This window comes from Equus asinus, chromosome 3 (assembly GCF_041296235.1).
Source record: "Equus asinus isolate D_3611 breed Donkey chromosome 3, EquAss-T2T_v2, whole genome shotgun sequence".
Taxonomy (NCBI): Eukaryota; Metazoa; Chordata; class Mammalia; order Perissodactyla; family Equidae; genus Equus; species Equus asinus.
In genome coordinates, this window is record NC_091792.1 from 72,115,960 (window position 1) to 72,188,048 (window position 72,089).

Consider the following 72,089-nt stretch of genomic DNA (forward strand, 5'->3'; position numbering starts at 1 on the left):
AGTGAGCAAATGGCCTCGAGGGAGCTCAATGTACAATCCTTCACTCGTCCAAAGTCAGATTGTACTTTGAAAGCCCAGAGCCTTGCTGAGTGTGGGAGCCCCTGTCTCTCCTGTTACACATGTCTGGGAGGGAATAGGAGTTCCTGGGTCAGCTGCAGACCTTGATAACCCTGGCGGTTCTCAGTGGTGGCCCTGACCCTGTGTCCCTCCTCATCCCACCCAGCGTGAAGATGAGTCCACTTTGTTTGTAACTGAGGCCTCCAGGATGCGTGCCCTCCAGGCAGGCATGATGCAGAGGTTCTCAGAGTCTGTGCTGCCAGCCTTCCCCTGCAGTGTCCTCTGCAGTGTTATCACCTCCCTCTGCAGCTACTCAGGCTCCAGCACATCCCACCAGGTCCTGGACCAGCTGTTTCCCAGGTGGCTGCCCGCCTCCTCCTCAGCACAGTGGTGACTCTGCCCACAGCCAGCTGTGTGTCTTGCCTTGGGAATGTTACCACATCTCTCTGAGCCTGAGTTGGCTCCTCTCAAACGTGGGGTGGGAGAGGATGAACTTGCTAGGCTTCTCCCAGGGATGAATGGGATCAGCCATCCAGGTGCTGCCCTGGTGCCCAGCTCTGCAGAGAGGGCCCTGGGTCATTCTGTGGTTGCAGGTGATGATTATTTCTCTGCCCCCTATGAAAAGTAGTCTTCCTCTCCCTTCACCGGCTTGTGGCTTTTTGATTTTGGAAAAGCACCTGGAGAGCATCCTGTCAAGGAGGTTGAGATGCCATCCAGCTGGTCCTGGTGCTTGTCCTTGATGTAATCATTTACGGATCTCTGGGGCCCCAGAGGTGCCCAAGGCCTACTCAGACACCTGGGGTGGTTCTGGTTGGTGTTCATTCAACAATGTCTATGAAGGACCTACTGTGTGCAGGACATCTGGACACACTAAGTGTCACTCAGTGAATGAAGCAGACAGCCTCCCTGGGCCTCCCCTCTAGTCTGAGAGTCAGGCAGTCACACTTGACATCATTCACAGGTGCCATCTACCCTACATCCCAGGCGATGCCCTCATCTCCTTTGGGATACATGGAGGCAGCTTGGCCCATTGTGTATGGGATGCTGGAGGATAGGACCATCTCCCAAAGTGAGTGACCTTTGGGTCCAGACAGAGGGCCTCCTGTCTCTAGCAAACTCGGTGGGGGGAGAGGATGGAGGCTGTGGCTGGGGCAGCCCTGAGAGAACCCTGCATCTCACCCATCTTGTGATTCCCATGGGAGGGCTGAGTTCTGGTGGCTTCCACTCCAGCAGGACTGGACTCAAAGAGAGCTGTGCACGGGTCCCAAGCCCCCTGAGAACCGGAAGGGAGGCAGGGCTCAGTTGTCTCCTAGAGACCCACTCCCAGCAGAGTCCCAGCTCCTTCTGCCTCACTTTCTCCACATCCACCCCTTGTGAGTGCCACCACCAGGTCCATAGTAGGAGGAGCGTCAGCAAGCTGCTCACAAATCTGCAGTCTTCATTCCAGTGGCCGACGTGCATGGAGGGCTGGGGTGGGCTGTGTCCAGACCCTTGGGGAGGAGAGTGTCAGTGGGAACAAGAGACTCTCACAGACTGTGTTCAACCTGCTAGATGAGCAGGCCTGCCACTGCCAGGACAGCCAGCCAAGGCTCAGGGCTGCGCTGGGGCCCTCCTCTGGAGGGGGAGGGGCTGGCACAGGGGCGCAGATGCTAACAAGAGTGCCTTGGTAGGGCAGTGTTTAAGGAAAGGCCGGGCCACTGACTCTCTGGCCCATCTGCCTCCCCGCAGTGCTATCTATTTGCTGCTGGGAACCTGGCTGGGCCAAGGGCAGGATTGCAGGGAGTCCCTGTAGTTTCCCTGTTGGACCCTGCAGCTGGCCACTGTGCATGTCAGCTTTGGTGGCTCACATGTGGAGGGCCATGCTTACCTTCTGCCAGGCCACCTGGAGCACCTCAATGTCATTGATGCCGAACAGAAAGGTGAGGTGACTGGAGTCTGGGAATACTTTCTGTGTTGAGGTTCATGGGCTAGAGTTCCCTTCGAGGCAGTGGAGTCCTTCCTGTCTTTGGAAAGGCACAGAAACTGTCAGATGTGTGAGTGAAACTTTCTCTTTATCCTGCTCCAGAGCCAGCTCCAAAGCTCCTGCCACTTCCAGAGCTAAAGCCACTGCCAGCTCCCGGGCTAGGGCCGGCTGCACCTCCACTCTCACCACCTGTGTTAGAGCTGGAGCCAGCAGCCCCTGAGTTGGCACCACCAAGGCCGGAGCAAGGTCCACCTTTAAAGGCAGCTCCTGCACTGGAACCCAATGGACGCTGGGCTCCACTGAGCCTTCTAGTTCCATCTGTACCAGTCACGAGCCCGCAGGATCCAGCCCCAGAGCCCACCTGCCCCTGGGCCGTGACCACCGTGGACCAGCTGCGGGAGGAGAAGCCCAACTTCTGGGACTTCCCTCCCCAGCTGGTGGCAGAGCAGCTGACAATGATGGCTGCGGTGAGCAGAGGAGCTGGCAGGGCAGGTGACTCCTGCCTTCCAGGTGCCATGAGCTGCCCTGCACCTGCCATTCCCTGCTCCAGAATTTGATGATCTGGGTCCACATCCCTGCTCCCTCCCTTACCAACACTGTGACCTGGGCAGTTTTCTTTCCCCCCAAGCCTTCAATGTCCCCTAGCGAACAGGGGACAGTAGAGACAGACACTCAGAGCACCTGCTGCACAGGGTGGCTGTGCAGATGAATGAGGTGGGAGAGAGTGGAAGGTGGGCAGAGTCTGGCCCTTCGGTGGGAGATGGGCACTCACTGAAGTGCTGCCAGGTCCTTGGGTGGATCCCCCATCTGCAAAGGTGGCCCAGACAGCCCTCAGCACTTATCAGGCAGGTGATGTGCATTGACTCCAGTGGAGACAGTCAAACAAAGCTGGTGGTTGTCCCTGCCTCGGGAGAATGTGCATGGGAATGGGGAGTGGGGCCCAAGAGGGACTGGGATGGGTGGGTGATGGCCCGTCTGGTGGGCATGTGTGGGCTGCATTCTGGAGCTTGGATGAAGTGAGACAGGGCTGGGAGCAAATGTCACCTCACTCCCCCACAGTACTGAGTCCGGGGTCATTCTGGACTGGGTGAATTCAGTGGACACAGCCAAACCCAGGGACTCCCACAAGCCTCGGGCCACATGCTCTGCTTCCTGAGCTCCAGCTCTGATCTCACCCTGCCTGGGCCTATGGATGACTGTGGACACTGAGCTGGGGAGCAGCAGAGCCAGGTGACACTCCGAATCTTCTTCAGGAGCTGTTCAAGACATTGGTGCCCGCCCACTGCCTCGGCTCCATCTGGTCTGAGTGCAACAAGAGGGAACGCAAGTACCTGGCACCCACCGTCCATGACACTGTGACACACGACAACACCGTGGCCAATAGCATCCTCGTCACCTGCCTTGGGGACCGGAGCATGACAGCGCAGGGCAGGACCAGGGTGGTGGAGCTCTGGGTCCGGGTGGCTGAGGTAAGTCGTGGCAGGCCCTGTCTCAAGGAGTGGGCATTGCCTCTTGTTTCTCAGCTCTCAGGATTGAAGTCTGTGGTCTGAGTCCCTGGACTGTTCCTTGATGCTCCTGCCAGGGCCACACTGATCTTGACTTGAGGTCCCAGTGGGGACAAGCTCACTTACTTCCTTGTGTTGAGCTACAAATCCTTGTGCTTGGCAGTGTTACTCATTGGGTGCCACGTGTCCCCTCCCTGGCTTCCCTGGACATCTGTCTCCTCAGGGACAGGAGAAGTCCGTGAGGGGACAGAAACCAGAGGCAGCAGAACTCCAGCTCCCCCTCACGGCTCCATCTCTTCCCTTACCCAGGAGTGCGGAGGCCTCAGAAACTTCTCTTCCCTCCACACAATCCTTTCTGCCCTGCAGAGCCCTGCCATTACCCATCTCCAAGAGACCTGGGGACAAGTTTCCAGGTGGGTAGGCTGCTCTCCAGCCAAGCACCATCAGGGTGAGGTGGACCAGGCAGCCTGCTTTGGGCCGGCATGTCCCGCAAAGTCAGCTGAGACCACCTGGGAGACAGTGAACGCCGGGCACAGGGACTGATCTGGGTGCTGGATATCTGAGTCTCTCAGGGCCCTTAGGCCAGCAGTTCTGCCCCAGTGATTCATTTCCTTCCAGACCAGATCCTGCCTTGAGCCCAGGTGGAGATTGTCAAGTGTTTCCTTTGCAGCAACAGAAGTCTCTATGCAGCTGAAATCAGCACTGTTGCAAAGAGATCTGTTTGGGACATATGGGAATGGAGGCACCAGGGGACAAGAGGAGAGGCCCCTCACCAGTGCCACAGGGACCTTAGAGCTCAGAGCACCCCAGTGAAATCCCTCATCCAGGTCCCAGGCAGTTTGGATCTGCTGGGTTCTCAAACAAAAGTGATTTGCCCTTCCACCACCCCACAGTTTTTATTGTTATTTTTCTTTCTTTCCCCACCCCGCAGGGAGAGTTCTCGAACCTGGAAGAAGTGGTGCAGGAGAGAGCAGCTTGTGAACAGGGAGCTTCTAGTGCAGGTAACCTGGAGGGTTGAGATCTGGAAGGAGTACATAAGGAGAGGGGAGGGGAACATCCTGAGGGGATCCTAGGAGGTGAGGCTATGGCAAGGCTCAGCCCAGGCTGGGGGTCAGAGAGCCCTGTGAGGGTGGGATAGGTCAGAGCCACTCAGCCAGGGCCCCCAAGACACCATGCCCTCTCCCTCCCTGTCTGTTCAGCTGGGGTCTGTACAAGCCCTGGAAGAAGCCAGAGGTCGAGGCCTTGGTAAGATTTGGAGCTGGGGGTAGGGTGAAGGCAGCAGGGACAGGGACTCTGGCTGGGACAGGGAGCAGCCTCTCCCAGTGGGTCCTTGAGCCAGTCACTGCCCCTCTGGGGGCCTTGGTCTCCCCCTCTTGGAAGTGGAGGGAAATGATCGGTGGTGCAGACCTCCCAGCAGGGTGATACTGTCTAAGGGAGGACAGAAATGTGAGGAGATCTGTGCTGGCTCCTCCTCAAGAGGTGAGAGTAGAGCAGTGATGAGAGGCAGATGACCCTGTGTCCTCAGGAGACTCCTGGAAGCAGGTGACATTCTGCTCACACTTTTCAGATGAGGAAAGAGGCTCAGGGAGGCATGGGAAGGCCCAGGGTCACACAGGAGTGAGTCCTGGAGCTGGGGCTGGTCTAGAATCAGACCACCCTGGAGGTGGGAGCAGCATAGGCAGCAGTGGCATGGAGCCAGATGGTCAGAGTCTGAGGTCAGGGGCCTTGGGGGACATGTGGAGGGAGTATGGTCACACTGACCTTGTCCTCGTCCCCAACAGGAGGCAACCTCTGTGTTAGGGACTGCAGAGAGGGCATGCCAGGGAGCCCAGGAGAGGCAGCAGCAGCAGGTGAGGGTGCCTGTGGGGGAGGGGCCCAGGAGTCAGAGGAGAGGGGGCTCCTCCTCCAGCTGGAGACCTCCCACAGGAGAGGGGACTTCCTCCTCCCGGGCTTCTGCTGTGGCCACCTAGCCTGATGTGCCTGCATTGGCAGTGAGCAGGAGGGGGCCTGGAAGGGCTGGCAGTGGGACAGATTTGGGGTGGGGAGGGGCATGGGACACACCCCCTGGGGTTGGTCAACAGCCAGCCCTGGGACGTGACTGGTGGACTTTGGTGCTCCTGGAGGGGAGGGGAGGAGGGAATTGTGGGTGTTGGGGTGTCCCGAGGATCCTAGGCTGCTCTGTGTGGGAGCATGGAGTGGGCAGGAGGTTGGGGTGAGAAGTTTCAGGGGAGAGTTCATGGGGGCACCTGAGAGTGGGAGCTCATCACCATGCCAACCCCAATGATGGCACAGGGTGTCGTCCCCTCCCTGGTGACATTCTTCAGTTCCCTGAAGCTGCTGGACTCTACGATGGAGAATTATGTGGAGGTGAGTGATCCTGGAGGTGGGTCCGGGGGCTCAGGCTCCTGAGGGTGAGGAGGAGAGAGTCCTGCCCTGAGCTCTCTGAATTTGGCAAAGTTCCTCTCAGAAGGGCCTTCAGCCTTGTGTGGGAGTCGGGGCATCAGGCCCATCTCCCCAATTTAGTGTTGCAGGCTCTGCAGAAACCACCGTCCAGGTTCCCTGGGCTGCTGAGGCTCAGAGTTGCCTGACTGTGTGGCCACAGGGGGTGGTGTCTGAGCTGGACTCAGCCTCTCCCTCTGGCCCTGCCCATGAGGGAAGAGAAGACGGGCACCTCCCAGTCAGGAAGCACATCAGTGGCTGCACTGTCCCTTCCTGTCTGAGGCCTCAGTCTCCCCATGTGTCATCAGAGAGGGTTAGATTACAAGGTCTCTTGCCTCAGTTGCACTGTGCCCCCTGCACTGGAGCCCAGAGCCTGGCTGAGTTTCAGGTCTTGTCTCTGGAAAGGCCTGTGCACTGGCAGCAGTGCAACATTAGAAGAGGTGTACAGGGGGGCTAGTGCTGGCCTAAGGGGGCCGTTTCTGATGGACTGTGGCTGTCTGCCTTCCAGGGGAATGTGCTCAACTGTCGGAAATGGAATGAGGTAAGCGGCTGCAGCCTCACGGTGGGGAGGGTGGGGGTGTGGAAATCAGAGACACCCCCACCCCCCTTGAGCAAGACCCCCTCTGGCCCAATCCCAAGAGTCAGACATTTATTTGCACAGTTCGATGTGCAGAGCTGGGGATCCGATGGCATTGATGGGTGGGGGAAGGGCTGGCATCAAAGATGCCTTCCTGGAGGAGGAGCTCTTTTGGGCCAAGTGTGAGAGCAGGCGAGTCCTGACTGGAATCACAGGCAGGCAGAGTTCCAAGTGGACAAAGGCCCCAGGCTGGCTTGTTGCCCCCTTCTTCACCCCCTCCAAGAGCCTGTAGGATCCCCCACTCAAGCCCTTGGGCATCCTGTGCTTCTCTGTCCTAGCAATTCAAACTAATGTAGGAGATCGAGCTGCTCCAGGAGGCTGCAAATCTGTACACTGTGCAGCCCGACGAGCACTTTGGGGCCTGCGTCCAGGCCGTGGAGCCCCTGAGCTAGGAGGAGAGGTGAGGCGGGTCAGGAGTTGGGGGAGGGCAGGGCAGACTCTCTCTGCTGACCAGCTCCAGAGCCCATGGCCATGGCTCCACGGTCAGCCTCAGATCTGGTTGCATGGCGACCCCTGGGGCCCTTGGAATCCAGCTGCTGGCAGGCTCCAGGACGCACATGTGATGTGTGGCTCCTGAGAGCTCACAGCTCTACTCTGTCCTGTAGCTACAGACTGTCCTGCCAGCTGGAGCCCTGATACCACTGGGCCAGAAAGATTCGACTCTTCTTCAAAGACAAGAAGAACTGCTCAGGGCAGAGTGAGTGTCCGGACTGGCAGTGGCTGAATCCATGGGCTCAGGAAACATTCGGGCTGAGCGTGGGCCTGGGCAGGCACATAGCTGGCAGTGGGTCCCAGCTCCACTGTGGAGCGGTCCTGTCCTGGGCAATTGCACTCACGTTTCTGGGACTGGTTTCCTCCTCTGTGAAATGGGTGATGCTAAATATCAGCCCCTGTGTCAGGGACAGATGGGGTACTGTTGGCTGTCTGAGCACTCAACACAGGGCTGGAGCACAGAGCACAGTGGGGTCAGGGAGAGGTGTGCCCTGTGATTCCAGGGCAGGCCCCTCAGGAAATGCCTCTCTTTCTCCAGGCACCAGAACCCCAACCAAGCGCCCAGTGGTGGTGATCCATGACCCTCCTGAGACCAGCTGAACCACAGCAGGGACACAGCGGTGACACTCAGGGTGCACAGGGCCACTTCCTCTGATTCTGATGAGGAGAACTTTGTGATCTGTTTCCTGGGTTCCCCTGGAGGCCACAACGGAACGCACCAAACCCTCTTCTCCCTCCCCCCTTTTCCCCAGCACCTATTTCCATATTTGGAGGGGCCATGTTTTTGTTGTCAATGACAAATGGTTCCTTTGAGTATTATATTAAATTGTTGCTTCTTTCTAATCCTGGGAGTGGAGGTGTGTGTCTTTAGCTCGCCACGCTCATGGAAACCAGATCCAGAAACTCACATTCCTCCTTGAATTTAGAAACCTCGCAGCGTGAGCAGCTTAGTTTATGTGGAGAAGGGAGAAGGGCCAGTCCCCTCCCAGGCTATTGAAGAACATGCCCAAGTCCCCCTCCCTCTGAGGGACAGGATCATTGCAGTGTGGTTCACCCTGTCCAGGAGCAGAGATGGCCCCTCTGACCTCTTGGGACTAAGGGGTTGGAGGCATTTTCTCAGGCAGAGTGACAAGCACTGAGCTGGGCGTGTCTTTCACATTAGCATGTGCCTGTCCCTAGCACATGTCCTGCCCAGGACAGTGGCTGCCTTCCTACACTCTGCAGGAAGAGGGAAGATTTTCCCAGTTTCTCTTGCACACAGATTAGGACCTTGTTTTCTGATTCGGTCTCCGGAATGGCTTCAGCACTTAGTGGGGAAAATACTGTCAAAAGCTCAAAACGTGCATGAGGGGAAGACGAGGCCAGAGGAAGGTCCTGTGCACATGGACCATGGGAAGGCAGGACTCTGCCTTCTCAGGCCCACTGAGGGGCTCCCTGTTCACCCTTGACCTAGACTGGATCCTCCTGGGCTGCTGGTCCCTGACTCCAATTATCATTTCCTGCTTGTTGTCTCTCCAAGGGGAAAGCTGTGGGATGCAGCTTTTAGGTCCTCAGCCAGGTCTCCCTCCATAAACCTAGTGCTCCCTGTAACCCAGGATTTTCAGCATTTCTGCACTTCTGCATACAATTGTATCTTAGGGTAGAAATTCCCTTGATGCCCCTAGCCTTTCTGGTGATCCTCCTGACCAGGAATGACCCCAGAGTCTCCCTGCTGCCAAGGGTGACTTCTGGGCCTGTGTGCTTCTCAGGCCCGTGATGTCGGACAGTCCCAAATTTACACAATATATAGTATTTGTAGTGACTTTCCCTAAAGTCGTTGCAGTGCCTGAGCCCAGCAAGTGTGCAGCCCCTGGGCTGGCTGTGTTCTTGTCCACAGTCTTGTGCTGTGTTTCTGTCATGGGGATGCGTGCCTTTCCTGTTGGGAGCTTTGAAAGAGGAGGCTTCAGAAGGGTGTGAGTTGGGGGTCCTGCGGGGAATGGCAGCAACCTGATGATCTGTGGATGTTCATGGACACAGCCTTACCAAGGGAAATGCTGAAATGCTTCCCATCTGGGTGCTAAACAGACACTGCTCTGAGCTCAACCAGAGCACCAGCTCCAGAACCAGGAATGAAAGCCTGACCACCCAGCCTTTGCCATCTCCTCCCTTGGAAACAGCCTGAAAGACAAGGGATGGGTGAAGCCCCTGGCACTTCTGACTTCTCCCCTGCTCCTTGTTGGCTGCAAGCATCACTCAGAGACTTGGCAGGCTGGGCTCTTCCAGGGAGGCCGTCTCAGCACAGCCTGGAGCTGAGGATCAACCCTGGTACTCAGCAGCCCAGGGCCTTGCTGATGCGGCACAGCCACCCAGGAAAGAGATTAGCCAGAGGAAGGTGGGGAAGGCTGTGCTGGCCCTCAGAGGAGAAGGAGTTGTGGCAGTTCCCAGGGCTAGTCCAGGGCTGGGATGAAGGCATGGGTGTCCCAAGAGTGCCTCCTCCAGGACTGGGGTGCTCCTGAGAGCTGAACCAGCAGGTAGCAACGTTTAGTTTGTTGCAGGAGTACAGCTGTAGACACAGGAGGCAGCATTTATCCCATCTTTGGGTTTCCAAGTTGGAAGTAGATTGTGGAAGTCCACGAGGTAAGGAATTAGAAAATCTGGATGAAATGTTTCTTGTTCAAGACACACAGAAGTTACCAAAACTGGCTTCCTAAGAGCTGACTTAGGAGAAGAGAAAGTAACAATGTGAGTCCCTTAAAATGCCTCAGGTGAATATGGTGTTGGCAGGAAATGCTCAAAATGTTTGAGGAATGGTAAGCCGGGTGCCATTTAAACTATTCCAGGTCCAAGGTGGGGACAGATGCTTCCATCTTGTCTTCCAGTGCAAGAGAAAACAAGATCACGGTGGGATTCAACTCAGTCTTTCCAAAGTGGTCGATGAGACAGGGTTTGTACTCCTCACTCACAGACCTCGAGAATATCTTGCCATGTGGTCCATGCACAGATGCACACTCCATTTCTGGGAGCTAACAAAAAATCTGTCCAGTTGACAGCCACACCATCCAGCTCAATGCCATCTCCCCACGCTCACAGTGCCCTGCAAACCTGTCTTGCTGATTTGAACACGATTTGCCTCATCACAATGAGAGAGCCATGCCAGGGTGTTCCAGAGCCCTGGGAACCATGTTCACACCACCTCCATCTTCCAAGACAGGAGCATCTCTGAATGAGTAACCTGAGTCCAGAATCCTGTCTTCCCCTTGGCTTGGCTTAGGTTTTGTTCCTGAATGGCATGACTCGACCATTCTCCCGAATGCTGCCCCTCGGCTTAGGTGTGTCTGGATGAATTACCAGGATGGATTGGCCTTTCTGTCATTGATGAGGACAGTGACGAGAACACCCCTCAACTCGCCAACCTGCCCCTGGGTTTTGATGTCTACCAGGCCAGTCCCCGTGACCCCAAGACGTTGGAGAGAACCCTGTTCTGGCTCTCTGGAGGGAATCAGACTCTCCCTAACTACAAGCACCCAACAACAGCAAATCCATGGCCACCATTATAGGAACCACTTCAGCACTGTCAGCCAAAGTTGGAAACCTTCTGGAGCTCTCCAGAAGTCCCCAGGTAAGAGGGTCTGAATCCTGGAGAGAGAGATTCTGCTCTTCCCCAATGCCTTTCTCTCATCCAATCACAGGGAAAGGCAGAGCTCTATGTTAGTCCTCCCAGAGACTTCCTCAGATCAGGGGATTATTAACTGGGTTGGGAAGGAAGACCACGGTGAAGGAGCAGTGCCATTGAAATATTGAGACTCAGCCCAGACTCACGCTCAAGGCCAAGGCATCCATCCCACAGCTCCTGGGAATATTGGCTGAGGACAGCTCACAGCGCTTTCCCGCACAGGACATCCCCACAGCATAGGGAACCGCCTAACCCGAGGATACAGCCCTCTCCAGGGACAGCCAGCGGCCCATGTCTGGCATATAAGGGACTAAGAAGCCTGGTTCCCTTGTCTCAATTTGGGACAATACCAAAGGGCTGTCCTAGTTCCAGAGATCCCTGAGGGTTAGCTGAGACCCAGTGGCAATGGGCTTGTGCTTCAGCTTCTCCTGTGACCATCTCTGCTTTGCTAACTTCCCATAGGGATATCTCTCCAGAACACTTCCATACACTTTCCACATGCAATACTCCCCGTCAGACTCAGAGTCTCTTGGCAGGGCCCCAATCTGTGACAAGCAGCCATCAGCAGACATGACTTCTGACCATAGCAACATGAGATTCGGCCAGTTCTGCTCTGGGAGAACCACCTTTTAGACAATCTGAAAGGGTAGGTCATCGTAATCTTCAGGACAACCTTGGGTAATGCTCTGGTAAGAAATTAAATGCAACAATTAAGAAATCCATGACAAAAGGTGCATTTCTCCTCAGATTTACATCAAACATTGGTCACCAGGGTGAAGGGACCCCTGCTTCCCAAGTCTCGTTGGGCAAGGCTGATGGAGACCCCATGACCTTGTTGCTACACCATCTGGAACTCATGCCTTATTCCATTGCTGCTGAAGGACACAAAGAGCACCTGGGACCTTACACACCCTCCTTTCTCCTTTGGCCGAAAAGTGATGCCCTTGGGCAGAAGTAGTCACACATCCATAAGAAAAACCAAGAGGGCTAGGACACATGGTCTTCTGTGTACCAGAATGAAAGGAGAACTGGATGCAGTCCACCACGCTCTTTCTCTACACCAAAGCAGACAGTCACTCTCCCTGTCACATACAGAGTTCTCTCGCCCTCTTTCCCCAGGAGGACATCCTAAGACCCACTGAACTCAGGCTCTCTGGCTGATCCTTAGGCTAACAGATCGAAGTGTTCAGTGGCCACACATGACAAAGAATACAGAACTTTCAGGATTGGATCAGAATATCCCCTAAAGTAACTATCACCATTTATTGCACCAGCATCTCCCAGAAATGCTGGGGAGGGGGAGAACCTGATTTCCCGAGTTGTCATGTCATAATGTTCCAAATGGTAATTTTTCTGCCCAAAGTTCCAGGGCATACAAAGAGACAAAGAAGGATGGCTCCTACCTAGGAAAAATCCAAGAACAGAAGGGGCCCCTGAGGAAGCCCTCAGGGGCGAGCACACAAAGCTTTCTCTGGTTGTTGCTGTTCACATTCCTGTGTCGAGCCTCTGTCTTCATAAGCAGCAATATGCTGAACGCCTCTGTTTCAGGGTCAAGATAGAGTCAGAGGCCATGGATGCCGGAAATGGATTTGTCTCTTTTCTTCAGTCTTTGTCCATGACTATATCTACCGCCTGATCTCAATTTACAGGGAAAACCTGGGGAACCTACCAAAACAAGTCTGTTTTGGTTCCTGTAGGAAGAATACAGAAAATATTGCAGTAGTTTTTGGTGAGGAAACTCAAGTTTGTGGAGCCATTTTCCACCTCAAGATGAATTTTGTGTAGAAAAAAATTAAACATGTAATTATCAATGACCTAGCACGTTCATTTGGGATTTTCTGGCATCGAGGGCTGCGGCATCTGATCCGAAGGTCCGAGAGTGGACCATATTTCCCAAAGGCAAAGGGGCAGAAACAGGCAACTCCTAAGTTTCCAATCAAAAGACTCCGTTTCCCAGCAGGCAGCGGACAGGAGAGGTGTGGCTCCAGGCCTTTGTGTGCAGGCAGATGGCTGGCTTTCGCTCCGCCCCCACGGGGGAGGGCATCCTGTTGGCCACGCCTCCTCGCTCGCTCCACCCACTCCCCCCCCCCCCCCCGACCCCGAGCCAATGGAGAGGCCCCAGACATGCAGGTCAGGTGGGCAGTGCCACCGCGGAGCCAGAGAAAGGGGCGGCAGGTTCAGACTGGCGTGAGGGGCGTGCTTGAGGCAGAGAACCGGGATGCCGGGGCCTCGAGGGCGTCCAGGACGCCCGGGTTCCCCTCTGCCCAGTGCGCCCGGGGCTGTCCCGGCCAGGCCTCGTCCTCCTGGGCGGGGGCGGCCAGTCAAACTCACGCGGCGTCTGGCCCTTGGCCGGCGGAGGATGGTCTGTGCTGCCCTGGCCCGCGAGACCCAGGCGTCCGGCGTTGCTTCTGCAGGGAGCCCTGGCGGGAGCGCTTATGTGGGGCTCCACGGAGACGAGGCCGCCCTAGGAGGACAGCGGGCAGAGCCGCTCCGAGGGGAGAAGGGCCCTGAGCCCGGGCACATGTCCCAGACAGCCTTCCGAGCGGCGGCGCGGCACTGGCCCGCCGTGTCCGCTGAGGCCTGCGAGGCGCTGCCCTCGAGGGCCGGCGTGCGGGGCTCACGGGCTGCACAGGGCTCCTCGGTGCCTCTGTCCCCTCTGTACCCGCTCCTCAGAGACCGGGGCGGTCCTGGCGGATGTCTCAGGCTCAGAGAGGCTGCCTGCTGTGCTGCCAGCTTTCAGGGGCTGGAGGGAGGGACAGCTGGCTCAGTCCAGGGTCAGAGGGAGCGAGAGGCCGCCCGCATCTCTACCTGCCTCCCGGCGGCGACTCACCTGGTTGTGTCTCACCTGGTGAGAACTCCTCCCTTCTCTCCCCAGCTCCCTGTACTGGAACGACCTGGACACCACACTTTGCTGTGGGAGGGCAGTGGGTTTGGGGGACAGTTGAAGAGCCTCCTGAGTTCTCCTTCTCTTTTATACTGGGATCGCCTGTCGAGGCTGAAATTTGCAAGCGTTGGAAGAAATGCAGGGCAGCATTTCTTTGTAGGAGTTCAGAGCGATGGCCCCTTACTTTTCATGCCATGCTGAGCAGGATGGTTTGGGGAAGGATTTGGTCTATGATCATAAAGCGGTTTCAGAGGGAAGCAGAGGTGTTTCCTGTCACCATTGGGTCCTGCTCATGTTTATGCTGTTGTAAACAGCATGTCATGATTGGCATTAAGTTTCTGGGTAGATAAGGTGATGTTCTTCTGCTCCCTGGAGAAGGGAATGTCGTTTAGGAGGTCGCTTAATGGCTTTCTCTGCGGAAGGGGCCGCAGGTGGTGTTCTCTGCCTTTTGAAGGTGCCCATCAGATTCTGGGTCGGCACAGTGAGCAAACTTTTGGACTTAATAACAGGTCACTGTGTGAAGCACTCTTGTCACTTTAGCGCTAGTATCTGTGTGAACGATCTGCATGGATACTTACAGGGTAACGTCTTGCTGTTGCTTTCAGTGCTACAGCAGTTGTTAAGCCAATGAGATGATGCAGGGACGTGTCAAGCATAGAACCTGGCAGACAGCAAGTGAGAAATGGCCCAGGAGGGGCCATCTGCCCTTCATGGAGGCATGGCTTCCAACATGATGACTCATCCATGGAGGAAAGTGGATCGGTGCTCTCAGGCTTTCTGTGATGACATCTAGGTGAGCACAGCATTTTCACAAGTGCTGAGGGGACGTGTGATAGTGTGAGGGAGCCTTTTTATTCGTAGTTACTTTAGGGGCATCACTAGGGAAAATAAGTTATAGAGAATGTAGTAACACCAACTCCTGCCAATACAGACTCTGATTCTGGAAGGAAATTCAGAATCGAACATCTTTCTCTGATGTATCTTTTCCAGTGTTTGTGCTTAATCAGGGGGTCTTCATTCCTCAATAGTGTTTCCCTGTCTTTCATGGTTTATTCTTTTTCTCCCACTTTGGGAATGTTTGTTTATCCTCATTCAAAAATTTGTTTCTGCAGTCATTAAAAAAATCTTTTTTTCCAGCAATTAACGTATGGTAGGCACCAAACTTTATTCTGGATGTTAAGTAATGACTAAGACACTGTTTATTCTCACAAGGCACTCATTGGCTAAACATGATGGGAGATGTAAAGAAACTGTAATATCCTGAGGTGATATTGAACTCTGGTGAAGTTTATCCAAAGAAGTTGACTCTTCAGTGAGAGTTTAGTGAAAGCGTCACAGACAAGATTGTGACTGTGCTTAGCCTTGAACAGGTGTTGGAATTCTCCCAGGTGGTCGAGAGGTGGGAGCACTCCAGGATGAGCAGGGAGGGGAGGACATTTAGGGCGTAATTAGACTGTAAGGCGTGTTTATAAAATGACAATATGACATTGTAATTGTAATGCAGATTATTACTATCTGACCAATACTCAGTAGCAGAGGGTGGGAAATGAAACCACATGAGCCTGGTCTGAGAGAACACAGTCAGATGAAGAAAGAGCCTTATATTTTGGCCACAGGATTGTAGTTTGATTCTGAAATTAGTGGACAGTAAGTGCAGGTTTCATGCAACGGGACAGCCGTGATCAGGCCTGCTCTCTGTAAAAGTCACCCAGGTCAATGTGAGGAACAGACTGTTGCTGCTTTCAAAGTGTGAGAGAGACTGAGGGACGGAAAGAGCACAGAAACCCTGAGAGTGGAAGGAGAGGAGCGGGTCTCTGAGGGGTGAAAAATAATGTATCCAAAAATTCTGACTACTTTTTCTATTACCTAGTGAATTTTTGCTAGAAACAATGCCAGAAATGTTATATTCATCATTTAAATCTCCCAGAAACTATGAATTTGGTATCATTATCCTATTTTATGAGGAATGTGACTGACTGTAGTGATAGTGCTTGTGCAGGGCACATAATGGAGTCTGGAGACATGTTCACAACTCATCGTTTCCAGGTATTTTGCATTTTGCTAGTACTCTAATATTTAATTAACTTTATTTTTTGAACAGTTGTATAGTTACAAAAGGCTTGGTGTGATACTACAGAGAGTTTCCCTCAGCTCCATTCCCAGTTTCTGCTCTTATGAACACATCCTGTCTGTTATCCTACACTACATTTAGTCCTTTCTGCCTAGCCTCCCCTGGCTGTGACAGGTTCTCAGGCTTTCATTGTTTTTGAAGAATTTGGTAGTTTTAGGGAGTAATGGTCAGGTGTTTCATAAAATTTTCTTTAACAGAATTTCTCTGTTTCATTCTCCTGATTAGATTGGGATTATGGATTTGGGGCAAGAAGATCAGAGGAGTAATTTGCCATTTTCATCTCAGCATTTCAAGGGTCCATGCTCTCCCTGTGACTTCCCCCCATTGATGTTGATGTTGGTCACCTGGCTGAGGCTGCGTTTCTCAGATGTCTCTCCTGTGCAGTTACCCTGTCCCCTCTGTCCACACCATCCCCTTTGTTGGGACTTTTGTCTGTGTAGCCCCCACTTAAGGAGTGGAGAGTGAGCCTCGACCTCCTTTAGAGCAGAATGTCTGCGTGAATCATTGGTGTTCTTCTGCACAGGAGATTTGTGTCTTTTCATTTCCTTATTATTCACTTATTTACAGTGGTGCAGTCATAGATATTTGGTACATTCTTCCGGTTATTATCCAACAACTTTATTTATTTTGTTGCTCACATTGTTCCAGCTTTGGCGATGCAGAGCTCCTTCAGTTCGCTGATGTGTCCCTTTGGCGTACCCCCATCATTCTTGACTTTTTTTGAGTAGCATTTCATTGCCTTCTTATGTTGAATGGCACTTTAGTCTCATTTTCCTACATTTCCTTGCCAAATCCTAGAATCGGTTATTTCTACAAGGAGCACTGTTTCTTTTTGTTGGAATGTGGTATTAAAATTAAGATCTGGGTACCAGGTGTGTTTGCTGCTGTCAGGACATTAGATCCTTTCAGCGGGCATAGCAAGGAAATATATATGTGTGTAGTAGCCTGTGTGTATTCAAACACCTATAAATATATCTATACTCAGCCTTCTGTGTCTATGTTCATCTAAAGTAAGTTCACACTGATGTCTCCAACTCTGTCTCCACGTGAATCATTCTAGCCTCTCCTCCTTGATTATCTGTCAACTCCTATAGCAAATAATAACCTTGTCCCCACTGTTCACTATCCCTTTGCTTATCTGCTCATTTTCAGTGCACATGTACAGAAGTATCAGCTTTGTTAACAGTACCCCCTGGGTCACAACTTTATCAGCTACAATACACTTCTTCGGCACAGTTTCTTTCATCTTCAGTTTTACAGAGTCAACTCACTTCCCAAAGTATAGATTTCTGCACCTTTTCACCCACTCCTTTCATTCAGACTGTTTCATACATTTGTAATACAGTTAGATGTTTTCATTTACTTCTGGGATTCTCTTGGACACACACTGAATGCAGATTCCTGGAGACATTATAGTCATATACAGCAGAGGGTTACAAATGGCCACATGTTGGTCATAGGCCATGGAAGGAAGAGCAAGCACTTGGCTGTCATGCAGTCCAGGAAACAGCCTAAGTGAGCAGTGCAGGCATTGAAGGAGATCTCCTTTTATTTGTACAAGAAATTCTCAAGCATTTTGAGTGTAATAACAGAAATCAATAGAAGCTAGCTTTCTAAGAAAGTAGTACATTGGTGTCTTGAGTCTTGCTTCTTCTCTAATGACAAGGATCAAACCCAGCTTGCCTCCTACTGGGAAGAGGCAGATGGATAAGAATACCAGAGGGAGGGGCATCTTCAACTCCTGATGAGCTGTGAGGCCCACAAGAATAAATGCTGACACCTGGGTGCAATTTAGCTGGGCCATGTGACTTCAGTGTGTCTGGATAAAGAAAGAAGAATTAAATCCAGCTAATTAAATCAAATTTAAGTCTTAATATCCTGAAAGGCAATTTTACTGCTAATATGAGTGTACTAATATTACAAGTATTAGCATATTTAGAATCCAAGGATAGAAGGAAGAGCTAAAGGAGACAGTGGGAAAAGCTTACTTCTCTCACCCAAATTGATTGCATTTTGGAAGTTAAGAGCTGTAGGAAAGGATGCAGCCCACATTGGCTGTCTGTTCAAAGCATTATATTATTTAAAATTTAACATTAATTTTTCAAAACTTCCAAACTATTGTTTTTGTTGAAAAAAATCTTAACATTAGTCACATAAAGGGAAAGGAATCTTCTGCAGTGATGTCACTCTGACATCCCTGTCACCGTGCCTGTGTGACACAAGCTCCATGTTGCTGCAATGCCGACAGATGTCGAATGCTCTCCTTGCTCTATACTCACTGCCGACCACAGAGAGGGCACCATAGGCGGCTGCACAGTGTTAATAACACACACTGAGTGTGGGGAACTTTATGAAAGGCACAATTACATCCTTCATAGGTGTTTACTCACTTCATATCTTATACGGCCATCTTACAGATGAGGGAGAGAAGTGTGAGACATTAAGCACCTGACTTAAGCCCAGACAGCTAGTCCAACAGCTGGAACTCCTACTTGTGTTTTTCTGATGCAAGAGCCCACCCACTGTTATGTTCTCACTATGCCCAATTTATTCTGTTGTTGCATGTCTAAATGTCTCCAACTGTTTCTTGATACAGTGTTTCAGAGACGTCTTTATATATAAAGAATCATCTTACCTGACTGAATGCAGGGGAATACCTCCAAATTTTAAAAACATTTTACTTAATTAAAATAAAAGTGATATCTGATTTCTAATAGATTTATACCAGTTTGCATAGCTCCTAGCACTTTACTGTTTATTTAAAAACACATAGATTTGGATTACTTTTTTGTTAATTTTTATTTCTCTACTGTATTATTTTAAATGGAATACCTTCATATGTTTTTACCCATCCTTTTGCACTGTTATTCATAATTAGAATATGTCAATAAAAGGTTTACTTTAGGACAGGATAGCATATATAGAAATAAAGATTCTTGTTACTAAATGCCATGACGTCATATTTCTGTCTCTTTCCATACAAAAAAATTCAAAACAATTTCAAAAAATCATAAATTGCTTTGTACACCCCAGAAAGGAGACTTGGTATAAATATATTGCACAGATGAAGTAACTCATATTTCGTGTCTTTTAAAGGATTAATGGCACTTATAGACTACAACTCTCGCTCAAGTCACCTCAAAAACTTTTCATATTATTGATTTTTTTATTTGTTTGCTTTAATTTAAGATGTTCATTGGGCAATAACTCTGTGGTAAGTTTATTCTAAAAGTTTTATATTCCATCTTGGAACCCTGATACACAGATTTTTAATGTCTAAGTATAGCAATGCTGGCCTGGAGGGAAATACAGACCTGGAAAAACTTCACACTCCTCTATTCTAATATACATATGGGGAAATGAAAGTCCATGATGAGAAAAAATCAATTAAAAAAAGGAAGAGATAATTATGTAGTCATTTATAGGGCTACTCTAACATCCTTTTCTTGACTAGTGTCTTTAGGACATTTTTTGCCATGATCCACTGCAAGAAATATCTGTAATAGACATCATAAACACATACACAAATCTAAAATGATGGTCTCACATCTGGACATGTGAAGGCACAGATTAGGAAGGGTAACCAGATTTCACTAAAATTTTCTGTTAAAAAAAAATACTTTTATTAGAAACTGCAGGCTGTCGTGTAGTAAAGTGTGTTCACCATCTAGCAGTGTTTCCTTAGGGCAGGTATCTCCCTCCCCTCCTCCAACCTGAGGCCACCTCTCACTGCCCCAGCTCAGAAATGCAAATATACTCTGCTTACCTGCAACCACTTCCTAATGGCAATATCTCTTGCTTGTCAGACATTTATTTCCTTTATTTTCTGATGTAAAGTGTCAAGTTTTTCCTCACACTTTGCACCTGCACCAAACATTTTTATTCTACATTCCTGTTATGAGGAAATATGTATGTATAACCATGCATATACACATATGTACAAGTACACATATACATATGAACATGCGTACCTGTGTATATGCAAATGTACATATTTGTGTATATATATGTGCATATATATATACATACACACACACAGATATATATATGTTTGACTATGAAGTATCAGCTAACATAGTATCAAAACCATAGGGAACTTAACCATCTTTGGAGAAATGCATGTCATTTCCTTCCCTCTCTCCAGAACTTTCAGCTCAGCACTAAGCATTCAGTTTGTTGTTCTTATGTGCCATCAAGTCAGCTCTTACTCCTGACGACCCTATGAATGAGTGCTGTCCACAATGCCTTGTCCTCAACAACCGTACTCAGTTCCTGTAGACTCGTGCACATGGCTTCCTCTATGGAGTCAATCCGTCTTATGTTTGGTCTTCCTCTTTTCCTGCTGCCTTCTACTTTCCCCAGCATTATTGTCTTTTGAAAAGACTCCTGCCTTTTCGGGATGTGCTCAAAGTCAACAAACCTCAGTTTTATCATTTTTACCTCCAGGGATAGTTGAAGCTTAATTTACTCTAGGACCCACTTGTTCATCTTTCTGGCAGTACAGGTTATCTGTAGAGCTGTCCTCAAACACCATATTTCAAATGAATCTGTTTTGTCCTGTCTGCCTTCTTCACTGTCCAGGTTTCACACTCATACATAGCAATTGGGAATGCAAGGGTGTGGATAATCTTGGCCTTAGTCTCTAAGGACACTTCCCTACATTTGATGTTCTTTCCAAATTCTCTTATTGATGCCCTTCCAAGTCTCAGTCTTCTCTTGATTGTTTGGCTACAGTCTCCATGTAAATTGATGGCTTAACCAAGGTAAACAAAATCTTTAACAATTTCAGTGTCTTCATTGTCTATGTTATAGTTATGTAGTTCTTCTGTAGTCAGGATTCAGTAAGTCCTCAGAAAATACTTGCTGAATTGGACTGAGTTTTCTGTCCTAGTTCTTCATACCAACAAGCTTTCCATCATCAGTTACAGTCTTACACAATAGCTGGCCCATGCATTCTGATTCTTTTCTCCTAATGCCGCATTAAAACCTTCATTTCATCATAAGGATAATGATCGTTATACGAGACTAGAGTTTGATTCATGGCCTTAGTCAAATTATTCAAACTTTCTTGGCTTGCGTGCTAAAATAAAAAACACAGGAAATCTCCTTCTTAAAGAATAAATGCAAAATTTCTATCTGGATTTCCTCATTCTATTTTATCTATGAGGAAGATAATGCATCGGAGTTTGTAGCACATTTCATATTTCTGTAATGAACAATTGCTTTTCTAATGACAGATGTCTATTAAAAGATGGCATTTTGATATTTAAGCCAAAGCAGGATATTGTAGAAAGATATTGTAAGTGTGATCATTTTTAATGACAGATAACTAATGAACTATCACTTTTATAATGGCAGATAACTACCAAAAGGTGGCAATTTGATATTTAAGCCAAAGCAGGATATTGTAGAAAGGATCTTGTAAGTGTGATCACTTTTAAAATTCACTGGCAGCAGGGAGACAGTGCTATGGATCAGGGTAAGATCCTCCAGGACTTGAACAAGGAGGTTACTGAACAAGAAAATCACAGAAAATCCTTAACTATTGGATAAAGATAGCTGTGGTTGAAGTTTCACGTGCAATATGTCATTTAAATTAAAGACAAAAGAGTGTCTTAAAATTTTAGTTCTTCAAGTATAGTCTCAGCAAAGAATAAATTAACATAAGAGAAATATGTAGCCTAATTGATATATTTTGTTATTTCAGGAAAGAGATGAGGGAATATATGAGGAGAAAGTAGATGTTCTTCATAAAGCATGGACATGAAAATCAAAAACAATTCTTTGTATGGATGTATGCTTCCACCACATTCTATGGGAAGAGACAACCTCTTTGATGATTTTAAAAGCTTTTAAAAGCCTAGTTAGTGATCTCACAAATAGATAAATTCCACTTTGAAATAATTTATTGACTACTTGATTAGAAACTCACCAAGACACCAGCTAAGGCTTCACTGCTTAGCAGCTACAAGAACTTCAGTATGCCATTTCATCTTGTCCTGAAGGTGGAGTATGCATATATATGCAAACATATTTGAAAGCATATTATATATGGTCTTTTACCTTCAAACCTGTGGTATTTTATATTCAATTCAGCCACATCTCATCTTCTGCCATAACTAACACACAGTAATCTAATAATTGCATTCATTAGGATAATTGATTTGTTGTTCTCAATTACAGCATGTCCTTACACGCTTTTCTGATTTCTTATTTGCTTCTCACTATTCTCATCTCTACCAGATGAATGGTGGAGAGTTGGTGGGAAAACTCCTACTTAGCCTTCAAAGCCTATTAGATCCCACGTCTCCCATAAAAACCTCAGTGTTAATGCAAGCCTCAAAAAAATGAGTTTAAATTGTTCACTCCTCTTCAAGTTTTTGAAAAAGTTGGGCATTCATTGCTTAAATGTTTAGTAGAATCCACTAGTGAAACCCTCTATTCCTGGGCTTTTCTTTGTTGGGAGGTTTTGTTCCATTTCTGCTGTCATGCTTCCTTGATATTTCATGTTTCTTGATTTTCAGCATGTTAAGATTTGCATTGCTGTCTGCATGTACGAAGACATGGTCCCCTCCTCTAGTGTTTGCTGACTGGCTGGGGAGAGGAATGCCTTCCCTCGGCTCTGTTAGTGATCCTAAGGCATTTTCAGAACATATATATATATATATATATATATATATATATATATATATATATAGTAAAACCTCCAACTTTGTTCTTTTTCAAAACATTTTTGTCTATTGTAGGTTCTTCACCTTTCTATCAGAACCTTAGAAGTGGTTGTCAATTTCTACAAAAGCAATTGCAGAGATTTTGATTTCACAGCATCTATAGATTATTTTAGGGAGAATTGACATGGAACAATACTGAATCTTCCAATTCATGAACATGGTGTGATAGGCATTCTCAGAATGCCCCAAGATTCTTGTTCCTGGTGCATGAACCCTGGAAACATCTCCCTTTGTGTGTGCATTGAAGGATTTAGCTCTCAAGACTAGGATACAATTTATGAAAAATGAGGGTATTTTGCAAATGTAATTAAGGTCTCAATTTAGTTTAGAATCTCTGGGTTCACTCCAGAGAAACTTGGTTCCAAAAGGGATCCCCTCACAGGGATTTTACCCCATGGGGAAAGGAACAGAGGAAGACCACAGCAATCCTCATCACTGCCATGATCATCTGCAGCCTTTGAGATCAAGAACCCCACAGTCTTCACCAACACTGAGCCCAGCTCATGGAGCTGCCCATAGCTTCCAGTGCCGTATCATCTGCCCAGGGCTGAAAATGTTATTTTTGTGAGACCTGTTCCCAAAGCCTGAGTCACTCCTGCACCCACTCTTCCACTCTTCCTTCTGTCTCCCACTCTCCAGCATCAGGAGTCACAGTGCTATGCCCTGTGAAGACCAGAGCTGCTGCTGCACTGCCCTCTGCCCCTCAGCTGAAAGTCACAGGTTTGACCCACCTATCACTGGCCTGTGCTGCTGCTGCTGTGTGCCGCATACCTGAGTCAGGGAATTGAACAAAGACTTAAAAATTATAATAAAGAATGAAAAAGAAATTCTGGAGCTAAAGAATACAATGATTGAAATAAAAAGTACCTTTGAGGCCTGCAACAACACACTTGATCGATTAGAAGAAAGAATGTGTGAAGTTGAAGGCAGATCTCTTGAAATCATCCTGTTAGAAGAGGAAAAAAAAAAAAGCAAAGAATGAGAAACCGTGAAGAAAGCCAATGAGTTATGTGTTACCATTAAGTGAGTGTTTGTTTTTTGCATTATGGAAATCTGAGAAGGAGAAGAGAAAGAGAAATAGGCAGGAAGCTCACTTGAAGGAATATTAGCTGAAAATTAAAAATCTGGGAAGAGATATGGACATTCAAGTACATAAGGCTCCAAAATACCTGAACAGATTCAACCCAATTCCAATGTGTGTATGGATTTTCCCTACACAGCCAAGCAATTCTCCAACACCAGCTGGGTGTCCTAAAGTTTGACTCAATGCTGACACTCTCTATCTGGAGACAGCCTTAGACACCACAGGTTAGGAGCTCAGTCCCACAGACTGCTTTCCACCTCAGAGGCCAGTTGCAAGTCAGGTTGTTACCTATGCTTCTGACCAACTGGTTGCCATTCAGAGGTTCCCCTGATCTCTTCCTGGGCTCAATTAATTTGCAAGAGTGGCTCACGGGTGTCAGACAAACATGTTACTTACTAGGATACCAGTGTACTATAAAAAGATATAACTCAGGAACAACCAGATGGAAGAGGTGCATAAGGCAAGGGATGAGGAAAGGGCGTGGAGATTCTCTGAGTGCATCACTCTACCAAACCTCTTTGTGTTTACCAATCTGGGAGATCTCTGAACACCATCCCTATGGGTTTTTATACAAGCTTCACTACATAGGTATGAAATCATTGGCCACTGGGGATTGAGTCCAATTTCCAGCCCCTCTCCCATCCCAGGAGTTTACGGGTGGGACTTAAATTCCAACCCTCTAACCACATGGCTGATTCTCCTGGCAACCAGTTCCTATCCTTAGCTGGAGTCCAAAATCACCTTTTTAATATAACAAAAGACACTTTATGGCTCTTAACACTTAGGAAATTCCAAGACTTTTAGGAACTCTGTGTCAGAAATATGATGAAGGCCAAATATATATATTCTTGATCATAAATCACAATATCACTGATATAAACAGAATCTTGATGGAGCCTGGATTGGAGTTGTGTCAGGATGCTTCCAGTTCTCAAACTCTTGCACAGTGCTGCTCAATCAGAGATGATTTTGCCCCTGGGGATATTTGGCAATGTCTTAAGGGATACAGCAAACTCATATAATCCACGTGACAGTATCCACTAAAAGTATTTATTCGGTTCCCAACGTCAACAGTAAGAAGGGAAGGAAACCTTCCCAGACCAGCACTTCTCCAACTTCACGTGCATACAAATCGACAAAGTCTGTACTTCAAATGCAAATTCATCAGGTCTCCAGTGGGCCCAGGGACTGTGCGTTTCTAACAAGCTCTCAGGTGGTGCCAATGCTACGGGTCCTGGTCTGTGGGTCACAATATGAGTAGCAAGGCTGTGGACCTGAGTAAGAGGTAGTTTTAGGTCTTCTCCACCCAATCTTCTTTGCATGTAATATTGAAAGAACAGTTTTTCACTCACTCTACAGGTAGTGATAAATTGTGCTTGACTCTTTTAAATATGAGGGCTCTTCAAGGACATCAAATAATATATATCTGAAATAGACTTTGCAGGCAGAATAAGGGCCTCCAAAATACTGTCCACATCCTAATCCCAAGAACTTTTGAATATGTTGGTTTATATGGCAAAATGGAATTCAGATAGCAGGTGGAATTAAGTTACTATACATTTACCTTAACATAAGAAGGTTGGCCTGAATAATCTGGTCAGACTAATGTAATCATGATCATCCCCTAAATGTAGAGGAAGAGGAAGAATTGGAGTCAGAGAAATATTTGAAGATGTTGTGCAGCTGGCTTTGAAGGTGGACAAATGGCCATGAGCCAAGCAATGCAGGTGGCCGCTAGGAAGTCTAAGAGAAAAGGAAATTTATTCTTTCTTGTAGCTTCCATAAGAAACCTGGGACTGAAGTCATCTTGATTTTAGCCCAGTAAGACGCATTTTGGGCTTCTGAACTGTAGAACGTTACGGTATAAATTTGTTTGTTTTAAGCCACTAGTGTGGTAATCTGATAAGCAGCAATTGTAATCTAAAGCAGACATTCATCTAAAACTGTTTTGCTCAAGGAAACTGATGTTAAGCTTCTCAACTCATTCATTTAGATTTTCTTCGTCAAGGCATTTTTTTGTTGAAATCCCACCTTAAATAAGAAAAGAATATTAAAGTCAATTTGCAGACATGTGGCTCCCTTAGTGCAGAGAATTTCTCATTGTCTAAACATAAATGTGTTTCTAGCTGAGGCCTTTTGAGTCTTTAAAAGAGGAAGAGAAATTCATCATTAAAATTAAGGTCACTCGTTCTACTCTAAATCTTTGTGCCAAAATTTTTACATTCTTTCAATTTCATGTTTCTTTAAATGTTTATTATTTTTATCCTGTTCCTCTTTCTCTCAAGTTTTCTTTCAACCAAGAAGATGGGATTATCAATGGGTCTGTTTTTGTGTGTGTGTATGTATACACAAAGACAGTCCTCAACTTACAATGGTTCAACTCCTCATTTTTCAACTTTACAATGGTGAAAAGCAACACATATTCAGTAGAAACTGTACTTTAAGTTTTGAATTTTGATCTTTTTCCCAGAGAAGTGATACATGGTACAATACTCTCCCATGGGGCTGGGTTATGGCAGCAAGCCACAACTCCCACTCAGCCATGTGATGATGAGGGTAAAGAACCCAAACACTTACAACTATTCTGTACCCATACAACCATTCTGTTTTTCACTTTGAGTACAGTGTTCAATCAATTACATAAGATAGTCAACACTTTTTTTTTATTGTTGTGCTTTGCTGAGTAAAATTTGCCCTGAGCTAACATCCATGCCGATCTTCCTCTATTTTTTAGTATGTGGGTTGCCAGCACAGCATGGCTGCTAACAGAGCAGTGTAGATACGCACCTGGGAACCAAATCTGGGCTGCTGAAGCAGAGCACACTGAACTTAACCAGTTCAGTGGGCTGGCCCATCAACACTTTATTTTAAAATATATCTGTGTTGGATCATTTTGCCTAACTGTAGGCTAAGGTAAGTGTTCTGAGCACATTTAAGGTGGTCTAGGCTAAACTATGGTGTTTGGCAGTTTAGATGCATTAGATGTATTTAAATGAATCTTTGAATTATGACACTTTCAACTTATGATAGGTTTATTGAGATGTAACCCCAGTGTAAGTGAGAAAGATTTTTACATATATATATATAAATACATATTAATATTACATATAACATTAATGTTAATATAAAACTATATAGAATTCTATATAATATAAATATATAATTAATGTTATATAATATATTATAAACAAACAAATATAAATTTTCCATTTTTTACATAATTACACTCCAATAAAGTAGAGTTAAAAAATTCTAGGGGTCCATAGCCCAGGGTCAGGTCTTGAGCACAGGTAGCTGAGTTATAAGACCTAGGAGATATATCTTATAACTTGGAAGAGAGAAAAATGTCTTATACAGAGATAGGAACTGTGAAATTAAATTAAGGCCATTTTCACTTGATAAACTATTTTTCTCACAAACTCTAAGTTTTAATCTACATATATAAATAGAGTGAACTATCATACATTTCTTGAAGAAGAAAGTGCAAAACAGCTGCACACAACAAGATGGATGAGCTTCAGAGACAATGTGAGGAATCACAGCTGAATATAGACTCATGAGGAACACAGCAGAGATCAAAACAACTCTCCTCCACACTATCTCATTCGATAATCAAGGCACTTTACTACCAATTGCTACTACAATGGCTTATTAGGCACCAACAGCTAACCAATACAAAAATAAAAACAAACAGAAGTGAAGGCAAGTATAATAATATGCTTCTTTTCATTCTAGTCATTTGTCTCTGATATTTGAAGATAACATTCATGGTTACTCTGTTACTGAAGATTATTTCAGATAAATGTGTTAAAATTTGACTCCACTGAGGTTCCTTTCCATGTAAGCAGGAGAAGGTGGAAGGACATGCAAGTTTGTTTAAAACCTGTGACTCTGAATCACATGACGGGGTGGGAATTCAAGCTCTCTAGTGAGTCATCCTCTCATCAGGAGGAGATAAATACATACATGTTATTTAATGTGTGATATTGATATTGTTGTTCACTGCCCATTTAGTGGTTATGACAAAGTTTTTACTGCATTTAGAGTCATGGAAAGTGTATGACTTGTGGCAGCACTGGAAGTTTTCAAGATGAAATGAAGATAATTTAATAAAAAATGTGAACACACCAACCAATTCAACCCAATGAAAAACCCACTTACACACAGGCATCAGTCTCTCAGACTTCAATGTGTAGATGTATAGCTAGAAATGGAAATATTTTACTTAGTAATACAAAGTATCTTACAAGTCTACTTCATCACACTTAAGCTCTACTCTGATTCAGAGGTCAAATAAAGTCAATGTGTTTATTCAAATTTGTGTTTGTGTAGACTCCACTCAGAGACATGTCTTTAGTAATCATTTTGCTGTCACTATGGAGGCACTTTGGACACAGATATGAATAAGGGAACAGGATTCTAACGAGGAGAATAAAACTCAAAGACTACCTATCAAACACTATATATATAGAAGTCTACATTTTCTGGGTAAGCAATTGGGGTAGTGATATGCAAAGGAATGATGTACAAAAGTGTGTAAAATAGTGGTCTCATATTTTCCCCTATTATAAAATTATATAAATTGCCTTAGTTGTCAATTGTAGTTTTTTAAAAATATGAGTAACACAACTCATCACTATTCTATAAGGAAAACAAGGGAAAAATTTTGGGGGGTGGTATATGTCATTACAGAAGAAATTATTTTTAAGAAATTCATGTTGTCCATGAAAGAAATGGGAATTTTGAAATATTTCAAACACAAAGTTGGCAAAAACTTTGATAAACAGGAAAAAAAATAAATATTAGAAAACTGTTTCTATATCAGAGTGAGTGAAAGCTTAACAGAATGAGTTACTTAAAATTGTAAAGAAGTTCAAGTCAAAGACATGGACAAATATGGAAAAAAGGGCAGGAACAATTTTTACTTGCATTATACAATTAAAGAAAAGCAATTTCTGGCTCAGAAACTTTTAGCACTGCAATCAAGGATACTTCTTCTGACCCAGGAGAATTATTCCTTTTATAGCTACCATCTCAAAGAATGATTTCAGAGCCTTCTTTATGTCTTTATTCCTCAGGCTGTAGAAGAAGGGGTTCAGCATGGGTGTGAGCACAGTGTACATCACTGAGGCTGTGGCACTGGAGTGTGAGCTGTGGGTGGCAGCAGAGCTGAGGTACACTCCTAGGCTCGTACAGTAAAATAAGGAGACAACTGAAAGGTGAGATGCACACGTGGAAAATGTTTATACTTTCCCTGAGCTGATGAGATCCCACGTATGGAGAAAACTGTCTTAGAGTAAGAGTAAAGGATACCAACCTGGGGACCACCAGCCAGCAGCACAGCCGCAACACATATCACCATGTTATTGAGAAAGGTGTCAGAACAGGCAAGTTGGACCACCTGATTGAGTTCACAGAGAAATTGGGGGATTTCCACGTCGGTGCAGAAGGACAATCACAACACCATTAAGCTTTGTAACAAGGAATAAAAGGCACTCACGGACCAGGAGACCAGAGCCAATAGTCTACAGAGGTGGGCGTTCCTGATTGCTGAGTAGTGCAGCAGATGACAGATGGCCACAAACCGGTCATAGACCACTATAGTCAGGAGAAAGTTATCTATTCTTACAAATAATATGTAAAAATACACCAGGAGATGCAGCCTTCGTAGGTTATGACTTTGCCCTGCATCTGGATGTTCAGCAGCATCTTTGGGATGGTGGTGGAGGTGAAGCAAATGTCTACAAAGGACAGGTTGGAGAGGAAGAAGTACATGGGTGTGTGGAGGTGGGAGTCAGAGATGGTGGCAAGGACACTGAGCAGGTTTGCAGACACAGTGATCAGGTACATGGAGAGGAAAAGTGGAAATAGAAGGGACCGCAGTTCTGGTTCCACTGAAAATCCCAGAAGAAGAAATTTTTAAAAATATGTGTGATTCCCTGGTTCCATGTGTTGAAGGTGACTATTAGGAAATAGAAAAATAAATGACTTACTTTCACACAAGCAAGCATTAGTAACCTAGAATAACTGTGATATCTATATTTAGAGTCAAGAAATTTAATTTCCAAATTTTGTGTATGATCTCGTCCGCATTAAGGCATCTCCAGTGCTACTTCTCTTGAGGAATTCCTTTTCCACCATCAAACTGTTCCTCAAACATAATGTCCCTAATGTTTTATTGAGTATCTTTCCTGCATTTGAGTCATATATATTGAATATAAGCCATATTCCAAGCACCATCCAGAAAATAGAACCTAGAAAAACAAAGTCCCTAATCTAATGATGGAGAAAGAATATGACCAAATAAAAATAATGATACAACATATACAATGGTGACAGACACTGATAAAAAGGTGGCACGTCAAAAGGAGACAGTGGATGGGGGTGTTATATTTTATTGGGAGTTGAGGCAGGAGCTGCAAGTGAGGTGACGTTTTAACAGAAACCTAAAAGAAGAGTGAGTGGAGACACAAGTTTCTCTGAAGAAAGGTGTGCCTGGCAGAATTACCAGCCTTGCAAAGACCCTGAGAAAGACGATTGCTTTATAGAATCAAGATACAAAATGTGTCTAGGGGAATGAGCAAGGCATAGAGTGATGAGATGGTGTGAGAAAATGTTGAGGAATGAGGTGGCCTCCCTGCTGCTGCTGAAACCTCAAGAAAATGGGAGACCCTTGTCCATATCATGGAAAACTTACACTTTATTAATCTGGTTGCAAAGGAACCCTGTGAATTACAAAGGCTATCCTCTCAGCACCTTGTCTGGATGAAGTTCTGGACCCTCTATTCTAAGGGTTACCTTGCAATATGTGAGTCCAGGTAGCCCTGTTCTGAGGACTGCTCTCAGTTCACAAGGATCACACGCACACACAACACAGTACACCTAGCCACCCTCCTCTGTGTTCCCTCTCCATCACTGTTTAGGCTGTGAGTGGCCAGAACTCAAGCTATCCTGATCACGATTCTATCCCCCAAAAAAGTTAGAAATGGCATCCATGTATTCCTATTGCAACCTCCCATGACAAATAAACTTGGGGCTCCATAATGAAGTCTGCATTTTCTGCCCTGTATTTAAAGAAATATAATCAGTTCAATAAACGTAGAGGGAGAGAGAGTAATAAAATGGGAATGAGGAAGAAAAAGATTTAATAAGCTCAGGTGCTTCCTGAGAGACAGTGAGGAAGAAAAGATTTCACTGGTTTCTGGCAGCACTCCAAAGCTGATGACATTCTGTTGATGCCAAGCAAAAATAATAAAGGAGAAAAAATAAATTTGTCCAAAAGACAAAAGTAGTGATACATTTGTAGTGTGGAACACTTTACAAATTGAAAATCCCAAGTGAAAACTGACCAAAGAAACTAAATAATTCACAAAATAAAATATACAAGAAAAATTGGATATTTTTAAAATCAAGCTGTAGAAGCATTGTCTTCCCTTTGCCTATTCTGTATACATTTGCCCAGTTGCTTTTTCCATGATTGGGTAGCAGACGAGGAAAGTGCCTTCTCATTTCTCCTATGTGTGATCTTCTCTTTGTTTGTACATTAGGTTTCATTCTTTTTTTGACAAACCCAATGTGAACACTGTAGGCCTGATTATTGTCATCAGACGACCAGCAAAGGCCCCCAAGACCATGCTCTACAAGGTCCTGAACCTGCCGCAGCAAGTCCATCCTGGTACCTGATGGGCTCTTTTTCTATGATTGATCCCTGAGCACATGGTGTCACACACACATTTATTTCATTGCACTCTGCCTTCACCACTATAATGCAAGATCCAAACAAGTAGGGCTTCACCAGTTTTGTTCACCTTTTCTTTTCATAAATGTATGGTATGTTAATATGTGTAGTCTATAGGACCAAACTTAAGTAAAAGTAAAGCCATGAAATAAAAAGAATGGCAAAGAGAATGAAACCAGGTTAAAGACAGTGGCTTCAAAGTAACTGCATTAAAGGAAATTGAGTGGAGCATCAAAAACTAACAAAACAAGATATAAAATAGCAATAATTTAACAATAACAATATGGCTAATTAATTAAATTGTCAAAAGTATCAACATAAAAGAATATAATGTATAATGTTCCTAGAAATTATGGCAGATAGCAGATGCTTATTTGTTGAATGACTCAGGAACTAGGTGTCAGTATATAAGTAAATTTCCTATATGATACAGTTGTAGTTCAATATATGAGGAAAGATTGGATTGTTGAATAAGTCTTGTAAAATGGATATTGACCTGGAAGAAAAGGAAGTTGTTTCCCACTCAGTCATATCACAAACATCTCTGAGGAATCAACTACTATGGTAAGAGTAATTGATACTTTTTAGGTAAACCTCTAGAAAACTATATATAAAAATCTATGGAGGGGCCAAATCATCTTAATTAAGACAAGAAACTCAGAAGTAAGAAGATAGACATATTTAACTAAATATAGTGTAAAACATAGTCATGGCCAAAATATCCCCCCAAAGTCAATAGAGACACAATAAGTTTTAAAGATCATTTGAAAAGCTGATTAACTCTAGAATAACATGCTAATAATATATGGGCATATGAAATTAATAGACAAATCAAATGGTGATTAAATATCTAAATCTTTGGTCAAACTCAGCAATAGTTTACAAAAAAACAAGAAATTTCTTTCAAACACATTACCTCAGGAAAACACGTAAAGAACTATCACATTGATTGGGGTGGAAACTTAAACAGGTGGCAAGAGGGTACTCCAATTTTCCTGGCAGAAGTGTTAAAGTGTCATGACTTTGGGGAAATAATCTGAAGACACCTATAATAATTAAAAGTACAGATATTCTTTAACTCAGGTTTCTCAGTCTCAGCACTATTTACATTTTTTGGGCAGATTATTCTCCATGGTGGGGTCTGTTCTGTGCGTTGTAGGCTGTTTAGAGTGTCCTTGGCCTCTGTCCACCCTTCCCCAGTGTGACAGCCGGTAATGTCTCCAAGCATCACTCAATGGCCCCTGGAGGACAAAATCGCTCCTGATTGGAACCACAGTTTGAATTTAACAATCCCAAAATATTTTTGTAGCATTGCTGTAATAGTAATTTCAGATAAAGATAATGAAAGACTTCGTAAAGTATGAGTAAATATTGTGCAACCACTGAAATAATATATCATCATTTCCCTGGTTCATTGGGAGCAAGTCTGTAAGAAATTATTGAGTAAGAAGAATAATGGCAGACAAGGTTAAAAAAAAGGCTGCTCTAAAATGCAAAGGAAATTTATGTTGTGCTTAGTGTTCTATTCACACATTTGTATAAAAGTATATGAATATGTAGATGTGCATGATACAGAAACAGAAGTTTTAAATGAAAGTAAAATCTTAGGGAAAAATGTTAGTGAGAATGAAATTAGGTTCACATAGTAGTTTCAAACAACTGTATGTCACAGAATTGGAGGAAAGTCTATAACTAATTCATATGAAGACATAAAATAGTAATAGTTTAATAGCAACAAGGTCACTAATTCAAGATTAAATTGTCAAAGATTTAGAGATAAAATCATATACCAAGGGCTCTTCACATGTCTGGGGGAAGTAATATCTGTTATAAATTCATCCTATATAAAGATACATGGATTCAAACATTTTATGGAGATATATGTTATCTTAGACATAGGGTAAAAAAAGTCTTCCTAATGATGAATGCCTTCCAAACGCCTAAATAAATGTGAGTTTCAGAAATAGATCTAATCCCCAAATGGCAAAAGGAACAAGGAGGAGTAACAGAAATGTGAAAGCAAGTTGGAAATATGTAAAAGAATAATTTATTATCTCTAAGGAGGTAGAAGAACTTTCACGGTCCTTTTCCTTTAAGGCAAAGATTCACAAGTGAAGAATATTGAAATGACAGCTCAAGTATTTCAGTAAGAAAATAAACAAATAAAAACAAATGGAACACAAAAAATCTGACTGACAGAATTGACCAAACAAAATTTATGAACTCACACATTCTCCACAAATACACCTACACACACATAGGCTAACTAAATGACACCGCCAGTTGGGGACAAAAACAATTTTTTGTTTGAAAGAATGCAATCAAAATGATGAGTAAAAACACTCTGACCCCACATTATAAAAGCAAAAAACTCACACAGATAATTTGCAATAGAGAAAGTAACTGGCTAACTAACCTACATTATATACGACCTCACAGGTAATGAAACAATTGTAAAGTAATGCTCATCAGCATACTCCTTTTACCTATTAATTTTTTTATGTGAATACCCAGACTGAGAGAAGATACTGCGAAATGCACGTCTCACTTACTGCCACTGCAAGGACGTGTCTGCAAGCATTCCATGGTCTGGGTCTTCCTCATCAATTTGGAAACACAGTCAAAGACGCCCCATCTTAAAAATAAAAGATAAGCACTCATTTCACTGTATATCTGCACACAGCTAATACTCTACTTCCCTGCTCCCCTTAATTAAAAAGACCCTTGGACTTATGTTCTACTCTCATTTAAGTGTCAAAAATGACACTTGCTTTGCCAGTTTCAATGTTCACTTCTCTTTTGAGCATCATAAATACCTTAATTTAGTAATCAAGCCAGCAAACACCAAGCAAGCTCTGATTCTCTCTGGCGCTTTCCTGAAATACATACTGGGCTCTCAGACTCACCGGGAGTCCCTGAGAGGCAGGTCTGTGTGTGGAAGTCTGAATTCCTCCCTGGATGGTTGATGATGGAGACTGAAGCTCTGTCCCCTGACAAGACAGCAGGAAGGAGTCAAGGTTTCTGTGCCCAAGGCAGACCTAGGACTCCAAAAGAAACACTGTCATCCTGTCCAGCCCAAGGTTGCACGCCCTGGGGCACTGCAGCATAGGAGATATTTGTAGCTCCCTATGTCTGTTCATTAGGCACGTTTTCCTCCTGTTACTCCCAGCCTCTAAGTACGTGATTTCCCTATGGGACACTGGTCTGGACAGAATGGAAATTTTTCTTGCTGAATCTTTTATCCTAGGAGACTGCGCTACAGGCCAGGTGAATTCAGTTTTTATTACTTATTCTCCACAAACTCTGCTGCTCCAGATCTAAACGTCCCAGCGCCTCATCACGACTCTGAGTTTTAGTTTTCTCAACAGTATAATACTGAGGTATTTGTCTGCTAGCACTTTGGATCTTCAAAGGCTTGACTTCTGATGGGGACATAACCCCTGATATCTATACAAAATTGCAATTCTCCTCTTAAGAGGAGCAACGACTTTATTCCTTTAATATAAAAACATAGGCACTAAGCTCTTTCTTTTCATGACAATATTGCCAAAACAATCAGGAACTTCATACTTACGTCACAAATTCACAGATGTCATTAACTCCTCATCATAAAATGCTTATCAATTATAACAGATACATTTAGATTTTATGCACCATAATTTAGCACACTGAAGTGATGACATGACTTGATTTTTACAATAGTTCAGTCTAAGAGGTGGTACTGTTACGAACCCCGTTCTCCATTATAGAGATGGGGCTCAGAGAGATTTAATGTTCTGCTCAAAGGTATAAACAAAATATGGGGTGGAGTCTTGATGGAAATACTGTCAGGATGCTCCCAGTTCTCAAACTCTGGCGCAGTAGTTCTCAGCCAGAGGTAATTTTGCCCCTGGGGATATTTGGCATGATCTAAACAGACGCTGCTCATCTCCTATAACCCACAGGACAGCTCCCGACACAAACAATTATCTAGCCCCAAATATCAACAGTGAGAAGGCTAAATGACATATTTTAGACCAAGATTTCTCCAACTTCATTGTGCCTAACCACGTCTTGTAGTTGAAATGCAAATTCTAATTAATCAGGTCCACAGTGGGCCCAGGGACTGTTCCTGTGTTGAATCATGTGTATGTAGTTTTAGGGCTTATACACTAAGAATCATCTCTACATATAAATTTGAAAGGAAATTTTTCTCTCAGTCTAGAGGCTGTAATAAATTCTGTCTTTGATTCTGTTAAATATAATGGCTCTTGAGTGAATTCAGATAATATATAATTGAGTCATAATATGTAGTAGGCAGAATAAGGGTCTCCAAAAATGTCCACATCCCAACCCCAAGAACTTTGGAAGATGTTAGCTTACAGAGCAACGGATTGATGTACTAGTGGAATAAAGTTTCTCTTCCCTTACCTTAAGATAAGAAGATTAGCTTGGATTATCAAGGTTGGGCTAATGTAATGACAATGGACCTCTAAATGTGGAAGAGAGAGGATGAAGAATTGAAATCAGCGGGCTATTTGAAAATGCACACTGCTGGCTTTGAAGATGGAGGAAGGACCCTGCGCCTGTGATCACAGTTGTCCTCTAGAAACTGAAATAGGAAAAGAAATGCATCCTTCCCTGCAGCTGACAGAAGAAACTCAGCCCTACATTCATCTTGCTTTTATCCAATAAGATCGTTTCAGGCTTCTGAGTTCCAGAACCTTAAGATACAAAGTTGTTTGTTTTAAGCCACTAGTGTAATTTGTCACAGCAGCAACTGGGATCTAATACAGACATTTGCCAAATAAAAGTCTGTTCAAGGGAACTGAGTTTAAGCCCCTAACTTCATTCAGTTAGCTTCCCTTAGGTAAAACCATTTTGTGTTGAAATCCCACCTTAAATCATTAAACAGAAAAAGAAAATTAAAGTCAATTTGGAGATATGGCTCCATCATCTGGTACAGTGAATTTTCCATTGCCTAAACACAAATATGGTACTGACTTTGAGGCTTTTGGGGCATTAAGATAGAAAAAATAATTCGTTATTAAAATGAGGGTCACCCATTCTACTCTAAATATTTATGTCAAAATTTCTCTTCTTTCAATTTTTCTTAATTCAAATATTCATTCTTTTTCTTTCTATCCTCTCCAGCTTTCAAGTTTCCTTTCAACATGAAACATGACATTATTAATGAGCCTCTGTTTACATATATGTGTGAATGTGTTTATTTGAAAGAAAATTGTATATGAACACACACACATACATATCCACACACATAGTCCTCAACTGTGAAAGAGTTTTCAAAATCAAGTATTTCCACACATTTTATTTATTCCCCATAGCATCCATCCGATTCAGGTTTGTTATCCCAGCTTACCATCAGAAATAAGGTAAATAAGGTTCAACGGGATTCAGTTTTTTATGATTACATTACAAAGCAATTAAATGTTTATGTACTTTCTTGAATTATATGTAAATGGACCCATGAAGTATTTATACTTAATTTTTGCATGGTTCCTTAAATTCAGCAAATTTTGCATTTTATTTATTTATTTTTTTGGCATTTGTAAAAGTTTAATTGGATAGAAGAATTCTTATTTAATGTTGATCCTGTAGGTAAAAATTACTTGACTTTATTTATTCCAAATCTATTGTGGGTAAATCATCCCATGTTCCAGGGTCATACAAGACACTGCTCTACCTTGAGAAGCCCCCAGCTTTTTATTCTTCAATTAATTAATTAATTAGTTATTTTTTGCTGAGGAAGATTCACCCTGAGCTAACATCTGTTGCTGATCTTCCTCTACTTTTTGTGTGGGTCACCATCACAACATGGCCACTAACGAGTGGTGTAGGTCCATGCCTGGGAGCTGAACCTGGGCCACTGAAGCAGAGTGCACTGAACTTAACCACTAAGCCATGGGGCCAACTTCTAATTTATTTTTTAAAAATTATTTTGCTGAGATCATATTGGCTTATAACATTGTATAAACTTCCGGTATATACAAATTTTACACTTTAATATATGCAGTTTATTGCATGTCATCATACTCCAATAAATTAGTTTGAAAGAAAAAATCTAATGATTCAAGACTCAAGTTAGGATCTAGAGCACAGGGAGCTGAGTCAGTTTAACGGGGTTGGGAGATACATCTTCTAATTGGACAGAAAGCAACATGTCACATGCGTAATATAAAAACAACAGAGTTAAGGCAGTTCAGATTTGATAAATTCTTTGTTTTGGAAACTATAAGATTAACCTACATAGATAAATAAACTGACATAAATTGGTACAAAACAGAGATGCTGCAGTCTCACAACATCATGAATGAACTACAGGCACACAATGCAGAGACTCACAGCTGAGTACAGACTCCTGAGCATCTGAGCAGACCTCAAAATAACTCCCCACCATATAATCCAGTTCAATAATAAAGGCGTTATGCTAATCCACTTGATTTAGGATGGCTTGGCATGCAGCAATAGCTAACTGACACGATAATCAAACAGTAACAAGCGTGATTGTAATAATCTGCTACTTCTGCTTTTCACATATGGTCTGATATTGAAAACTGCATTCATGATTATTCTGGTATTGAAGTCTATTTCATATAATTGCACTAACAAGTGGCTTTATTGAGGTTGTATTCCACAGAACTTGGAAGAATATGCACATTTGGGCAGAGAAACTGCTGACCCTGAATTGCATCACAGGGCAGGAATTCAAGCTCTCTTGTGAGTCATCCTTTGATCATGATGATTGAAGACATTCCTGAGCATGAAGGAGCTACTAAATGAATGGCCTTGGTGTTGTCCATTCACTGTCCCTTTAGTAGTTATGACTAAATTTAGAAAAGGGGAGATATTTCATAGAGCAATAGGAAGAGGCATATTTGTAGACTGAACTAGAGGTTTTCAGGTAGAAACAGGAAGATACTTAATAACAGAACATGAAATACTCCAACCAGTTCTTCACTTCAGCGAACAACCCCTCGCTGGTGGCCAGCCATCTTCTTACTTCAATGCGTGGATGTAGAGCACAAAAAAAAATTAGTGTGGTAATAAAACGTGTGATTTAAAATTTTGCTTCCTCATTTTTAATGTCTTTTCTGATACTAAGACCATATTACATCAATCTATGTACGCAAATTTGCCTTTCCATGTAGACTCCACTAGAAGACATACGTTGGATAGTCAGTTTTTGCCAGGGACCATCATGGGCATTGTGGACACTGAGCTGAATAAGACAAAAGCCAGGAGGCCAATTATAAAACTGCAGCATGTAAAAGTCTATGTTACCAGTAAGAGCTAAGAAGGGAGTGAAATTCAAAAAAAACGTGGACCCAAAGTGAAAACTGCAGTTTCATATTTTGCTGAAATGAATTATATAAATGCCCTTAGCTGTCATGTGTAGTTTTTTTTTTTTGTATGATTAATACAATTAATGACTATCCATTCAGGAAAACTAAAGAAAAGTTACTTGAGATGATAGGTGACTTGAGAAGAAATTATTATTAAGCAACCCACATTTTCCCAAGAGATAAATGAGAATTTCCAAATATTACTGACCTAAGGTAGGATAGTTTGTGAAAGTAAGAAAATGGTCAAGGGGGAGAACTGCCTATACATCAGAGAGAGCAGAAAGCTTCCAATAGTGAGTTATACAAATTCTATAAATGGCGGAAATCAAAGAAATGGATATTCCAGGAAATAATTAGAATCTGATCAAGGAATAGTAATTTCTGGTTCTGAGGCTTCGAGATCTGCAATCACGGACAATTCTTCATCCCCCAAACAATTTGCTTTTGTATACCTACCATCCGATTGACTCTTTCCAGAGCCCCCGTGTGTCTTTGTTCCTCAAAGTGTAGATGAAGGGGTTCAGCATGGGTGTGACCATTGTGTACATCACCGAGGCTGTTGCACTTGAGTGTGACCTGTGAGCAGAAGCAGAGATAAGGTACACTCCTAGGCTTGAACAATAATATTAGGAGACGATTGAGAGGGGCCCGACAGGTGGAAAATGCTTTATCCTTCCCCTGAGCTGATGAGATTCCACATATGGAAGAAACTATCAGAGTAGCACTAATAGATACCAGTGAAGGGGCCACCATCCATCAGCACTGCTGTAAAATAGAAAATAAAAATGCTTAATTAAGAAAAGTGTCAGACCAGGCAAGTCGGGCCACCTGTTTGATTTCCCAAAGATATGGAGGATTTCCACATTGGTGCAGAAGGACAGCTACAAGGTCATTAAGCTTTCTAACAATGAATGCAGGGAACTTATGAACCAGGACACCAGAACCAGCAGCTGAAAGAACTGGGGGCTCATGATGACCATGAAGTCCAGGTGGTGGCAGATGGGCAAGAAGTGATCACAGGCCATCACCGTCAGATGAAAATTCTCCAACACTGCAAACAGAATGTAAATATACATCTGGTCGAAGCAGCCTTTATGAGTTACAACTTTGCTCTGTGTCTATATATTCACTAGCCTCTTTGGCATGGGACGGATGTGAAACAGACGTCTACAAAGGGCACTTTGGAGAGGAAGAAGTACGTGTGTGTGGAACTGGGAGTCTGAGATGGTGGCCAGGATGATGAGCAGGTTTCCAAACATGGTGATCCAGTATGGAGAGGAAAAGTGAAAATATGAGTGGTACCATTTCTGGTTCTTTTCATAATTCTGAAAGAAAACATTTTGAATTTTGAGTATCATTGCCTGGGACTATTTAATAAAGGTTATGACCAGGAATGAAAAAACAGCATGATTAATTTTCACACAAATGGGCATTAGTAATAGTGAAAAATGCTAGTTATATATTGCAGTCAAGAAATCAATACATATTCTTTGTATAGACCTCATATCATTTAAGGGATCTCCCCTGACATGTCTGACTATAAATTCCTGTCCCACTCAGATTTTTCCCCAAGAGGTCAAGTATTACACAATTTTCAGCACATATTGTTTCATGCCTTGAGGAATACACATTGAGTACTGACTGTCTTGTAGGCAAAATATAGGATGCTGAGAAACAAAAACCCAAAAACATGATGATTGTGACAGAATATAAGCAAATAAACATCATATATCATGTCACATGGTTACAGATGCTATGAAGAAAAAAAGTAGGTATTAAAAAGAGTCAATTGAGGTGTTATTTGTTACTGAGAATTCAGGAAAATCTGCATATGAGGAAGACAAATGGGGGACAAGGTTGTCTGGGGAAGTGTGTGCCCTGCAGTGGATAGAGCCAGAGGAGAGACCCTAAGGAAGATGCTTCTCTCAGATCTTCAAGACTCAGATGAAGCCAGAATGGTGAGGGGAAGGAACAGGAGGGTGGACGATGGGGGATGGTGTCAGAGGATGCTGGGAAATGAGGCAGTCCCCCAGCACAGCTGGAACAGCAAGATGCAAGAAGTGACTTATTCACATTGTTCCCTGCACTTCTTAATTTTGTTCCTGAGGAATTCTCTGAGTGGAAATTATCCCCTCATTTTGCTCTGTTGGCTGACATTCTTGCATCTGTATTTTCAGGGTCACACTTTGGAATACATGGGCTAGGTGCCACTCCACTGAGAACTGCTCATGCCTCGTAAAATATACAGGCATACACACAACAAAAATGCACACAGTGCACTATGACCTCCAGGGGACATGTTACTACCAGGCTCTTCTCTCGCCAACCACAATAGGTAGGAAATAAATGAAGCAAGGAAGCTGTCAACAGTAGATTGTCTTTACCTTAGAGAATGTAAAAATAGTACCCAAATTCCAGTTATAAATCCTCCCATGAACATGTAAGCATGAGGCTCCATAGTCACATGGCCATTTTGTTTTCTGTATCTAAGAAAGGATGAAAAGCACTTCACAACCATAGAGAGGAAAGAAATAGACATGATTGGAAAAAGAAGATCTAAAATGCCCAGGTGACCCTGCGAGACTGTGATGTGGAGAAAGCTTTCCTGGTTCTGGCAGCATTCCAGCACACTTATATCCCTTTGTTGACCAGAACAAACAATACAGCAGAAAAATCAAATAATTCTCAGAAGAAAGGAATGGTGTCTTAAAATGTTAAGACACTTACTGATTGAACATCCCACTCGAAAAAATAGGAAAGGGAGTAAACTCTCCTTTTATAACAAAAAAATACAACATTAAATAGTAGAGGATTTTTTTTTCCGCAAGGATAGATTCATATCTGTTGCCAATCTTCCTCATGTATTCTCCACCGCAAAGCCCCAGTGTGTGGTTGTATATCCTATTAGTAAGTCATTCTTGGTCTTCTATGTGGGCTACCACCACAGCATGGCACCCAACAGATGGGTGGTTCTGCAACCTGGAAGCAAACCCGGGCCGTGGCAGCAGTGAATGCCAAACTTTAACCACTAGGGCATCAGGGCTGCTTCAATAATGGGGAATTTTAAAAGATGAAATGGTAAATGACTTTCTAAATAATATTAAATGCAAAACGTTGGAAATGGAAAATGGAGTTCTGAACTTGGATCTACCACATACTAGCTGTTTGTCAAGGAGACCAATCAGACCATTCTGAGTGTTAACGTTCGCACTCTGCTAGTGGGGATGGCAGTGTCCTTTGCCTGGAGATGGTCAGCAGATTTAGTCAATACATGTAACATGCTTGGCATAGTTAACAAATGTTGGTTAGTGAATGATTATCACTGGTGATGAGCTGAAGCCAAATTTTTCCTTTTACCTCTCAGATGTTTCCATTGCTCCTCCAGGTGTAGGTAATGAAATACTTTAAAGCTCATTAGCATAATTCTTTTTGCATACTAAATATAATTTTTTATGTGAATACCCAACATGCCAGACAATACTGTGAAATGCATGCCAAGACTGCTGTTGCAAAGTAACATCTACCTTCTTGATCTGGGATTCCTAGTAAATACAGAACATGCTCAAATGCATTCCGTCTCAAACATTTTTAAAAACTGCAGTCGGTTCACTGCACAGGCCTTAAAACCTAACACTCTATTTTACAGCTCCTCTTCTGTGTAAAGCTCCTCAGATAGGTTTTAATTTTACTGGAACCACTTTACAGCTCCCATTTCTTTTTCGTTCTCATCCGCCCAGATGTCCTTTCCCATCACTTAATTATAACAATAATCTTTATATTTCTGAGTCCAAAAGACACTTCTCTTTTTATTATACTAAATAAATTAATTGTAAATTAGTCAGTCTACCTAACAAACAAACATGACAATCTCTCAGTTCTGGGCAAGGCTGCTTTGGCTCTCAGGTAACCTGAGATAAAAGCTCTCCTCTCCCACTGTCTCTGAACCTTTCATGAGGTACCTCCTGAGCTCTCAGACTCACCTGGATGGAATCTCGGAGAGGAAGGGGTCCATGTGGAAGTCTGAATTCCTTTCTGGATGGTTGATGATGGAGACTGAAGCTCTGTTCCCAGAGAGGACAGCAGGAAGGAGTGAAACATCAGTTCCCCAGCAAGACCTAGGTCTCCAAAAGCAGCAACCATGTTGTTTCAGCTCACTGTTGCACACGCTGATGGTCTGCAGCAGAGGAGATGTTTACAGCTCTCTCCATCTGCTCACTAGGCACTGTTTCCAATGTTGCTCCCGTCTCTGAGCACATCATTTTCTGTGGGACACTGATATGGACACAAAGAAAATTATTCCTGCTGACTCTGTGCTCAAGAGACCGGATTAGAAGTCAAGGTATATCTAGTTTTAATTACAACTTCTCCAGGAATTTCCCTGTCTTCTGGAGGTCTAAACCTCCTTGCATCTTATCCCAATCTTGAGTTACTGTTTTTTCCAAATCTGAGATTGATGAATCTGTTTTGACTAGATCCCTTGGGTCTCCAAATATTGACTTGTGGCGGGGAACAATTCCTGATATCTCCCCAAAATTTCTCTTCCCCTCTTCAACAAGGGAGGGAGGTGTGTTTCTTTGATATGAAACCATGGGTATTATAACCTTTGGCTTCATGATACTTTTGACAAATCAATCATGAGTTTCATGCTCTTAACACAAATTAAAGCTGTCTTTTAATCCTTTATCTGAAAAAATATTGCTTAATTATAAGATATGTTTAGATCTTTTTATGCACCATGGACAGAGCTTACATTCTGGCGTGAGTTTGCTCATTTAAGTTATACTAATGTCCATTCTCTGTGGTCAGTACAATCATAAATTTGTCTACTTTTGCAGAAACAGAGCTCAGAAGGGTAAAATAATTTTCCCCAAGTTACGACTGAGGAAGGGATGAGATTTCTTGGAATTCCAAATTATTTCCATTCTCATGGTCTACGTCAGTGGTTCTCTACCAGGGGTGATCATCCCAGCAAGGACACTTGTCATTGTCTGGAGGCATTATTGCTTGCTATAACTGGGGAAGTACTACTGCCACCTAAAGGGTTGAGGCCAGGGATGCTGTTCAACATTCTATAACGCACAGGATATCCCCACCACAAAGAAATTCTCAAGCATAAATGCCAACAGTGAGAAGACTGTGAACACTATTCTAGACAAGAATTTCTCCAACATTAATGGGTATGTGGATCACTGGGATCTTGTTCAGATGCAGATTTTGATTCAGCATATCTAACGTGAGGCCAGACTTTCTACATTTGTAACTAGTTCCCCATTGATCCTAATACTACACGTTTTGGTCTGTGGTTGACTGTAAGTATCAATGTTTGGTCCAGTATAGGGTCAGAAGTAGATATTTTGAGGGCTTCTTCACCAAGAAGCCTCCCACACACCTCAGGTCTGACATTGTCTTCAAATGGACTCAATAGTTCAGCTTCTGCATACACACATGCACACACGCCTCTTGATTATTTCCCTCATGGCAGGAAATAAAACTTTAGCCCTCTTTTTTTTTGTCTATAAACTCAGGAAATTCCATCTACATTATGGAGAGGACGTGAGAAGTAAGCAATGTTTTAGATCTCAGCTAGAAAGATTAAAAATGCAGATATTATTTAGCTGAGAATTTCTTACTCTCAGTATGATTTGCATCCTGGGATAGATCATCCTCTGTGGTGGGGTCTGTCCTGTGTGTTGTAGGGTGTCTAGAACGTCCCTGCCTCCATCTACACCTCTCCAATGTCACAGCCTAAAATGTCTCTGGACACTGCTCAACGTCCTCTGGGGGACAAAATTCCTCCTGGTTAGAACCACAGTTTAAATTTAACCACTTCTAAATATTTTTGTTGATTGGGATAGTATCAGTTGTGATAAACAATGTGAAAGAACATCAAAAGTGTAAATAGCACAGCCACATCATGAAATATTATGAGCCCATAAAAGTAATGAATCATCATTATGGTTGTTGGTTAGAGGGATGTCCATAAGGTAACATTGGGTAAGAAGGAAAGGGAGAGACAAGCTGGAATAAACGATTGTCCTAAGATGTTAAGAGTACTTATCTTCTGCACAGGATCCTATTTATGTATTTAAATTAAAAGTATGTAAATATGTACGGATGTATGTACAGAAAGAAAAGTTCTAAAAGAAAGTAGGAACTTAAGGAAGGAAGAATGACAGTAAGAATGAAATTATGTTAAGTTTAGAGCTTTTAAAACAACTGTAGAAAACAAAATAGATTGAAAATTTCAAACTAATTTTATTTACATATAAACTATTAATACTTGAATGGTATCAACATAGGTCACTAATTCATAATTAAATTGCAAAAGACTTGGAAATAAAAGAATATAATAGAAAGCCTTTTAAAAACGCAGAGAGGAAGCAGTGTCTAAAGTTATAATTTCTTCTTATATAAAGATTAAAATATGCTTATTGAAGATACAGATAATGGTCAAATGGTGAAGAAGAATGCCTCCAGATGGTGGCTAAAGGGGATGCAACTTTGAGAAATAAATCTAATCACAAAACACCAAAGTAAAAAATAAAGACTAACAGAGATGTGAAGCACGTTGCAAATATATATGAAGGGTGATTTATTAGCACAAACTATGCAGAAGAAACTTCACTTTGGTTTTTGTTTAAAGCAAGGTCTTGCATGTGAAGAATATTAAAGTGACAGGTCATTTCTTTCAGTAAAAAGAGCAAAGGAGGAACACAATACGAGCAAGTGATGCATGGGACCACAGACAGTTTTGTTCTTTTTGATGAAATTGTAAATGTGATCTTTTTTTAAAATTTCTCATTCTGAGAGTTTGTTGTTAGTGTGTAGAAACATGATAGATTTTTGTATATTTATTTTTTATCTTGCAACTTTATTGAATTTGTTTTGTTAGTTCTAATGGTGGTTTGGTGGAGTCTGTATAGTTTTCTCTATATAAAATCATGCCATCTGCAAATATTGACAATTTTACTTCTTTCTTTCCAATTTGGGTACATTTTATTTCTTCCCATATTTTTGCCAAAATGCCCTAGCTAGGAATTCCAATAGTGTGTTGAACAAAAGTGACAAGATTGGGCATCCTTGCCTTGTCCCTGATCTTAGCAGAAAAGCTTTAGGCTTTTCACTGTTGAGTAGGATGTTAGCTGTGGGCTTGTCATTTATAGCCTGTCTGTTGAGGTGCATTCCCTCAATACACAGCTTGTTGAGGGTTTTTGTTATAAATGGAAGCTGCATTTTGTCAAGTGCCTTTTTTTTTTTTTTGCATCTATTGGGATGATCATATGATTTTTCTCCTTCATTTAGTTAATATGGTGTATCGTGTTGATCAATTTACAAATGGTAAACCACACTTCCATCCTGGGAACAACTCCCACTTTGATCATAATACATGATCCCTTTAATGTATTGTAGAATTTGGTTTGCTAATAGTTCATTGAGGATTTTTGCACCTATGTTCATTATGGATATTGGCCGGTAATTTTCTTTTCTTGTGGTATCCTTGCCTGGTTTTGGTATTGGGGTAATGTTGAAATTGTAAAATGACTTTGGATGTATTCTCTCCTCTTCATGTTCTTGGAAGAGTTTGAGAAGGATTGGTATAATTCTATTTTTAATAAGTGGTCTTTAACATTTTTGTTGGTTTTTGATTACCATATCAATCTTCTTACTAGTAATTGGTTTATTGAGAGTTTCTATTTCTTCATGCTGCAGTCTTGGAATGCTGTATGTTTCTAGGAATTTAACTATTTCTTCTAGGTAGTCCAATTCCTGGTGTATAATCATTCATGTAGTATCTCACAACACTGCATTTCTGTGGTATCAGTTGTGATGTCTCCTCTTTCATTTCAGACTTCATTCGGCCAAGTCCTGTCTTTGTTTGTTGCTGTGGAGCCTGGCTAAAGGTTTATAAACTGTGCTTGTCTTTTCAAAGAACTACCTTTTAGTTATATTGATCTTTGTTGTCTCTATTTCATTTATTTCCCTCTCAGATCTTTATTTCCTTCCTTCTACTACGTTTGGGCTTCGTTTGTTCTTCTTTTTCCACTTCCCTGAAATGTCAAGTTAGATTGCTTATTTGAGAGTTTTCTTCTGTCTGGAGGTATGTCTGTATCACTGTGAACGTCCCTTTTAGAAATGCTTTGCAGACTACCATAAATTTTGGTATGTGATATTTTCATTGCTTTTGGGTGGAATGTTCTATATATATTGATTAAGTGCATCTGGCCTAATGTGATATTTAAGGCTGAATTTTCCTTCTTGTCTTGATGATTTATCCATTAATGTAAATGGGGTATTAAAGTCCTGTACAATTATTGTATTGCTGTCAACTTCTGCCTTTAATATTTGCTTTTTATATTTAGGTGCTTTTACGTTGGCTATATAAGTATTTATAAATGGTAGCTCTTGTTGTTGCATTGACCCCTTTATCATTATGTAATGCCTTCTTTGTATATTACTGCAGTCTTTGTATTAAAACCTATTTTGTATGAAATTAAGCAGACTTACCTCAGCTTTCCTTTGGTTTTAATTGGACCACAACATCTTTTTTCCATCTTTTAACTTTCAGTGTGTGTATATTCTTACATCTGAATTGAGTCTCTTGTGGGCATCATATAGATGGGTCTTGTTTTTGTATCCATTCAGCCACTGTGTGTTGCTTTAGTGGATAATTTTGTACATTTGCATTCAAAGTAATCATTGACAAGTATGTGTTTATTGCTGTTTTAAAAATTATTTTCTGGCTGTTTCAGTAGTTACTCTCTCTTACTTTCTTCTTCTCTTGGTCTCTTCTTTTATGGTTTGATGACTTTCTTCACTGTTATGCTTAGATTCCTTTCCCATTATCTTTGTTTATCTACTATAGGTTTTTGCTTTGTTGTCACCATGAAGCTTACATAAAACAACCTATATTTATAACAGCCTACTTTATATTGATAATAACAAGTTTGAGCACATTATAAAACTGCATTTTTGCTCTCTCCTCGTGTTTCATGTTGTTGATGTCACATTTAACATCATTTTATTACGTGAATCCCTTAACCTATTATTCTAGTTATAGTTATTTTTACTCCTTTTGTCTTTATCTTCATACCAGCTTTATATGTGATCAATTCACTACTTTTGGTGTATATTTACCTTCACAGTGAGATTTATAATTTCATATGGTTTGTTGTTGCTAAATAGTGCCTTTTTTCAGCTTAAAGGTGTCCCTTTTACATTGCTTGTAAGGCTGGTTTAGTGGTGATGAACACTTTTAGCTTCTGCTTGTCCTGAAAATTATTTATTTCTTGCTCAATTCTAAATGAAAACTTTCCCAGGTAAAGTATTCTTGGTGGAAACAGTTGTTTTTTTTTTTTTTTTTTTATCAGCACTTTGAATAAATTGTGCCTTTCCTTTCTGGCTGCAAAAGTTTTGCTTAAAAATCTGCTGATAGTCATGTGTTGGTTCCCTTGCATGTAACAAGTTGGTTTTGTCATGCTGCTTTTACGATTTTCTCTTTATCTGTAATTTTTGACATTTTAATTATACTGCATCTGAGTGTGGATCTCATTGGGTTCATGTTATTTGGAATTCTCAGAACTTCCTGGATCTGGATGTTTGTTTCCATCCCTGGGTTAGGAAAGTTTTCAGTCATTATTTCTTCAAATATAAATTTTTTGTCCCTTTCTCTCCCTCTTCTCCTTCTGGTACCCCTGTAATGTGGATGTTATTCTGTTTGATGTTGTCTCAAGTTATGGTGACTTTTTGTAATTTTGTTTTTTCTTTTTGCTGCTCTGTTTGGGTATGTATCACTGTCCTGTCCTTGTGATCACTGATCCTTTCTTCTGCTTCATCTACTCAGCTGTTGAACTCCTGGAGTGTATTTTTCAGTTCAGTTATTGTATTCTTCAGTGCTGTGTATTCTGTTTGGCACTTTCTTATATTTTATACCTCTTTGTTGAAATTCTTAATGTGTTCATCTTTTCTTCCTGAGTTTGATGAGCACCTTTAGGACCATTATTTTGATATCTTTATCAGGTAAATTACTTATCTCTGTTTTATCAACTTTTTTTCTGAGGTTTTAACTTGTTTTTCTGTTCTTAACATATTCTTTTTTGTCCCCATTTTGCTTGATTATTTGTGTCTTTTCTATGCATTAGGTGAAACAGTTACTTTTCTCCATCTTGAAAGAGTGGCCTCATGTGGAAGATGAAACTTATTCTTCATCCTTGCCATAATTCTTGGTTTTGTCTCAAATCTTTATGATGTCCAATCATCCTGTTTTATTTTTCATAGCTTCCATTTGTTGTGGGTGTGCCGAGAGCTGTCAGTGTTCCAAATGGCAGAATGTCAATCAGCATCTAATTTCAGGTCAATTGAAATAGGACCTCAGAGAGCAGGTTTTAAAATATGCAAGTGTATAGAGTCCTGTGGGACCACCATCATAAACCTTGCCGGCTTCCAGGCTAGGTGATCTGGAAGTGTCTTTTGTTCAACAGTTGGGGAAACTAGGACTCCAGATACCACGTGTATAAACTCCTTTCTGGGAGGTACCAGTGAGCTGTGGTAAGACAGAGAGAGTTCAAAGAAGGCCCCTCCAGTGGACACTGTCTGAGAGCCGGTCAACCAAGGAGAGTCCCTTATTGAGCAGCAACAGAAGCTGAGGTACTAGAGGTACTGGGGCATCAGACACGAGGAAACCCCTCCCAGAAACACTGGTGGACCAGATGCAGTAGAGAGAGTGTTAGATAGGGCCCATCTTCTGAGACCTCTGGGTAGGTTGTGGTGAGCCCTTAGATGTGTGTTAGAGTAGAAGCCTGCCTCTCAGGCAGCAGCTGCAGTGATAAGCTGTAAGCCTCTTTCACAGAGAGACTGAGCTTCTGGGCCTCTTACTCCTTGCTGTGCCCTGAGGACAGTTGCTGTTTAATGACACTTTTTCTGTTTTTTATATTCTTGAGGGTCCAGTCTACATAAGCTCTGATGGACTCCAGAGCCAGGTGATATAGAGATGTCCCCTGGCAGCAGCGGCAAAAAAATGGGGCACCAGACAAGGTTATAAACTCCTTTCTGGGAGATAGCAGAAGGCTGGAGCAGTCCAGATGGAGAGCCCAAAGACTGCATGAATGGCCTCTGTTCCCTAGGAACTCCTCCCCTTGCCTTTATGAATATGGCAGAAGAGAATTTGTCAGGCCAAAGCTCCTGGACAAGTAAATAGGGCTCTTTTTCGGGAAAAATAAGTGCTATGTTTCAGTCTGCCATCAGTGAAGTGTCCTGGGGTGGCTGCCAGCCAAGAACTGTCTCTCTGATGGTTACAATCCATGGGACCCAAGAGCTCAAGCCCTCCTGGCCTCATGAGCCAGCTTTGCAATTCATGTCCCTTAGGCTGCTACCATAAAAACTGGGGCTCTGTATGTAAAATATAAAAAGCATGGGCACCAGGTATATGTACAATCTCCCCTCCACAAGACACTGGCACTGTGGAGTGTGGCAGAAGGAGAGCTCATGAACTGCACCTGCAGGCATTAGCTAGGCAGTGGGGGTGGCAGGGATGGCACACAGTGGTTTTAGCAAGGCAGAGGGGGAAGATGAGGGGTGCCTGACACTTTAGCGAGGCAGATGGGAGATCATTGAGGCAATTTAAGCAAAGCAAAGGGAGAGCACAAAAATGGTACCCACCAGTTCCTCTTTCCTCAGAAAGAACCTTGACAGAGCACGCCCCCTCTGGTGGATGCATTAAGGTTGGCAAATTATTCCCCTTCACATATGGTCTGGGCACTTTTCAAACTGCTGCTTCTGCCTTGGACACTGAAGCAAGTGAGTACTTGCACAAACGCCTTAAGAGCAGTTTATCCATTTCCTGTATACATTTGGGCTCGTGGTCATAATCCCCGATTGTTTTCAAAGTCACATGTTTTGGAGCCTTGTCTTGCAAATACAGATCTTCAGAGTTGAGGTGCTTCCATTGGGGTGTGAGTCCCTCACTCCTTGGGGAGAAGCTCCAGGTTTGTGAGGTCCCCCTGTTTGTGGGTTGCTGCCCCAGGCGTGGGGATTTGGGCAAGACTAAGTCTCAGCCAATTTTAACAACTACCTTAAAAGGTCATTAAAGTTTATTGTGAACTTTCTTAAATTTTACACAAATGGAAATGTAGTGTGTGTACCATAATTTTTGTATGCCTCTTTTAATTCATCAAGTTATACATTTAAAATATGTGCACTTTGTAGTATGTAATTATTCTTCAACAGATTACTTATGAAGAGAAAATTCTAGAGGTGCCAGGATCAGAACAGGATCTGGGGCACAAGCAGCTGCTTCACACTGAGCAGCGGTAGGAGACATCTCTTCTACCTGGGTGGAAAAATAGTGTCATCAATGGATACAGGGACAGTAGAAGTAAATTAAACAATTTACACTTGATTCACTTTTTTTGGGTAAAACTGCTTCAGTGGCCTGGGGTTCACTGATTTGGATCCTGGGTGTGGACATGGCACCACTTGTCAAGCCAGCTGTGGGAGGTGTCCCACATATAAAGTAGAGGAAGATGGGCATGGATGTGAGCTCAGGGCCAGTCTTCCTCACCAAGAGGAGGATTTGTGGGGGATATTAGCTCAGGGCTAATCTTACTCAAAATATATATATATAGATATATATAGAAACAGAGTTAACTGATCATATATTGATTCAAGTGAGAAGAGCAACATGGCCTCACACAATATCATGGATGAGCCTTAGAGACACAATGTGGAGACTCACAGCTTGCAGACCCACGATGAGATCAGCAGAGCTCAGAACAACTCCCCACCATGCAATCCCTTTTGGTAATAAAGGTAATATATTAAATATTTTCTTTCAGGATGGCTTGTTATGAAGCAACAGGTAACTGATTCAATAATCAAATTGAACAGAAGAGAGGACAATTATAATAATCTGCTCCTAATTATTCTTGGCATTTTTTCTTGTCTTTGAATACAAAGCATTTGCAGTTACTCTGTTATTTCATTTTATTTTAGACAACTGTATTTTAAACCTCTAGTAAGGGTTCATTTCCAGGTAACCAGGAAAGACTGAAAGGACATGCATGTTTGTTCAGGAAAACTGGGACCCAGATTCACATGGCTGGACAGGAAGTCATGCTCTCTTTTGGGTCATTCTTTAATCATAAAAGATAGATATCCTGAGCATAATGGATGATAATGATAATGATCATTCAACATCCCTTTCATAGTGATGACAATACCTAGAAGGGGGAAAACATTTTTTCTTTATGGCAATGAAAGCATTTGTGTTGTAAATAACACTGGAAGTTTGCAAGCAGAAACAAAAGCTAATTCAATAAAAAGTAGAAAAACATCAATTAATCCTTCTTCAAAAATATAAAACCATTTAGGTATGGCTACCAATCCTCCATACTCCAATCAGTAGATGTACAGAGTGAAAAATAAATATTCTGCACAGAATACATGGTGTTATTGTAAATTTTGCTTCATAAAATTGAAAGTCCTCTGTGATTCTAAGGTCATATTGAATCACTCTGTTTATTGAAACCTGTCCTTCAATGAAAAGTCCTCTGGGAGAAATGTGCTTGATGATCATTTTGCCAGTGACTAGGGTGGGCCTTGTGGACACCAGGCTGAAAGAACATAAGATCCTAATGAGAAGAATAAAACCCAGTAACCAATTACACATCACCACAGTGTGCTACACTCTACATTATCTGGAGGAGCAGTTGAGACAGTGACATACAAAGGAATGCCTGGCATAAAGTGAAAATTGTGCTCTGAGACTTCCTCTATTATAAAATTATACAAACTGCCTTGGTCAGCAAGTGTAGTTTTATTTCCCATACAAGTAATATAATTCATGGCAATTCTTTTAGTAAAACAAAAGAAAAATTATTTGTTATGATATATGCCATTTGAGAAAAATTATTCTAAAAAAAGTTCCATGCTGTTTATGAAGCTAATGGGTATTTACAAATATTCTGATCCATGACTGGAATAAATTTTGAAAAGTAAGAAAACAACAAAGGGAAAAAATGTTAGTTATCAAAGAGAGCAGAAAGCTTAATAAAGGGAGTTACTTGAATAGAGAAGTTGAAGTGAAAGAAGTAGAAATGCCAGGAAATAAATAGAAAGAACAATATCACTTCAAACGTCTTATCAAATGATCATATCTTCTGTCTCTGAGGTTTTGACCTCTGCAATCACGGGCACTTTTTCAGTGCTGGGACAATTTTGTAGTTTCCTTCACAAAGAATGATTTCAGAGCCTTCTTTATGTCTTTGTTCCTCAGACTATAGATGAAGGGGTTCAGCATGGGTGTGACCACAGTGTACATCACTGAGGCTATTGCACTTGAGTGTGAGCTGTGGGTGGCAGCAGAGCTGAGGTACACTCCTAGGACTGTACAATAAAATAAGGAGACAACAGAGAGGTGAGACACACAGGTGGAAAATGCTTTGTACTTCCCCTGAGCTGATGAGATTCCACGTATGCAGGAAACTATCTTGGAGTAAGAGTAAAGGATACCAGCAAAGGGACCCCCACCCAGCAGGACGGCTGCAAAATACATCACCATGTTGTTAAGAAAGGTGTCAGAACAGGCAAGTTGGACCATCTGATTAAGTTCACAAAAAAAGTGGGGGATTTCCAAGTTGGTACAGAAGGAAAGCCTCAATGCTGTTAAGCTTTGTAATAAGGAATTCAAGATACACATGATCCAGGACCCCTGAATCATCAGTCCACAGAGCCGGTGGTTCATGATGACTGTGTAGTGCAGGGGGTGGCAGATGGCCACAAACCGGTCATAGGCCATCACTGTTAGGAGAAAGATGTCCAACACTGCAAAGAGTATGAAAAAATAAATCAGTGTGATGCAACCCTCATAGGTTATGACTTTGCTTTGTGTCTGGATGTTCCACAGCATCTTCGGGATGGTGGTGGAGGTGAAACAGATATCTACGAAGGACAGGTTGCAGAGAAAGAAGTACATGGGTGTGTGGAGGAGGGAGTCTGAACTGACAGCCAAGATGATGAGCAGATTTCCACACACAGTAATCAGGTACATAGTGAGGAAAAGCCCAAATATGAGGAGCTGCCATTCTGGTTTCTCTGAAAATCCCAGAAGAAGAAATCCTGAAATTTGTGTATTATTGCCTGGTTCCATGTGGTGGAAGTGACTTCTAGGAAAGAAGGAAATAAAACGACTAATTTTCACACAAACTCGCATTACTAACATACTTGAAATGCTACAATTTATCATTTGTAGTAAAAAAAATTAATGTTAATATTATTTCTATGGATATGGCCCCCTTTGCGGATCCCTCATGTTACATCTGATATGGAATTTTTGCCCTAATCAACTTTTTTTCTTAAGGGTCATGTATTCTACAGTTTTAATGACAGATTCTTCATGTATTTCGGGAATATAAATTGGGTGTTGACCATGTTTTAGGCACTGTCTTGCCCATGCACATAAGATGCTGAAAACAAAAGTCCCTACAACTCAATGATGGAGATGAACATGCAGTGTAGGGAAATGATAAAATTATGTAACATTTCAGATGGTGCAGTGGGCTGAGGAAAAGGAAAGCAGGTGTAAAGGAGAGAGCGAAGAGGGTGTTCTATTTTTCATGTGTGTTTAGTCAAGGCCTGAAAACAAGGCAACACATGAACAGAGACCTCAAGTAGGACAAAGAGGGAGATGCAAGTTTACGTGGGGAAGTATGTGTCTGGCAGAGGGAATGGTCAGTGCAAGGGCCCCATGGAAGGTGCTTCTTTCAAATGCTCAAGTCAAAAAAAGTGAAGTTAATGTTGCAAAGTGCATGAGGCTGAGAAAGTGATGAGAGATCGTCGCAGAAGTGTTATGGAGTGAGGTGGCCTCTCTGCTACAGCTGAAACCTCATCCACTCTACCTCTTGAACGTTTTTAATCTTCTGAATTGAAACAGATCCCTGTCTTAGTACTTTCTCTGGATTGAATACTGGCCCATCTATTGTAAGAGTCACCTTAGAATATGTGAGTCCTGCTACCCCTGTTCTAAGGACTTCGCACACTCCACAGGTGACACAGACACACGCACCTGTGGCACACCACGGCCTCCTGGGTTGTGTTTGTTATTCCCATGTCTTTCTCAGGTCCATGAATACTGAAAATACCAGGAATGAACACAACCCAAGTTGGCCAGATCAATGATCTCTTCTTCTGTGTAATATGGACATGGTTCCCAGAAACTTCACTTCTTAAGCCCAAATAAACTTGGGCTCCATATTGGAGTGACAATTTTCTGCCATCCATTAATATAAACATTAAAAAATCTACTCAATAAACAGAGAGAGAATAAAATGGATGAGGAGGAAAAGAGGTCTCATAAGCTCAGCTGTCAGCTGAAATTTCAAGACACAGAGAGCCCCACATTCAAATGCTCTTTATTAATTTTGTTTCCAAGAAATCCCGAGGGTAGAAATGATCCTGTTATTTCCATCTATTAGTTAACATTCTGGCATCTGTATTTTAAGGGTCATGTTTTGGAGTACATGGGCTAGGTACTACTGCCCCGAGAACTGTGTTAGTCCCGCAAAATACACAGGCACACACGCACAACCAGCACACACACACACACACACACATACACACTGTTCTGTGACTTCCTGGGGCCATGCTACTACCAGGCACTTCTCACCCCAGCCACAATAATTAGGAAAGAAATGACACAAGGGAAGATGTCAACATCAGATTATCTTTGCACTAAAGCACGTAAGTATACTGAAATTCCAGCTTGTAAGCCTCCCATGAACATGTAAACATGGGACTCCATATTCATATAAACATTGGGTCCCATATTTAAGAAAACATAAACAGCACTTCAAAAACTGAGAGAAGAAAGATACAGATGAAGCGGGAAAAAAAAAATCAAATAAGCTCAGCTGGTTCCTAGCAATTGTGGTGAAGAGAAAACTTCCTTGGTTCTGGCAGCATTCCAACTCCAGTTCAATCCCTTCATGCTCAGAATAACTAACAAAGCAGCACAAAAACTCACAGTTTATCCTCAAGAGAAGATAACATAATCCCACAATAATGAGACATATTGCCAATCGAACGTCCGACGAGAAAAATGAGCATAGGGAATGCTCATTTTAAATGCTCGATTTATAACAGAAAATACACAACATGCAAGTATTGTGAGGGGTTTTTAAAAATGAAATGGTAAAAGACTTTTTAAATAGTAATAAATGCAAAAGTTCTGCAATCAGGAAACTGAGTTTTGAATCTTGGAACTACCACATATTAACTGTTTATCTATGGAGAGCCAAAGGACCATTCTAAATGTTCATATCCTCACCCAAATAGTCTGTAGGTGGTCGACAGATTTAGTCAGTATGTGAAAAATGCTTAAAATATCTTCTTCCTGTTAGTAAATGAATGACTATCACTGGTTATAAATTGAGACCAATTTTTTTCTGCTACCTCTCGAGTGTTTCCACTGCTTCTCCACTCTAGGGGATGACACAATTGTAAAATAAAACTCTGTAACATACCTTTTTTGCATAATAAATACATTTTTTCATTGACTATCCAACATGGAGACAATACTGTAAAATGTACGTCTCAAGAACTGTTGTTACAAGGTAATACCTACCTCCATGGTCTGGAATTTCTAATAAATACAGAACATGCTCAAATACACCCCTCTTAAATATTTAAAAAATGTCTTTAGTTTACTATACATATTTCCAAACATAATACTATATTTTACAACTCCTTTGAACTGCAAAACTCAGATATGTTCTAATTTTACTGGAAACACTTTACACCTCCCATTCCTTCTTCATTCTTATCCAACTGGACTTCTTGTCCCATCATTTAATTGTAACAACAACCTTTGTATTTCTGAGTTCAAAAGATGCTTCTCTCTTTTAACATATTAAATAAATTAATTATAAATTAGTTAATCTACTCAGCAAAAAAATGGCAATATTTCAGCTTTGGCTAGACTGGTTTGGCTCCCAGGTGACCTCAGGTAAAAGTTCTCTTCTTCCACTCTCTTTGAACCTTTTATGAAGTACCCAGTGAGCTCTCAGACTCACCCGGATGGGGCCTCTGAGACAAAGGTCTTCACATGGAAGTCTGAATTCCTTCCTGGATGATTGATGTTGGAGATTGAAGCTGTGTTCCCAGACACTACAGCAGGAAGCAGTCAAACATCAGTTCCCAAACCAAACTTAAGATTCCAAGAGCAGTAACCATCCCCTGTCCAGCTCAAAGGTTGCGCATGTGGATAGACTGTCACAGAGGAGATGTTTACAGCTCCCTATGTCTGCTCACTAGGCACTGTTTGCATTGTTACTCCCACCTATGAGCGCATCATTTCCCTGTGAGACACTGGTCTGGACACAATGGAAACTATTCCTGTTGATTCTCTTTTCCCAAGAGACCAGATTAGAAGTCAAGTGAATTTATTTTTTATTACTCCTTCTACAGGCACTCATTTGACTTCAAGAAGTCTAACCTCCCTTGCATTTATCTCAATCTTGATTTAGTGTTTTCTCCAAATCTAGATGGAATAATCTGACTTGATTAACTTACTTGGGCCTCCAAATTATTGACTTGTGGGGGGGAGCAGCTCTTGATATCTATAGAAAATTGGTATTACTCTCTTCAACAAGGAAGAAAAGTGTGTTCCTTTGATATAAAACCATACTTACTATAACCATTGGCTTCATCACACTTTTGACAACTCTATTAGGAGCCTCATTCTTTTAAGACAAATTAAGAGCTAACATTTAGTCCTTCATTTGTAAATGTTAGTTAATTATAACACATATTTAGATGCTTTTATGCACCATAAACCTAGTTTAGGTTCTTATATGGCTTATCTCATTTAAGTTTTTAAAAGTCCATTCTATGTAGTCAGTCCTATTATGAACCTCACCTTACATTTTCAGAAATGGGGCTGAGAAGGGTAAAGTGACTTCTCCAAGTTATGACTGAGTAAGTAATGAGTTCTTGTTGAAACTCCATGTTGTTTTTGGTTCTCGCGCTCTATGCCAGGAGTCCTCAACCAGGGGTGACTTTGCCTGCAAGGACACTTGGCACTGTCTGCAGATACTTTTGATTCTCACAACTGTGGAAGTACTACTTTCACCTAATGGGTTGAGGCCAGGGGTACTGCTCAGCATCCTACAATGCACAGAATGCCCCCCCCAAAAAGAACTGTGCAGCACAAATGTCAACAGTGGGAAGATTGAGAAATACTATTCTAAACCAGAGCGTCTCCACCATCAAAGTGCATACAAATCACTTGTGGACCTTGTTCAAATTCAGATTCTGATTCAGCGCAAGTAAGGCTGGTCCAGAGGTTCTGCATTTGTGACTGCTCCCAGTTGATGTTGAGGCTGCAGATTTGGTTTGTGGACCACTCTGAGTGTCCACACTGTTGTCCAGTGTTACAGACACATGTAGGTATTTTGAGGCCTCCTCCACTAGGAACGCTCTCACACAGCTTAGGCCTGACATTGTCATCAAAAGTTGGCCTCAGTAGTTCAGCTTCTGCATACACAAGTTTACACATCCCTCTCATGTATTTCCCTCATGACAGGAAACTGAACTTTTAGGCCTTGGGTTCTTTGTCTATAATCTCATGATATTCCATCTCTGTTATGCAATGGATGTGAGAAGTAAGCAATATTTTAGAGCTCAGCTCTAAATATTAAAAACAGAGATTTTCTTTAATTCAGAATTTCTCAGTCTCAGCACGATTTGCATTCTGGGGCAGATCATCATCTGAGGTGGGGTCTGTTCTGTGCGTTGCAGGCCTCCACCCACCCCTCCCCAATGTCACAGCCCAAAGCATCTCTGGATGCTGCTAATGCCCCTTTGAAACAAAATTGCCCCGGTAAGAGCCACAGTTTTCATTAACCATCTCAAAATGCTTTTGTTGTATAGGTATATCAGCAATTTTGATAAAGAATATAAAAGAAAAACAAAAGTGTAAATGGCACAGCCACATCATAAGAAATTTGGGGACCATCAAAATAATGAATCAGCATTTCGCTGGTTTATTAGAGTGATGTCCATAAGGTACCATTGAGTAAGAAAGAAAGGGAGAGACAAGATGGAATAAAAAATTTTCCTAAAACATGAAGATCACTTCTCATGTGCACAGGAGTCTGCTCATGCATTTGAACTTAAGGTGTGTGAATATGTATGGGTGCATACATCAAAAGAAAAGTTTTTTTTTTTAAACTAGCAACTTAGGGAGGGAAGAATCACAGTGAGGATGCTATTGACTGAATGTAGTACTTTCAAAACAACTGTAGGAAACCAAAGAGATTGAAAATCAGAAGTCAACTTCATACAAATATAAAATATTAAAATTTAATGACATTCATGAGTGGCTATTCATGATTAAATTGCTGAAGACTTGGAAAAAGGGAATATAACAAAAAGGTTTTTTTGAAATTCAGAGAGGAAGCAGTATCTAAAGTTATAATTTTATTTCATATGAAGATATAGGAGTTTAAATATGCTTATTGTAGATACAGATAATCTTTAGTCAAATGTAAAGGAGATTGGCTTCCAGATTATGGGCAAAAATGATACACCTTTTAGAAATAGATGTAATCACAAAACACAAAAAGAAAAAAATCAAGGATTAACAGAGATGTTAAAACAAGTTGGAAAAATGTATAACGAGTGATTTATTAGCACAATATGCAGAAGAACCTTCATTTTGATTTTTGTTTAAAGGAAAGATTCTCAAGTGAAGAATAAAAATGACAGCTCATCTTTCAGTTACAAAAAAACCAAAGGAAGAACACAAGATAAATGACTGATAGAATCAACCACAGAATTTATAAACTCTTACACATTCTCCTCAGTAGATCTATACATGAACCAGTGAACCAAAAGGAAAACAACTAGTTTGTGAAAAAAAAATCCCTTTACTTTTTGAAGTAATAAATACAGAAAGAGGAATAGAAACACTGTGACCTCGTCATAGAAAAGCTAAGGACTCCCATGGACAATTCACAGCAGAGAACCAAGAGCTACAAACCCACAAACACAGTCAGGTTCACAGGTAATGAAATAACTGGAAAGTAAAGCTCATCAGCATACCTCTTTTCACACATAACACAATTTTCTATCATGCGAATACCCAGAGTGAGAAGATAGCATGATAGATATGTCTCATGACCTGCTGATGTAAGATAATATTTTCAAGCATTTCTTAGTCTGGATCTTTCTCATCTTTAGGGAAATAAAGTCAAATACGCTTCACTTCAAAAATAAAGAAAGAAAGGCTGTCACTTCACGGTACTTCCCTTCTCAGTTGATAGGCTATTTTTCTACACTCGTAAAGTGAGAAGATCCCTAGACTTCTGTTCTACTTTTGTTGGGAGAACTTTACACCTCTCATTCCCTTTTCTAACTGAGCATCCATTACTCTAATTTAACTGTCAACATTGGACCCATGTATTGCTGAATTCAACGTTCACTTTTAGTTTTGACATTACAAATGAATACATTAATTACTTGATAAAGCAAACAAACAAACACAGTGAGCTCTGCAATCTGGGCTTTGCAGGATTGGCTTTCAGGTCACCTCAGGTAAACCTTGGATTTCATGCTCTTGAACCTTTCCCATGGTGTCTACAGGGCTCCTGGATGTTGCCTCTGAGAAGAGGGTCTCTGAGTAGAAATATGATTTCTGCTTGGATGGTAGAGGAGGGAGACTGAAGGTCTATCACCAGACAAGAGAGCAAGAAGGAGTCAAACATCAGTTATGAACAAGACTTAGGACTCCAAAAGCAGCAACCGTGTCCCACCCAGTCCAAGGTGACACATGCTGAGGGACTACAGCAGAAGGGACATTTACAGATGCCTATATCTGCTCATTAGGTACTTTTCCTCTGGTTATTCCAACCCCTGAGCGCATAATATCCCTGAGAGACACTGGTCTGTTCAAGAGGGAGATTTTTCTACTGATTCTCTGTTTCTTGGAGATCAGCTGAGAAGTCAGTGGGAGCCAGTTTTGCTTCCTCCTTTACATTTAACCCTCCTGACTTCCAGAGGTCTAACTTCCCAGTACAATATCACATCCCTGAGTTTAAGTTCTGTCTAATAGGTAAGATGGAGAAACTTGTGGATTAGGCCTCTTGTATCTTCAAAGTATTAATTTTTGATGGGGACACAGCCCCTGACATCTCCAGAAAATTGCTTTTCCATTCTTCAACAAGGGTTGTGAGAGAAGTGTTGCATTCGGGAGTAGCCACCTTTTCGTTAAGACAAGAAGGTGAACGTGATTATTTCAAGAGAACAACTGTATTCGTGCAAGATTTTTGTTCTTTTGACGGACTTAAACCAGATTTGGAGACCATTCATTTCCTATCTTTCTGTTTACACGTCCTCTGTTCTCTTCTAGTAATCCTCAATTGCTTTGACTTTTCTGACGGCAACAGTCTGTGTCTGACATTGTCCCAGGATGGCTTTTCCACATGTGAACTTCATCCTGGGCATCCCTTGTCATGAAATCTGCACTGAGTCTCCACTATTTTCATAAATAAGTATCAACTCTGTAGCCAAAATATGTGCATTTCTGTTTTCTGAATGCTGCCTACCTGCCAAGGATCATGGTTCAATTTTCGTCCTTTGCCCCTGACTTTTGGTCAAAATAATAAACTCTTTGAAATATCTTGTGTACACCTTACAATTCAATTATGACCCACATTTATCCTGTGATCTCTCTTCCTGGAGACATTTTACCCTCTTATTCACCTTCAAGGCTCAGTAGTATTATAAGCATGGCTGTGTGGGCTTCGCTAACCTCCCCTGGAAGAGTTGACTATGTTTGTATCCTCTTCGCCAGATTTCAGTGCCACCTCAGGTTATTGCATTCATTTATTTTATGTCTCTTATCCTGTGAACGCCTCAGGAGAAGGAACAATTTATTACAATTTTCTTCACCCTTGGGACATAGTTTAGTGCCTACCATATAGTAATTGCTGCATAATAATTTGCAAAATGCCCCTAAAAGCAAATGGTTAAGTGACATTAAGCAGATATTGTCTACAATGAAAGAGACAAGAGAAGCAGGTAAAAAGGAGAAATGCTCTTGAGTGGGGGAGGTTCCATGATTGTGAACCATTTGGAGAAAGAAGATATTAAGGTATTCAGAATGTCTCTTACAAATCAGGGATTGGACAATTATTATGAGATATTCTGATATTAACAGTGAAAACACCTAAAGAGAGGTGACCTCCTCCTGGGACACAGAAGTTTAATAGAAGAGGCAATCACGGAACACCAAAGCTGTTTCCCAAGATGGAAGTTGGGACAAATTGGCATCCTGTTTTTTGTCTCCTGGCTCCGGAGAACAAAGTCTCCTAAGGGGAAGAGAGACAAAGAATATTTCATTAATGAAATCCATGGGAATTGAGCCCCTAAAGCCATAGAAACCATAAATGCTTCTGCTATACCCACTACAATCTATTCTCCCAATCTCAGGTGATAAGAAAACATCATTGTGTTCTGGAAACTTCATGAGTGGGGCCATCTGCCTTTCAGGTAGGTGTAACTTCCAACATTATTAATCATCCATGGAGGAAAGTGGATCAGTGCTCTCAGGCTGTTTTGTGATGACATCTAGGTGAGCACAGCATTTTCACAAGTGCTCAGGGACTGTGTGATGGTTTGAAGGAGGCTTTTTATTGGTAGTTACTTTGGGGGCATCAGTAGGGAAAGTAAGTTATGCAGAATGTAGAAACAGCAAGTCCTGCCAATACAGACTCTGATTCTGGAAGGAAACTCGGGAATCAAACATCTTTCTCTGATCTATCTTTTCCAGTGTTTGTGCTTAATCATGGGGCCTTCATTCCTCAATAGTATTTCCTTGTCTTTCACGGTTTATTCTTTTTCTCCCATTTTCGGAATGTCTGTTTACGCTTCTTCAATAATTTGTTTACCCAGTCATTAAAAAAAAATCTTTTTTTTTACAGCAGTTAATATACGGTAGGCACTAAATTTTATTCTGGATATTAAGTAATGGTTAAGACACTGTTTATTCTCACAAGGTATTCATTGTCTAAACATGATGAGAGATGTAGAAAAACTGTAATATCCTGAGGTGATGTTGAACTCTGGTGAAGTATATCCAAAGTTGACTCTTCAGTGAGAGTCTAGTGAAAGCTTCACAGACAAGCTTGTGACTGTGCTCAACCTTGAACACGGTGTTGGAATTCTTCCAGGTAGTCGAGAGGTGGGAGCACTCCAGGATGAGCCAGGAGAGGAGGACATTTAGGGCGTAATTAGACTGCAAGGTGTCTATATAAAATTACAATATTATATTGTAATTGTAAGGCAGATTATTACTATCTGACCAATACTCAGTAGCAGAGGGTGGGAAATGAAACCACATGAGCCTGGTCTGAGAGAACACAGTCAGATGAAGAAAGAGCCTTATATTTTGGCCACAGGATTGTAGTTTGATTCTGAAATTAGTGGACAGTAAGTGCAGGTTTCATGCGAGGGGACAGCCATGATCAGGTCTACTCTGTGTCAAAGTCACCCAGGTCAATGTGAGGAGCAGACTGTTGCTGCTTTCAAAGTGTGAGAGAGACTGAGGGACGGAAAGAGCACAGAAACCCTGGGAGTGGAAGGAGAGGAGCGGGTCTCTGAGGGGTGAAAAATAATGTATCCAAAAATTCCAACTAATTTTTCCATTAACTAGTGAATTTTTACTAGAAACAATGCCAGAAATGTTATATTCATTATTTAAATCTCCCAGAAACTATGAATTTGGTATCATTATCCTATTTCATTAAGAATGTGACTGACTGTAGTGACAGTGCTTGTGCAGGGCACATAATGGAGTCTGGAGACATATTCAGAACGCATCATTTCCAGGTATTTTGCATTTCTCTAGTAGTCTGATTTTTAATTAACTTTATTTTTTGAACAGTTGTACACTTACAAAAACTCACTGTGATAGTACAGAGAGTTTCCCTCAGCTCCATTCCCAGTTTCTGCTCTTATGAACACATCCTGTCTGTTATCCTACACTACATTTAGTCTTTTCTGCCTAGCCTCCCCTGGCTGTGACAGTTTCTTGGCTTTCATTGTTTTTGAAGAACTTGGTAGTTTTAGGGAGTAATGGTCAGGTTTTTCGTAAAGTGTTCTTCAACAGAATTTGTCTGTTTTATTCTCATGATTAGATTGGGATTATGGATTTGGGGCAAGAAGATCAGAGAGGTAAATAGCCATTTTCATCACAGCATTTCAAGGGTCCATGCTCTCCCTGTGACTCCCCCCCCATTGATGTTGATGTTGGTCACCTGGCTGAAGCTGCGTTTATCAGATGTCTCCCCTGTGCAGTTACTCTGTCCCCTCTGTCCACACCATCCCCTTTGTTGGGACTTTTGTCTGTGTAGCCCCCACTTAAGGAGTGGAGAGTGAGCCTCGACCTCCTTTAGAGCAGAATGTCTGTGTAAATCATTGGTGTTCTTCTGCACAGGAGATTTGTGTCTTTTCATTTCCTTATTATTCAGTTATTTACATTGGTGCAGTCCTTGATATTCATACATTCTTTGGGTTATAATCCAACAACTTTATTTCATTGCTCACATTATTCCAGCTTTGGCGATTGAAAGCTCCTTCAGTTCACTGATGTGTCCCTTTGGCGTACCCCCAGCATTCTTGGCTTTTTTTTTTTGAGTAGCATTTCATTGCCTTCTTATGTTGAATGGCACTTTAGTCTCATTTTCTTACATTTCCTTCCCGGATCCTAGAATCCGTTATTTCTACAAGGAGCACTGTTTCCTTTTGTTGGAACGTGATATTAGAATTAAGATCTGGGTACCAGGTGTGTTTGCTGCTGTCAGGACATTAGATCCTTTCAGTGGACATAGCAAGGAAATATATCTGTGTGTAGTGGCCTGTGTGTATTCAAACACCTATAAATATATCTATACTCAGCCTTCTGTGTCTGTGTTCAGCTAAAGTAAGTTCACACTGATGTCTCCAACTCTGTCTCCACGTGGATCATTCCAGACTCTTCCCCTTGCTTATCTGTAAACTCCTACTCCAAATAATAACCTTGTCCCCACTGTTCACTATCCATTTACTTATCTGCTCATTTTCAGTGCACATGTATAGAAGTATCAGGTTTGTTAACAGTACCCCCTGGGTCACAACTTTATCAGCTACAGTACACTACTTCTTCACAGTTTCTTTCATCTTCAGTTTCACAGACTCAATTCACTTCCCAAATTACATGTTTCTGCACCATTTCACCCACTCCCTTCATTCAGACTGTTTCATACATTTGTAATACAGTTAGATTTTTACACATTTTTCATTCACTTCTGGGATTTTCTTGGACACCTACATGGCTTTTTGTTTGCACACATTTTTTTCACTCTTTGTGCTGTAAAATTCAAGGTTTCGATAACTATCAAATGTTTTGTCCATATTTACAGTATTATGCAGAATAATTTCACTGCACTAAAAAATCCCTTGTGCTTTATCCATTCGACTCTCCTTCCTCTTCCATGAAGACCATGCTACCTCTGGCATTTTATTGTCTCTATATATTTGCCATTCCTAGAATGACATAAAATTGGTGTTATACAATAACCTCTTCAGATCGCTTCTTTCACTTAGAAATATGCATTAAAATTAATTCATGTCTTTTTGTCACTTCACGTTTTGTTTCCTTTTATCACTAAATAATAATAATGCATTTTATAGCCGTACCACAGTTCTTTCTCCACTCACCTATTGAAGAACATCTTGGTCATTTCCAGTGCTTAGAAAGTATAAATAAAGCTACTATCTCGATTAGCCCACAGGTATTTTGTAAACCTATTTTCAAATTACTTGGATAAATACTTAAGAATGCAGTTGCTAGATTGTGTGGTAAGACTATGCTCAACTTTGTAAGAAACTGCCAAACTGTCTTCTGATATGGCTGTACCATTTTGCTTTCCAGATCACAGTGATTGAGAGTTTGTTTTGCCCCACATCCTCACGTGCAGTTGGTATTGTCAGTTTCCTGCATTTATCAGTTCTAACAGGTATGTAGAAGTGTCTCATTGAAGTTTTATTTGAAATTCCCGAATGACCTATGGCAGTGGTCGTCTGTCCTCAGGTTCATTTGCCATCTGTATGTCTTCTTTGGTGAGGGATATATTCAGGTCTTTTGCCCAGTTTTCAATAAGGTTGTTTATTTTTTTGTTATGGTTGACTTTTAAGAATTCTTTACATATATCTTGGACATATTTTCTTTATCATATATCTGTTTTGCAAATAGTGTCTTTCAGTCTGTAATTTGTCTTTTGACTCATCGATTTTGCCTTCCACAAAGCAGGAGTTTTTAATTTAATAAAGTATAACTTGGGACCGGCCCGCTGACGCAGTGGTGAACTTCACGCACTCCACTTCGGCAGCCTGGGTTTCACAGGTCTGGATCCTGAGTGTAGACCTACACACAGCTTGTCAAGCCATGCTGTGACAGCATCCCACAGGCCAAATAGAGGAAAATTGGCACAGATGTTAGCTCACAGTCAATCTTCCTTACCAAAATAATAAATAAAGTCTACCATCAGTTTTTCCTTTCATAGAGTATATTTTCAGTTTGTATCTTAATAACATAATTCCAGATTCGAGTCCACTTAGGGTTTGTTGCATAATGTTTTTAGAAGTTTTATTGTTTTGCATTACATTTAGGTCTCTGTTCCATTTTCTAAAAGTTTGTGAAAGTGTAAATTCTGTATCTAAGTTCATTTTTGTAAGAGCTTTAATGAGGTGCAATTGATAGAGAAAGAACCTCACATACCTAATATGTACTATCTAATGATGCCCCCCCGATACCAATTGACATATTTGTATAAATTTCTCCTTTAACCTGTGACATGGTGGATCACATTGATTGGATTTTGGAATGCTGATGCAACCTTGCATACCTGAAAAAATTTCCTCTTTGTTCTGGTGTATGATTGTTTTACATTGTTGGCTTCAGTTTTCTAATATTTCATAGAAGACGGTAACTGCTCATTTACAAGAATTGTTGTTCTCAAGTTTTCCCTACTTTTAAACTCTAGTTTTGCTTTTAGGGTTCTGCTGGCCTCATAAGATGAGTTGGAAAGTGTTGTCTCTGGTTATATTTTCTGGAACGTATTGTTGGGAATTAGTATGACTTCTTTCTTAAATGTTTGGAAGAATTCACTAGTAGTTTTTGTTGTAAATGAATAGTTTTTATTATAGCCACATATATGTAACATATAATTTACCATTTTGACAATTTTAAGTGTAAAACTCACTGGCATAAAGTACATTCACATTTTTGTGAAGCTTTCACCACTGTTGTTCTCCAGAAGTTTTTATTATTATTTTTTAATTATCCCAAACTCAAACTTTATGCCCTGTAAAGAGTTACTCCTCTTCATCCTCCCTGTAGCCCCTGGTAATCTCTGTTCTACTTTCTGTTTCTTTGAATATAACTTTACCAATGTGCCATATGTATAGAATCATGGAATATTTGTGTGTGTGTGAGTGCACATGTGTATGGCTTATTTCACTTAGCACAGTGTCTTCAAGGATCATCCATGTGGTGATCTGTATCAGTATTTCATTCATTTTTGTGAGTAATATTTCCCTGCATGCATACATCACATTTTGTTACTCTATTAGTCCACTGGTAGGATTGGGACATTTTGGCTGCTGTGAAGAATGCTCTTATGACTACTGGTGTACAAATATCTGACTGAATCCCTGCTTTCAATCCTTTTGTGGATGTACCTAGGGTTGGAAATGCTGGTCATATGATAATTCAGTGTATACATTTTCTGGAAGAGCCACACTGATTTTCACAGGGGCTGCACCACTTTTATTCTCAGCAGCAGTGTGCAGGGGTTCCAGCCTCTCCACACCCTAGCCAACACTTCTTACTTTTTCTTCAATAATATCCATTTACTTGGCGTTAAGTGGTATAGCATTATGGTGTTGAATTTCATTTCCCTAATGACTAATTATGTTGAATATCTTTTCATGTTCTTATTGGCTATTTATCTTCTTTGGAGAAATGTCTATTCAATTCCTTCAGCCATTTATTTATGTATTTATTGCTGAGTAAGATTCACCCTGAGCTAACATCGGTAGCCAATCTTCCTCTTTTTGCTTGAGGAAGAATTACCCTGAGCTAATATCTTCCTCTGTTTTGTACGTAGGTCACCACCACAGCAGGTCTGCACCCAGGAACAGGACCCACTCCACCAAAGCAGAGCACGCCAAACTTAACCACTAACTTTGCCCATATTTTAATCCATTTGTTTGTTTTTGGTTGTTAAGTTGTAATAGCTTTCTATATATTCTAGATTTTAGTCCCTTATAAGATAGAAGATTTGTAGATGTTCTCCCTTTCTATGGGTTTTCTTTTCATACTGTTGATTGCATATTTGATGCACAGAAAGTTTGATTTTCTTGGAGTATAGTTTATTGATTTCGTTGTGTTAGCTGTGTTTCTGGTGTCATTGAGAAAGAAACCATTGCTAAATTCAACATCACAAAGATGGCCTCCAATGTTTTCTTTGAAAAATAATATATTTTTACCTCATATTTAGTTCTGTAATCCATTCTGAGTAATTTCTTTGTATATAGTGTAAAGAAAGAGTCCAAACAACTTGAAAACACAAATGCATAAAGATACATGCACCCCTATGTTCATTGCAGCATTATTCACAATAGCCAAGTCTTGGAATCAACCTAGGTACCCATCCAGGGACGAATGCATAAAGAAGATGTGGTATATATACACAATGGAATACCACTCAGCCATAAGAAATGATGAAATCTGGCCATTTGTGACAACATGGCTGGCCCTTGAGGGTATTATGCAAAGTGAAATAAGTCAGAGGGAGAAAGTCAAATACCGTATGATCTCCCTCATAAGTGGAAGATAAGAGCAACGACAAACAAACACATAGCAATGGAGACTGGATTGGTGGTTACCATAGGGGAAGGGGGGAGAGGGGCAGACAAAGGGGGTATTAGGCTCACACGTGAGGTGATGGGCTATAATTAGTTTTTGGGTGGCCAACATGATGGAGTCTACATAGAATTCGAAATATATTACGATGTACATCTGAAAGCCATATAATGTTATAATCCAATGTTACTGCAATAAAATAAGTTAAAAAAGGGTCCATTTTCTTTCTTTTCCGTGTGTATCCAATTTTTCTAGCACGATTTATTGAAGACTGTCATTTCTATAATGAATATTGTTGGCATCCTTCCCAAAAATCACTTTTACATCTATGCATAAATATATGTTCATTTCTGGGCTCTCTGTTATATTCTACTGGTTTATATTTCCGTCTTTATGACAGTATCAAGCTGTTTTTATTACTGCAATTTTGTAATAAGGTTTGAAATCAGGAATTGTGATTCATCCAACTTTGTTCTTTTTTAACATTGTTTTGGCTATTAGGGGCCCACTGCAATTCCATGTGAATTTTAAAATGGGATTTTCTAATTCATTAAAATGGTTGGCATTTTGATAGAAATTGCATTGAATATATGGATCACTTTGCATAGTATTCTCATCTTAACAATTTACACTTTTCCAGACTGTGAACATTGGATATGGTTCTTCTTATTTATATCTTCTTTGTATTGTGTTGTAGTTTGTATTTGTTTTGTAGTTTCATGTGCGCAAATATTTTGTCTCCTGGATATTCTTAACTATTTATTCTCTGTGATGCTATTGTAAATGGAATCATTTTCTTACTTTTCTTTTTGAATTGTTCAGTAATAGCATGTGGAAAAGCAAATGAGTTTTGTGATTGATTTTGTATTCTGCAGCTTTCCTGAATGTATTAGCTTAACAGTTTTTCTTTTTTTGTGAAGATTTATGCTTTTTAAAAAAGAAGATAATGTCCTCTCTGAACAGAAGTCATTTTACTTCTCCCTTTTTAATTTTGTACCTTTATTTCTTTTTCTTGCCTACCTGTTCTGTTTACAACTTGCAATAAAATGTTGAATAGAAGTTGTGAAAGAAGATATGCTTTTCTTGTTTCTGATCTCGGGGCACATTTTCAGCCTTTCACCATTGAATATGATGTCACTGGTGGGTTTTCATTAGCTTAAGGAAGTTCCTTCCATTTCTAGTTTGTTAAATGTTTTTATTATGAAAATATGCTGAAGTTTCTCATTATTTTTTGGCATCAATTGAGATGATCGTGTGCTTTTTTTCCTTTAATACTGTCAATATGATGTATTACAGGAATGATTTTTCATAAAATAAACCATCCTTATATCCCAAGAATGAATTCCACTTGGTCACGGTGTAAATTTTATATAGCATGAATAAAAGCCTGCCAAATTCAGTTTACTAGTATTTGGTCAAAGATTTTTGCATCTATATTCCTAAGGAGTGTTGGTCTGTACTTTTCTTTTCTTGCAATGCCTCTATCTGGCTTTGCTGTCAGTGCAATGCTGGCTTTATGAAATTAATTAGAAAGTATTTCCTCCTATTGAATTTTTGGAAGAGTTGGGGAAAGATTGGTGTTAATTCCTCCAACTCCGACTGGTGTTTTTGATCATTAAGCCATGATGACTCCATTGGAATGGCTGGATTACAAAACTCAACTCTCCTAGGAGAGAGAGCTCTTTGGCTCATCTACTAGCCTCTTCTCTACTGCCTAAATCAGTGATGATTTAGGAGAAGGGTACACGATACTACAATCATGGATCTATCTCTTTCGTCCTCTTTGTGTGTGTGTGTGCATAAGGAGGACAGAAGTTATCAGTGAAGTATACACAGGTAAAGCAAGTTGAAGCTGTGTTATGCCATAAAAAATGCAGAATGTAGACCAACTGGAAACTGAGAGAGAGAGAAAATTATGGAGGGATGACATATCAAATTTGTATACATTACACGAAATGTATTCTGTTCAGATATCACATATAATTATGTACATGTAACCATCACTTGAAATATCATTTACTGATATACTAATATTCTATTGTCAAGTGGAACACATACATATCCTGGAACAAATCTCTTCAAGCTCAAGCTTATGTAAAGTTAATATCACTGCTTTCCCCAAAGTGTTCAGCAATAGTTGGCACAAAAAAATAGGTTACAATATTTATTAAAATAAACAAAAAAAGCCTCAGGGAATTTATGTAGGAAAACATTGCCTTGGAAATGTTTCGATTAAGAGCTAGCATGGATAATCAGTTTCATCTGCATGGAAGGCATGGCACATACGGGATTCCTTGACATTATCAGCTACATGTACTAGATCCGTAGATAATGTATAAAAATTAACTAATTAAAGGTGTTTAAAACAGTCATCACAGCATTGCTCTTAATTTTTGATCACTGCTTTTGGCTAAATTTGCAATGCTCTTGTCTCTACTCCAGGCGTTTCATCAGTTACATATAGCAAAGAAATGAAATCCGCATTTCTGACTTTATCCTCCTGGGACTCCCAGAAGAAGCAGAGTTACAGCCACTGCTCTTTTGGCCGTTCCTGTCAATGTGTCTAGTCATGTTCCTTGGGAACTCTGCTGATTTTGGCTACTATCACTGACTCCCTCCCTACCCTTCGATGTACGTCTTTCTCTCCAATGTGCCCTCTGCAGATACCTTCTCCACCTCCACCACCATAACAAATATGTTGCTGAATATCCAAAGTCATAACCTATGAAGGCTGCCTCACCCAGGTGTGTTTTTGCTTCCTTTTTGGAGGATTAGATAACTTCCTCTTTCATTGACAGCCTGTGATCAGTGTGTAGCCGTCTGTCACCCATTGCACTACACGGTCATAATGAACCCCAAGCTCTATGGTATCCTGCTCTTGCATCCTAGTTTTTGAGAGTTCTGCAGTCTTTATTACAGGGCTTAATCATTTTGCGACTTTCTTTTTGTATAGAGTCAGAAATCCCTTATTTTTTCTGTGAACTCAATCATGTGATCCTCCTTGCCTGTTCTGACACCTCCCTCAATGTGCTAGTGATGAATTTTGTAGTTGGACTTCTGAGTCTTAATTCACTCACTGATCCTCTTTTCCCTTGCTCTAACATTGTAACCTCTTTTGTGAAAATTTCATGAGCTGGGGGCATGTATAAGGCATTTTCCACTTGTGAGTCTCACGTCTCAGTGGTCTCTTTGTTCTATTGCACAGTCCTTGGAAAGCATCTTCGTTCTGTGCCGTACAAAACTCCAGCACGAGTGCAACAGCCTCAGTGACGTAGACTATGATGACACCCCTGCTAAAACCTTTTATGTACAGTCTGAAACAGGGACATAAAGCAGGCCCAGAAACCTCTTCAGCTAAGAAATTTTCTCTATACAAGACACTTTGCCTCATGATTGGAGAGTTTGCCTAGAATAACAAGGCTCAAACCATGGAAGACCTAAATCGTGATACTTTTATTAGTTTATTGAAAAGTAATC

The 72,089-nt window shown here is 41.7% G+C and overlaps 1 protein-coding gene, 1 long non-coding RNA gene and 1 pseudogene across 3 annotated transcripts; all 3 read right to left on the reverse strand.

Moving 5' to 3' along the window:
- Window positions 1–17,287: 17,287 nt before the first annotated feature.
- Window positions 17,288–39,235, reverse strand: LOC139044810 (uncharacterized). 2 transcript variants are annotated; one of them, XR_011502070.1, is made up of 4 exons: window positions 34,220–34,584; window positions 33,866–33,948; window positions 23,359–23,437; window positions 17,288–17,579 (listed from the first exon to the last, which is right to left on the reverse strand). It is a non-coding gene; the product is annotated as an uncharacterized lncRNA (long non-coding RNA). The 2 variants fall into 2 exon arrangements; XR_011502071.1 differs by lacking the exon at window positions 34,220–34,584 and adding an exon at window positions 39,113–39,235 and having other exon boundaries at window positions 17,450–17,579.
- On the reverse strand, window positions 28,473–29,658 carry LOC123281842 (olfactory receptor 7A17-like; annotated as a pseudogene).
- A 13,346-nt stretch (window positions 39,236–52,581) lies between the features above and the next one.
- On the reverse strand, window positions 52,582–53,798 carry LOC106821889 (putative olfactory receptor 7A2). The gene has a single exon (XM_014826761.3). It carries the CDS (start codon window positions 53,796–53,798, stop codon window positions 52,851–52,853), a length of 948 nt encoding a protein of 315 aa, XP_014682247.3. The 3' UTR covers window positions 52,582–52,850.
- Between the last annotated feature and the right edge of the window lie 18,291 nt (window positions 53,799–72,089).

Excerpts from the sequence above, each read along its gene's own strand:
- LOC106821889 (XM_014826761.3), bottom strand. The coding sequence starts at position 53,798 with ATGGAACCAGGCAATAATACACAAATTTCAGGATTTCTTCTTCTGGGA.